This window comes from Lygodium microphyllum, chromosome 26 (genome assembly GCF_053477565.2).
Source record: "Lygodium microphyllum isolate KBCC chromosome 26, Lygodium_microphyllum_v1.1.10, whole genome shotgun sequence".
In the NCBI taxonomy this organism is placed as follows: Eukaryota; Viridiplantae; Streptophyta; class Polypodiopsida; order Schizaeales; family Lygodiaceae; genus Lygodium; species Lygodium microphyllum.
Window position 1 is genome coordinate 63,540,311 of NC_141160.1, and position 72,089 is coordinate 63,612,399.

General features: G+C 40.3%; 1 protein-coding gene across 1 annotated transcript; it reads left to right on the forward strand.

Moving 5' to 3' along the window:
• The first annotated feature begins 17,304 nt into the window (after nt 1–17,304).
• LOC148013339 (uncharacterized) lies at nt 17,305–42,384 on the forward strand. Its single transcript, XM_087667830.1, has 2 exons — nt 17,305–18,049; nt 41,989–42,384. Exons 1-2 carry the CDS (start codon nt 17,492–17,494, stop codon nt 42,124–42,126), a joined length of 696 nt encoding a protein of 231 aa, XP_087523956.1. The 5' UTR covers nt 17,305–17,491; the 3' UTR covers nt 42,127–42,384.
• The last annotated feature ends 29,705 nt before the right edge of the window (nt 42,385–72,089 follow it).

A 72,089-nucleotide genomic window follows, 5' to 3' on the forward strand; every position in this document is an offset into this window, starting at 1 on the left:
AACAAGAGCTCCCTTCTTCTTCTCTTCTCTTCTCCTTGCTTGTGTGTGCTCTTGAGAGAGGGAGTGTGAAAGTGTGAGAGAGTGAGTGTGTGGGAGTAAGGGATCAAGAGGGTGAAGCTCTTCACCATCTCCTCTTCTCTTCTTCTCTTCTCTTTTCTCGTGCGCGCGACTATGGTGGATGGAGCTTGGAGATGGAGGAGGCTTGAGGATGCTTGAGCTAGCATCTAGGATCGTGGAGCTACCAGTGTGTGCGAGAGAGAAGGCAACTCATATCGGCATCAAGGTAAGCTCACTATACTCGTAGGATCAACAGCACGTCGGCTAGGTGAGAGATAGCCATTAGAGCTCGACTTGGAACGCTTGAAACAATAAGCGATCCGTGGGTCTTGGCAGTTGAGCGAAAGCTCCCACACCGCTAGCTAGGAAATCAGTGTTCCATGCTAGGACAAAACACATTGAGATGCACTACCACTTTTTGAGAGAGAAGGTACTTGCAGGAGAGATTGACTTGGTATATGTCAACACACAAGATCAGATAGCTGGCATTTTCACAAAGGCATTAGAGAAGCTTCGAAAGTTTCGAAGCTTACTTGGAGTTGTAGAGATAGAGTTGAGATTGAGGGTGAGTGTTGAGATGGCAAGCTCAACACCTGAGGACATCGATGATGGACCACCTGGCTAGATGGGACCGCACGTCTACACTTGGCACATTGGTAGTCATTATGATACTCACATAGCCACCGACTTATCACTTATTATATTTATTTTGTTACACCTACCTACAGCTAGCAAAGATATAGCACCAGCCGATCAGTGTAGTCTATTATGCACTATTTGACTTAGTAGGCCACTTTCCTTTATGTTGTATCTTATCTATACTTCATGTACATTGTATAGTGTGTTGAAGAAGAAGAAGAAATTAGCAAGAAAACATTTTGGCCTCCATCTCTCTTCTTGTGTTCTTGAGTGAGCTTCCTGTACAGTGTGTGTTTGGCACAGTAGCTCAAGTAACCCCCCACCACGTGATTCTTGACAAGAAACAAGTACTTCAAAACTTGATACTTAAAAACCAAGTACTCTTATAAAACCAAGTACTTTGATACTTGGTAGAATAGATCATCGTACTTGGGAACAAGTTGATGCATAGTGTTGAATTTGGTACCTCTGTGAAAAACATGGAAATCACAAACTTGTTGATGTTAGAGCCTAACATGGAAAACCAGAAAGTTATTAATGTTAGAGTATAACATGGAAATAAGACGAGTAGAAACTTCAACGCATGAGAGGGATTTTGCAAGGTCTTGATCCCAGAGGTACTTCAAAACTTGTTACTATAAAACCAGGTACTCTTATGGAACCACGTACTGTGATATTCGGTACAATAGATCTTGGTACTTGGGGGCGAGTTGACATATAGTGTTGAATTTGGTACCTTGGTGAAAACATGAAAACCACGAACTTGTTCACGTCAGAGCTTAACATGGAAAACCAAAAAGTTGTTAACATTAGAGCACAACATGGAAATAAGACAAGTAGAAACTTCAACCCAAGAGAGGGATTTTGTGAGGTCTCGACCCAAATGTCTAACTTCACTAGCTTGGTACCAGCGAAATAGGTACTTCGAAATCGGTACCATAAAACTAGGTACTCTTATGGAACCACGTACTTTGATACTCGGTACAATAGATCTTGGTACTTGAGGACAAGTTGACGCATAGCGTTGAATTTGGTATCTCAGCCAAAAACATAGAAACCACGAACTTGTTACCAGAAAGTTGTTAACATTAGAGCATAACGTGAAAACAAGACAAGTAGAAACTTCAACGCAAGAGAGAGATTTTGCAATGTCTCAACCCAAGTATCTAACATCATTATCTTGCTGCCAACAAAAGAGGTGCTTTGAAACTTGATACTTTGAAACTAGGTACTCTTATGGAATCACATACTTTGGAACTGATACAATAGAAAAACATGGAAACCACAAACTTGTTGATGTTAGAGCCTAACATGGAAACCCACAAACTTATCAACATGTCTAACTCTATAAGCTTGTCACTTGGGGATAACATACTTCGAAACTCGATACTTCCAGACCAAATACTCTTAGGGAACCACGTTCTTTGAAACTTTATTAGCTAAATGTCTGACTTTATTAGCTTGGTACTTTGGAACAAAATTTGATACTTTTGAATATATGCTACTCAACATTAAACAAATTCAAATATATACTTGTTAACTTGCCAACAAGCAATTAACTACTCAACAATAAACAAATCCAAATATGAAACCAACAAAGGTCAATGTATATCATCAATAAACAAGTACAAGTGTGTGCATACAAAAAATTATAGGTCATGTCAACCCTCCCATCTACAAAATGTATGAATAAATCTATGGAAAAATGACTAATATCGCTAACCAAAAAAACCCTAACTGGAGCCGCTATGCTTGGTAGACCCAAACGAGCCCTCTGTCTCACTGTTGTTGCCACCATCGCCAGCACCACCATCACCACCGCCATCATTGCCACCATTAGTACCTTCGCCCCTCTCAATCTCTCAACGTTGCTCCTCTGCCTCATGTGTCGCCACCTCTGCCATATCAGTCTCTCCATGCTACTTCTGTATTAGTTAGCGAAATCAAATACGAATATATAGTTAGTGAAATGTGTTAAGAACATATTACATCTAGCTTGAAAAAAAGTAAAAAAATATAATAGCGATACTCACAAGCGGGTCCGCTCTGTCCTGAAGAGTCGCGCACAAGGCTCGATATCCGTGGTATGTCCCGTACTCCGTCTCCTGCTCTATAGGTGGATGACCATAGTCTTTGGTTTGCATTGAACAAAACCAAAGACTTGTTGATTTCTTAACTTGTTAATATTATCTATAAAAGTCTAAATTTAACTAGCCTTGACTTACAAATGTCGCCACAAATCCAACCGCCATCCCATCCGGACATGTGACCTGCTGCTACTCCTCTCCATGTAGCCTCCTACATAAATTTTATAAATTAAAATTGCATAGTTTAGAGAGTATTTATAATACATCTAACAAAGATCACAATAATTTAAATGTAAGTTATTTATTGCGCATACCCTCTACTGAGGAAATCTAGGCATATGCCTTGAAACTAGCCTCCCTTCTTCGAAAGGTGGTGAAAAACCTATTTTACACTTAATTATAGCAAACACCAAACTCGCATAAATTGAAATGCTAGTAAAGGGTGCTTGACATCTCTATATACTAGAGATGTCAAGTACTAGTTTATATACTAGTCAAGCTTTCATCATGACATCTCGGATGATGAAAACTTGACATTTGCTTACCATTTGGTTACCCTCCACAGATGCCCCTTCAATTGATTATAGTATATATATTGCTAAGAGCCATAGAGTCCAAACGAGTGTGTGCCCTTAAAGCAACAAACAAATTTGTGATTATCCTTTCATTCAACATAAACTCAAGTACCGAAATCTCAATATCCGCTTATAAGTTTAGACCAACTATTGCTACTATAATCAAGTCTGCACATGTTTCTTGTGACAAATCCAAAATAAGGCATGTATCATTTAAAAACTTATTTACATATGCCTTTTAACATGAAGGTACAACCAAACTTCATCTATACATCCTATCAAGAACTTCTTCACACTTGTAATGCACTTTAAAGACTACATTATTGACAAGGAAGTACAGGCTACAACATTCATTCAAAACCCCTTTTTTGAAAACACCAATTTAGCCTCAAAAAGGACCATGATGGTATAAGTTAAGCACCTTTGACTTCAAATGTGAACAGCGCCTACAACCATGAACATTCAACAAAAAGTCCTAACTTGTATATTTCATGTAAACTCTGAAATAAGGTGGCTACGTGTCATACCATGCAATCTGTGAAGATGTAGATGGTAGACAGTGTTAGTAGATTAGTCAGTTCATGGCTGAGTCTGTGCATGTGTACAGTAGGCTGGGCACCATAGGTATTTTAGGCATTTTATTTTCCATCATTTATTGCAATTTAGCATTTTATGCAGGCAGGCATGCAGCATTTAATGCTGGCCAACTAACCATATTTTATGGCATTTATTTGGCTAATATATATCTCATGCTCCCTCCTCACCATCATTCATTCATCACCTGACAGTTATTGGAGAGAGGGAGCAGGTGCCATTGCCTCCACAGCCAATGATTCACCTTGCTTCTGTACTGTCTCATGTCTTGGTATATGGATTCCATTTCCCAAGCATCTCATTTATTCTGAGTTCTTTGTGCAATGTTCTTCTTTCTCTTGCAGCGTTTCTCTTTTCTCTCTTCCTTGTGTTCAATAGTCTATTACCGTAGTTTCCCATGCTTCCATTGCTGCATCCACTTCTGACATAATATTAGAATTCAAGTTTTGATATTGTTTCAGATTTCTGGATCAGATTTTCTGTTGTTGTTTTCTCCTGTTTCAAATCAGTTTTTCAATCTTCTACTATTGATCTGACTTGATTATGACTGTTGTGACTGATCTATAGCCTAGGCAACAATCTTTTGATTTTGATTGTTTCCTACATCTTTCATCGGTATTTTGCAGTCTGCCATTTTCGTTTTTTAGTTTTTATGGGCCTATTTCAGGGCAGGGGACCTATTTTTGACCCTTACTGATTTGCATTTTGGCTATAGCAATCTGTGTTTATTATTTGCAGGCTGAATTTAGTGTTTTTGGGCCATTCGATTGTGGTTGCGGTTGATTCTTTCTCTATGTGCTTTATTTACTACATTTGAACTCAGTGAATCCTTGTGAGTGTATTTATATAACATATTTCTCTTGAAGACCCCTTATCTTATTCTCCATTTAATAATGCAAAAATTCAGCCTATGGCTGTTTAACAAGTTTTGCAGGGCCACATGCTGGTCAAATTTTAGCATTCAAGAAAAAATTGCAGCTAACTTTTGATATGCCAGATTTGGGGCCTTTGCATTACTATTTGGGCATTTAGTTTATTCATGACACTAGAGGCATTGGATTGTCACAATCAAGATATATTTATAAACTTCTTGAAAGACTTGGATTCTAGGATTGCAAGCCAGTAAGTACACCAATGGAGACTGGACTTAAGCTATCTTTGCATGATGACAATGATTTGTTTGGCATTCATACATATGCTCCACTAGTTGTTGGATGCCTTATTTATCTATGCAACACGAGGCTAGATATTCAGTTTGCAGTTTCAGCCTTGAGTAGATATATGCATAGCCCACACATGTCACATTGGCAAGCTATGAAGCGTCTTTTCCGTTACTTGCAGGGAACTTGGACTCTTGGATTGCTTTATGCCAAGGGGGGCTGTTGCAATTACATACTTATAGTGATTCTAATTGGGTTGGGGATTTTGATTCTCATCACTCTGCAAGTGAAAATTGTTTCTTTCTTGGCTCTTCTTGCATTTCTTGGCTTAGCAAGAAACAATCCACTGTTGCCACAACATCTTGTGAAGATGAATACAAGGCAGCTTTCACTACTATAGTTGAATGTGTATGGCTAAGACATTTGTTGGCTAATCTTGATGTATCTGTCATGGAGCCTACTCCTTTGTTTACTGACAGTCAAAGTGCCATTGCAGTGGCACGAAATCCACTATTTCATTAACACATGAAACATATTGAGATACATTATCACTTTGTCAGAGAGAGGCTACATGCGGGGGTATCAACCTTGTCTACTATCCTACAAACAACAATGTGGCTGGAACGAATTCCAAGGTGGCTGGTGAAGCCTAATTTTTGCTGTAAATTAGGGTTACTGTAGAAATTGCAAGTCAGCCCACCAAAAATGGCTGAGATCTTCTTCCAATGGCTGAGAATAGTGGAGCAATGTCTGAAGGAGGTGAGAGAAAGCTATGAGAGAGAAATTTCAGAGTTTCATCGCGGGAAACTATAGAAAATTTCATGCTGTCCCAGGATGCGAGGGGACGGGGCAGGATGGGGCCTGGGGATGATGCCAGGAGGCATATTCCACGGTGGATTCCGTGAGGTTTTACGATGGATTCCGTAAACTTTGATGACCGGGGCTCATACACAAAGTGGATTCTTTGTGCGAGAAGTTGATGGGGACGCCTGTCCTTTTCGGGCGTTTCATTAATTTAGTGTGTACATGGGTGATTCCATAGCGGGTGATTCTGCAAAATGCATATTAAATTAATAAACGTTTATGAGTTTAGAGTGCGCACTCGTAATAAATTAAGGTTAGGATTTATTTCTAACCAGTTCATTTATTTATGTAGCTAAAGACTGCTAGGTATTCACTTTTGTTGGTTTAATTGTATTATTTTACTAACGATTGTGAATGCTTCAGTTGATGTGTAGAGATAGCAGCAGTGGCGGAGGAAAGCATTGGTGGATAGCGAGTATTCGATCTATGGATTATATTCTAATAGGCGCCACGCCTATATTTTGTCATGTCTATTGAGGCATCGATTATTTATTATTATTTTGTATGTGCCCATGCGCACGGTTATGTTATTTCTATTTGGACATTATATTGGGCGTGCCAGACTCTTTGGGCACCGTCCATTAGCTTTATTCCTATTTTTGTAAAAGCAAACTCAAAAGCTAAAAGCTTGATATATTTTTGTAAATTGGGCTATTATTGAGCATGAAGAAGAAATATACATAAAATACATGCTTTGTGAAGCGCTCACACAAAGCATGGGGGGAGATTGCACCCAATTGGTCTCTTGCTCTTGTCGTTCATGCTTTTTACCTTGTAACTTGTGCAAAAAGTAGAGTTCATTGTTCTTGGGGACCTTCCGGCATTCACTACGCGAGCATACAACGACCGATCTACGCACCAGTGGTATCAGAGCGGAGCTGAGATCAAGAGCTTCCAATCGCTATCCATGTCGTGCGAAGGCGGAGCTCCTGGAACGATCAGGCTCTACGGTCAATCTCGTCGTGAACCGTCGATACAGGCAGACTTCTAGCGATCAAGAACCCCTGTTTCTGTCATTAGATCGCGAAGGACCGGGCTATACAGGCGGAGGACCACTTCTACATCTCCTTCATCAAGTCGTCAAACAGAGAGAGATAAGTCATCAAATCTATATCTTTCAAGCTTTAAGCTTTAAAGCTTAGAGACTTAGAAGAAGCTTTAAGCTTCAATTTTTCATCGTGAGGTCTCAGAGGACCTCCGTTTTTTTTCGCGGCGGCGAAAAAAACGCCCCCCCCCCCCCCCACGAATCTGCGCCGTTTTCATACTATTAAGCCTAAGCTTAATCAATTAAGCTTAGTCTACTCAAGCCAAGCAAGTCATAAACTCCAGGACACACCACAGAAGTCAAGTTCAGCAAGTAATTTCTGATCAAGTTCTGCAAGTTCCTTAAGTCGAATAAGTTCTGCAAGTCTGCAACTCTGCAAGTCACATAAGTCTGCAACTCTGCAAGTTAGACTAGTCAACTGGAATCAGAACTGACTTGTGTTCAAAACTCCTAGAAGGAGTGTTCCTGCGCAAAAACTCCGAACTGCAAAGTTGTTCGTTGGAAGGTACTCTACCCATACGTAGGTTTGCTGAAGTATTTTCAGCATATGAAGAAGGATAAATCGCAGAATTTCTGAAGATTGAGAAAGATATACCCCAAAACACATAAGCCTTGTAATCCCGCAATTGAGCTACGCTCATCCCGCTAACCTGATTTTGAGTGAGAAAGGTCTTTTGAGTTTTACAGGATGACGGAACCACATATGGATGATCTTATGGCTGAAGACGACCTACCTGAGCCTACGATGGAGCAAAAGCTGGACTTAATCATGATGCAATTGGAAGAAGAACGAAGGGCTAGGCAAGCATTGCAAGCTCAACTGGCAAATTTACAAAGAGCGTCTACCGACAAAGAAGAACCTCAAGCTGAAGATCTGATTCGACGTACCATCGATGCAACTCTTGAAGCTCAAACCATTCGCAAGGAATCCAAGATAAGTAAAAGAAGTTTCAAATTCCGTACTTTCAATGGTATACGAGAAGGAAAAACTGTTCTAGCATTCATTAGTCAGTTTGATGACTATTTCCATGAGGAAACCTATGCAAAAAAAGATAAAATCAAGTGTGTTACTAATCATTTAGTAGACAGAGCATCTCTTTGGTGGACTGTAGTACGCAAGAGCATAGAATGTCCTGCTACTTGGGAAGGTTTCAAGAAGAAGTTCATGCAAAATTTCCTTCCACCGCAATTCCATGAGAAAGCTATCAAGCAATGGGATCTTCTCCAGCAACGGGATCGTGAGCCTATACCTCAGTATACAGAGCGTTTTTGGAATGCATTCCTCCAGCTACGCATGCTTGAAGACGTACCAGAGGTGACACACAAGCGCAAGTATATGTCTGGACTCCTTGGGCATTACTACGCTGAAGTTAACATGTTCAAGCCTGCTACTCTTGAAGACGCTATTTCACTAGCTCACGACACTCAAGATAAGCTACGAGGTAGAGACAGACGACCACAGCAATTCCAAGCCAATGGTAACTATGGATCTAAGCAATTCAATTCCAATTTTAGAAGATTTAATCCAGGTCGTTTCTCTTCATCATCTTTCCGCAAAAATTGGGCAAAACCACTTGCATTACCATCCAATGTCAATCAAAACCCTAAGCCTATTCCACAGCCAAATCCAAATGTACCTAGACTTCCCGCCATTGCAAACAATGTAACCAAAGCCAAGCCAATAGTATGCTATAAATGCCACCAGCCTGGACATCTAGCAGCAAATTGTCATTCAAAGAAGCCACCAGCTCATATCAACTACCTTGGAGCCATGGACGAAGACGAACATGAAGATATGCCTGATTTCACTGAAGATGAGGACGACACTACTACTACTTCCGATACTTTATCAGGTATGCCTACTCCACATTCATTATTGACTATGAAATGTTTGGTGCATGGAAAGGAAAAGACTATTTTGCATGATGACGGTAATACTCATGATTTTATTTCAGCAAAATTAGTAAAAGAATTGAATTTACAGACTGTACCTACGCATTATCGCATCAAAGCTACATTCTTAGGCATTAGGTATAATGGTACACAGGAAGTGCAAGACTTAGAGATTCAAATTGGTCAATACACTGAAAGAAGAAATTTCTTAGTTGTTCCATTACAGTCGAGTGACATTATTTTAGGTATGCCTTGGCGTCACCAGCATAACCCAGATATAGATTATTCTACACACACAATGAATATTAATTTTCAAGGAAAATCTATTACATTATATGGTATGCATGCATCTAATGTTTTTCCACTACTTTCGCATACTCAAGCTAAACGTGCATTATGCAAGAGTAGTAAATCTTATCTCATTTGGGTGAATGAACTACAAGTAAAAGATAATCATATGCACCCTAGGCATAAAGAATTTCTTGCATATTTTAAGGACTGTTTTGCAGAAGACCTACCACCTGGTTTACCTCCTTCACAACCAGAAGACCATAAGATAGATTTGATCCCTGGCACACAACTACCTTGCAAAGCACCATATAGGCATAACCAGATAGAGCAAAAAGAAATCCATAGTCAAGTTGAGGAATTACTAAATAGAGGATTGATTAGACCTAGCAGTTCTCCATTCGGTGCACCTGTTCTGTTAGTCAAGAAAAAGAATAATACCTATCGTATGTGCATTGACTATCGAGCTTTAAATAAGATCACTGTAAAGAATAGGTATCCTATTCCTAGAGTTGATGACCTTATGGACAAACTGCAAGGATCTACTATATTTAGTAAGATAGACCTTAAGTCTGGTTATCATCAGGCGAGACTAGATAAGTCTGACATATTCAAGACTGCATTTAGAACACAGTTTGGTCATTACGAATTTTTAGTCATGCCATTTGGATTGACTAATGCACCTGCTACCTTTAGTAGAATGATGAACCGTATATTTCTGAAATATCAGTATTGTGTAATTGTCTTCTTTGATGATATTTTGGTGTTTAGTCAAAATGAGAAAGAACATTATGAGCATTTGTCATTGGTTTTTCAGTTATTGAAAGAAAATCAACTATATGCAAATCCTGAAAAGAGTGAATTTTTTAAAACAGAAATTGAGTATTTAGGTCATATTGTATCATCTGATGGAATTAAAGTTGATCCTAAGAAAATTGATGCAATATTGAATTGGCCTGTACCTAAAAACGTGCATGAGTTACGCTCATTCCTTGGTCTTGCTAGTTTCTATAGGAAGTTTGTACGTAATTTTTCATTACTTGCTTTACCATTATCCAAACTTCTGAAGAAAGGAATTGTTTATCATTGGACCGAAAATCAACAGAAATCCTTCGACTTATTGAAACATGCATTAACCCATGCCCCTGTTCTACAGTTGCCTGACTTTAATAGACCATTCTTTCCAGTAGTGACCGATGCTAATGGATCAGGAATAGGAGCTGTACTTATGCAAGACAATCATCCTATAGCCTATTCTAGTTGTAAGCTGAAACCCTCTGAGCTGAAATATTCCACATATGACAAAGAACTATTAGCAGTTGTACAAGCATTAAGACAGTGGAAACACTACTTAATGGGTTCAGAATTTATGATAAAGACCGATCAGCAAAGTATTAGACATTTACTTAGCCAACCCCAAATCTCTGACCGACATATCAAATGGGCTTCCTTTATTCAAAGTTTTCATCCTATCATTCAATACCAACCTGGAAAAGAAAATGTAGTGGCTGATGCATTGAGTAGAAGACCTGCCATTCATAATATTTCTGTTATATATTTTGATTCTTTGATTGCTATGAAAGATACATATCATCAGGATATTACTTTTCATGCTGATTGGAATAAATTAGTTCAAAATAATTTGATTTCTATTGATTCATTGTCATATAATGATGGATTTATGTTTTATGAAAAGAGATTGTGTGTTACAATTCCATTCCGATCTTTTGTTTTGAATGAAATTCATTGTCCCCCATACCAAGGTCATAGAGGTATCATATCTACCTTACGTACATTAACTGAAGATTTTTATTGGCCGCATATGGATGCTGATGTATCTAACTTTGTTTCTGAATGTTTGATTTGTCAAAGAGTTAAGAGACATCATGGTAAACAGTATGGATTACTTATGCCTTTGTCTATTCCATCTAAACCTTGGGAAAAAATTTCTATGGATTTCATTACTGGTTTACCTAATATTAAATCTAACCATGATATGATTTGGACAGTTGTAGATAGATTTAGTAAACAAGCATATTTCATTCCATGTAAGAAAACTTTAACAGCATCACAGGCAGCACAATTGTTTTTGAAAACTGTTTTTACTAACCATGGATTGCCAAAAGTTATTATTTCAGATTGTGATTCTAGATTTTGTAACAACTATTGGATTACTCTATTTGCTAACCTAGGCACAAAGATTGATTTCTCATCTGCATTTAATCCAGAAACTAATGGACAAACAGAAGCCACTAATAACAGAATTCTAGATCTTTTACGTGCATATACTATCTCTAAACCTCAGACATGGGACACACATTTGCATTTATTACAGTTTGCATATAACAATACACCACACACATCTACAAAGAAAGCACCGTTTGAAGTCATTTATGGATATAGATTATCTACACCTGTTGCATCTTTGTCTAATAGAATTCAAAGTGCTGATGATATTGCTAGTATGCATAACAGTATTTTTGATGAGGTTAAAGATATGATTGCTAAAGCCCAGCAATCATATACCAAACAAGCCAATAAGAAAAGACAAGCAATGAATTTCAAAGTTGATAATTATGTTTGGCTGAGAATAGAAAAACGTAGACTGCAAAGTGTAGATAGACATCCAGTTGTCAAATTAGCCCCTAGATTCTATGGACCATTTAGGATCATTCATAAAATTAATGATAATGCATTCAAGTTAGAATTACCCCTTCATTGGAAAATTCACAACACATTTCACATTAGTTTATTGAGACCATTTAGAGGCCAATTACCTTTACACCCTGTTTATGAAAACCCACCTTTAGGGGTATGATGCCAGGAGGCATATTCCACGGTGGATTCCGTGAGGTTTACGGTGGATTCCGTAAACTTTGATGACCGGGGCTCATACACAAAGTGGATTCTTTGTGCGAGAAGTTGATAGGGACGCCTGTCCTTTTCGGGCGTTTCATTAATTTAGTGTGTACATGGGTGATTCCATAGTGGGTGATTCCGCAAAATGCATATTAAATTAATAAACGTTTATGAGTTTAGAGTGCGCACTCGTAATAAATTAAGGTTAGGATTTATTTCTAACCAATTCATTTATTTATGTAGCTGAAGACTGCTAGGTATTCACTTTTGTTGGTTTAATTGTATTATTTTACTAACGATTGTGAATGCTTCAGTTGATGTGTAGAGATAGCAGCAGTGGCGGAGGAAAGCATTGGTGGATAGCGAGTATTCGATCTGTGGATTATATTCTGATAGGCGCCACGCCTATATTTTGTCATGTCTATTGAGGCATCGATTATTTATTATTATTTTGTATGCGCCCATGCGCACGGTTATGTTATTTCTATTTGGACATTATATTGGGCGTGCCAGACTCTTTGGGCACCGTCCATTAGCTTTATTCCTATTTTTGTAAAAGCAAACTCAAAAGCTAAAAGCTTGATATATTTTTGTAAATTGGGCTATTATTGAGCATGAAAAAGAAATATACATAAAATACATGCTTTGTGAAGCGCTCACACAAGGCATGGGGGGAGATTGCACCCAATTGGTCTCTTGCTCTTGTCGTTCATGCTTTTTACCTTGTAACTTGTGCAAAAAGTAGAGTTCATTGTTCTTGGGAACCTTCCGGCATTCACTACGCGAGCATACAGCGACCAATCTGCGCACCAGGGGACGACACATGGTAAGGTTGCTTACCGGTCATGAACTTTGAAGGCTATGCCACGTGACATTGTGCCCTATGTGCACTATGCAGTGTATTCAGTATTGTGCAGACTACAGAGACTAGCTTACTCAAGGCTCAACCTCGATGTAGTGAACTTTCAACTGTTACACTGTAGTCTATTGTCTGTGACCAATCTAAGACTGACTGCAATCTGAGCAATCACCAGTGAGCAGTTGCCAATGAGGTCTCAGCATATGCCATAAAGTTTCAAACTTGAGTATAAAGTTTTAAATTTCAAACTGCAGCATAAAGTTTCACCGCTTCAGACTTCAGTGTGACCTGTCACCAATGTAATAGAGAGTTTCGGGTTTTCAGACTTCAGACTTTAGTGCAATACACTTCTACTCTTCAATTTGAGTATTCATTGTTCAGTGAACCATTTAAGTTTCAGCTTTGAAGTTTCATGATTGATGAATTGCTTTGAAAGTTAAAATTTACTCGCTCATGAGACATTTTAAGAAGAATTTTAGTTAAAGTATCATGTTTGTTTAGTTTCATTATAGATGTCTTAATTATAACTAGAAAATATATAATTTTTAGAACCCTATCCCGGTTCCCCGTCCCCATCCCCCATCCCTGGTGGCTATAGTTGTAGGTGCTATGGGAACCATTTTCTAACTTGTATGAATTATCTAAACCTGTCTAGCATACATTTAGCCTAGAATTAAAGGAAATGAACATAAAATCAAGGGAAGGAACAAGAAACCATTGCTAACTATCATTACACACACACATTCATATCAAAGCTTCTTATCGTGCACGGTCGCGTCAATGGCTCATAAGCCCGCACATCACCCCAGTGAGCCACTTATGACTCCATCCTGTCCCATACTCCATTTCTAGCACCCTGATGACGTATTTCTTGTCATCCTCGTGTTGATCTCTGCATTGAAAACTAAGGCCCGTTAGAAGTTGAAAACAAACACAATTCGTTATTTTTATATTAATTAATACTCACCCCCATAGAATGTGAACGCGTGGCATATAGGAGAAGCATAGCTCTCCTATCCGACGTTGAAAGGCGATACCTGCTCCTGAGTAGTCAATGGCACTATCGAGTGTAATATAATAGGTAACACTTAGACTGCTGATACAAGGCCAATGGATGGCGGTAGTTGAGATTGCTAAGCTCTATCATCGCCTGTCAAGCGATTAGGTGTTGTGTGCAATAGAAAAATGAAGACATGGTGAATTCTTAATTATTGAAAAACACACTTCACTTGATGCATTATCGTCGTAAAGGATATACCTCTGGGTCAAAGGACCACTACCCTATGGTACGAGCTAGCTCAACGATCTCGGTAAAGGTATAAGAGTCCTAATGTATACAAAGACATCAAAGAGACGTTATGATTTTTAGATTACTATTTTATTATTTGAGATACTTTCTATTTTATCATTTGAGATGCTTATCGATGCGCTCTGGAGGTATCTCCGATTGAAGAAGTGCCTGCTCCTAGAGGTGGCTGAGTCGACGTACCCTCTCCAAGCCACATAGGCTACAATGACTTGCCCAATATCTCGCTAGTAGTGTCCAGTGCTCCATTCTACAACTCCTCATACTCTGCCATGGTCTACCGCAAGTCATCATGTGACAGTCCAGTAGCTTGCAACATAGCCTTTATGGTGACCAGCCTTGATGCTCTACGGCCACGGTCACTCATCGTGCCTGCATATTAAAACAACCATTAATCAAATATAAAATACATTGCTTTCTTTTGCTAAAATTAACAACCAAGTAGAAAGGAGGTCTTTGGTTGCTCAAAAAGCTCTACATGAAGCCTCATTACAAAAAAAGCTTATGAACTAATAAACAAAAAAACAAAGAATCCTAATGGGCCAACAATCATTCACCAAACATTGCCCAAACATCACATGAGTTTGACAAATCATAGGCGAATATCCCTCTTCCCATATTTAAAGAAATTCATATGAAACCTATGAAACCTGTTTGAGCTCTCATTGATCAAGGGGTGGTGAGCTACATGCCCCACCATGACCAAGGGGTGGATACCTTGCCATCCTTAACATGAGGATGTTTTGATGCTATAGCCCCTCATTAACTAATTCTCAAGCTTTGGCTATGGTTTCTTGTCTTGTATTTATGGTGCCTTTTACTTAGCAATATTAAACAAGTTAAGGCTATGGCTTTATCAATGATTTCTTATATTTCTTGGCATGAGATATTTCTTTATTTCAATGTGCTATCAAAGGTTTCTTCTTCCTTGAAGGGCTTATGAGCTTTCAAAACCCTAGGCCCATTATCACAATCATGGACAATAGTGAGTATTTACAAATTTCTTGAAGAATTTCATGGGGCTTTTACTCCACTAAGCTCTAGGAATCTTCCTCAAAGCTCAAGTATTTTCATTTACACAGCCATTCTTTAGATATGGAGTATATAGGGCTGCAAGGTATGTTCTTAAAGATTTGGCCAAATCTTGATATAATCAAGGGGGCTTTTGGTTAATCTTACCTCAAGGATTTTATATGAAGCCTCATCAACAAATATTGGTTGAAGATTGAAGCTTCTTGCCAAGATTCATGGCATTCTTTTTTTCTTGAACTCTTGGATAGAAGGGTACTATCAAATTTTCTTGAAATTTTGGTCAATGTTGCCTCTATTCAAGGGTTTTTTTGGCATTCTTGGGAACTTGACAGTGAGAATTAACCTCAACATCAACCTATTTACCAACATTGAATCACTTCTTCAGCATTCCAAGCATCCTTTTGTGAATGTATGGAGAGTAGTATAGCTTAAAGCCTATCAAGGTTTTGGATTTTTCATCATCATTGTAGCTTTCGTAAATCTTGGGATAATTTCTTGGACTAGCATCAATAAGTATTCAACAAGAATAAAGACTCCTATTGCATTCAAAGGCAATGTTGGTCTCCTATTGCTTCAAAGGCAATCTTGGGATAACTTCTTGGACTAGCATCAATAAGTATTCAACAAGAATAAAGACTCCTATTGCATTTAAAGCCTTACATAGACACTATTGTCATGATGAGCACCGTAAAAAAGGAAGTGGCACCAGAAGCAAGCTTTGATGGACAATGAGAGAGAGACAGAGAGAGAGAGAGAGAGAGAGAGAGAGAGAGAGAGAGAGAGAGAGAGAGAGAGAGAGAGAGAACTTACACTTTTATGCAGGCAGTGGTTCGAATTTTGTTGATTGCCTTGCTCTCGCTCTTCTCACTTCGATCGTCAAAAATGAGAGAAACATTCATCTTTTTGTTTTACTATGGGGAGTCACTTAAGCGAGGGAGAACAATCCTTGCTTAAGCGACAAAATCCAGTGTGCACACGTCGCAAAAGTCGTCGCTTCTCGTAGTCGCTTAAGTGACATCTATAGCGGCGGTTTCTAAGTGACGGATGTCGTCGCTTAAACGATGCGCGAATTTAAAAATTTTCCATGTGTTGCTTAAAAGACGGTTATGTCGCTTAAGCGACGAAAGCCGTCATCGCTTAAGTGACACACATTTATTTTACTCCCTCGCTTAGCGCCCTCGTGGCTACCCATGGCTAGTAGTGCATTAGCCATGTGGCATGTGCAAGAGTTTGTGCTTGATGAGATCTATAATGAGAGAGTGAGAGTTCAAGAAGAGAAATAAGAATGTGTTTCTGCAAGAAGGAATAGTGCTTTAACTATTGGTTAATGTCATTGTTGCAACATGAGAACGTTTTAATATATTTCAAGAGATGTGAAGCCTAGGGTTTGAACTCACGCACCCAATAAACTTAACCCGTACTCAAATCATTGAGCTATGACCCCATTGGAAGGCCCTCTTTAGATATTAATCCATTTGCCCAACAATGTGAAGCATGCAAGTAGAAGTCACCACACACATAGAAGTTAAAATCAAAGGGTAAAAAAAAAACCAATAAAATAAATCAAACCTCAAAATAAGAACTTATATTTGAGTTTTAAATATTTGTGTGAGAAAAAAATTATTACCCAAACTTTTCACTTAGGTAAGTTAAAAATAGCAAGGTTTTGACATCACATCTCGGTGAACATGTTCTTTTGAACTAAAGTAATAATTAGTAGGGACAATTGGGGGCATTTCTATTTCAGAGTTAAGGTGAAATTTTAGGTTCCCTAGTTGGTATTTAATGCTCGAAAACACCTAGGTTTAGTTTAATCCCACCTTCAAAATCAAAATTAAAAGGTGTGGAAACTTTCGAAAAGGATTTTAACATTTAAACATAAAAACCTTCTAAATGTTAAAATCCTTCTAATATAGGCATTTTGCCTCAATATATAGACATTTCACCTAAGATTTTTCACCTTTTGGGAAAAGGTTTTTTAAAAGGAGTGATAGGCTAGATACTCCTGTTTCTTTTTAATTCATGTGCGGGACGAAGGAAGAAACCGTGACAGAGCGTCGGGTTGACAAATCGGCGACTAGGTATATAAACTGGCTTATTACCGACTCATCATCATTTGAGATCAGTGTACAGAGAGAGAGAGAGAGAGAGAGCATTTCAAAACAGCAGAGAAGAAGAAAGGAATAAACGGGGAGGAATACGATCATTGTTCCGAACTCAGCCTTCAGCCAAGATGCCGAAGAAATTGGGCATCAACAGCAAAGCCGAGGAGGCCCGCTCTCGCAAATCGGCCGCTGTCTCTGAGAAGAAGGAGAAAGAAGCCAGGGAGAAGGAAGATGCCTTCTGGCGTGAGGCAGAGGGAGCCAAGTCCAAAGCAGCCAAGAAGAAGGAGGAGGACGCCGAGCGGCGAGCCGAGGCTCTTGCCAAGAAGGCCGAAGCCAAACGCTTGGCTGAACAGGAAGAGAGAGAATTGGACAAGTATGGGAAGAAAGTGGACAAGAAATTGGGCAGGGTTGCCGTGCCTGTACCCAAGGTCACTGCCGCAGAGCTCGCCCGCCAGAAGGAGCAGGAGCAGCAGCAGCTCCAGGCTGAAGCTGAGGCTGCAAAGAAGCGGGAGCGCCGCATGGCTGATACAGAAGAGTATGAGCGCATGATTGTTGTGGAAAACACCAACAGAGATGATAATATTGTGGATGCTCGGACACTTGATACAGCTTTAGCGCAGATGGCCTTGGCAAGTGAGCTCCCGCCTGATCGACACCCAGAAAGAAGACTGAAGGCCTCCTTAAAGGTCCGTATATTGTGTGGTCATATCTATGAGTATCAGACCAGTTTTGATACAGGTTAACTTGTAGGCCTCTTTTAAGATGCATAGCGAATCCTTGTATTGGGTGGTCATTTCTTGTAAGATCATGAATGTCAGACCGGTTTTTGATACAGGCCGACTTGTGGCTTAGAAATAGGAACACGGGAACAGTGGATTTGTTAGTCATTTCATGTGTTTTGATGGTGGAGGCAGCTCTTTCTAGAGCATGCATTCCAATACGTCTTTTCTAGTGGTTGGAGGCTTTGTTCACATCTATAGGGGGATGACCAGCATTTTCCCTGGCAAATTATTGACTGTAGCAGGTAGATCAACATTTTTAGCCTCCAATTTGGTGCCCTAGTCCATTGTAGCACACATTGTTTTGTAGATTTCGGAATGTGATTTTAGCACATACTGACTTTTAGTGGCATTCCTCAATCATCTAGTGTTTCCTTTTGTCATTAGCTTGATTTGGTGCCCTCATTGATGTTTTGGGCTGTGTGTAGGGACTGATCAGTCCACACTGTATTGAACATTCTCTTGGACTTTAGTGCAAACTTTCTTCATCCATTCTCTTCTTTCATTGTGGTCATTTGCTTCCCTTTTCTCTCTGTGTTTGTGTTCTTCTTACATTGCACACTCTCACAGAACCTCCTTTCCACCTCAGCCATTGCCTCTTTGGACTTTGAGCCATTTTTGATAAAATGGTCGGTTACCTTTTTCCATTGTATTAATTGGCACATACATTAGGACTTTATTGTCTTGGTTCTTATGATCAACAGCATGCCAAAATCTCTACTGATCATGCTCTTTCAATGAACAATTTTTTTTGACACATGTTCCTTTGAAGCCACATTTTTCAGATTTGCTGATTTTAATTTCAAATGTTGGTGATTTGTTTATTGTTTACATCATTGGAACATTATTTACAGCAGCCATATACTGACATTGCTTTTGGTGTATTTCGTCGTCCTTTGGCTCTCAAATTTGTCACCATTAAGGGGGGCATCCATACATCATTATCCAATATTCAGCTTCTCATTCAACAAGAACATTTACAACCCTTTTGTGAATCATTGGCAAGCAATGAAGTGTGTCTTGACACATTTCAAAGACACTAAGGATTTAAGCTGTAACCAGCCTTCCTTCCGTGGATGGGTGGTAAATCCCTGATTACAACTTAATTATAGCAGCAAACAATAAATGCAAATCTGAAAATACAAATTGACCTACTGATCTTGGACAATGCACATCCGATTGGCTCCTAAATTGGCGCCCCTTTCGGTATTTCTTTAGCTTTATTGAAAAAAAAGTTGATTTACAATGGGATTATCTTGATCCCCTTTGCAATCCAAACTCCCCTTCCTGTCTAAAGTGACCAGTAAGTCTTCAATTTGATTTGCCCCTTGATTCGGGCACTTAATTGGCCTTCACCCACTTCATAGATGATGGAAATGCCCCAAATTCAATGATTGGCTAGTTCTCCACCTGAATTTAGTTGAAATTCACATTCAGCCTTGAAAAATCCAAGTCTTGGAGCTTTCAATTTTTGGCATGCTTCTTGAGGCTGCTGCTAAATCCTAATTTTTGTTGTAAATTAGGGTTTACAGTAGAGAAATTTGCAATTTCTCAACCTCTAAGGGTTCAAATGCTGAGATCTTCGGAGCAAGGTTGTGAATTGGCTGGGAGATGAGAGAGAAAGCTGTAGAGAGAGAGAATTTAGAGTTTTGTTACGAAGAATGAGTGAAAATCAATCAAATGCAGCTGCTGCCCTACTACAACAGCTTGTAGATGCAAATAACTAAAGAAAATTAGTCATTTACTGCTGTTGCCTTGTCTCAACAGCTTGTAGATGCTGTCACTTGTTGTTGATTGGTCTTCTCCTGTCCCTGGCTGCCTCAAAAGGTCCTCCAATGGTTGCAAATCATATCACCAGTATCTCCTCCCTCTCTCTTGCAGGCTGAAATACACTAAAAATGTCTCTCTTCAGTCTAAAGATGTTTTTCAGTCTTGTATGGGCATTTTTGATAAGTGACAGCCTTCCCAAATGGTTTTTTCAGCATTAGTTAGAATTAAATATTAATTTTCAGTCTTTAAATATTGAAAATTAATCTAACAATTATTTCGGTGGCCTAAAAAATAATTTGACTGGCCAATAATTAAATTGGTTAGGCAACTTCCATTTTCGAGTGTCTCTGTGCCATCTTTGACCATTAGATTGGCGTTAGGTACCATTAAATGCCACTTCTTTAGTGTCACCAACTGACACTTATTGTCAAATGAATGACCTAGGTCAACAATTGGCATCGGATATTACCAAGTACCTGTGCGGCATAACTTATAGCAACTTTTGCCTTCAACATCCGGTGATTTTCTCGGGTCTTAGACTCATAAATTTATTTTAACCCCAGTTGCACCTCATATGTGCAACATTTACTTAGTCATGTGATCAAAGATTAATCCACATGTTAAGTGAGGTTTCAAAAATACATGTTCTCATGATATAAGTATTTTCTATAAGGTTGATTCTTCACTTTCTTTGTATGGATATTTAGATAGTGATTGGGTTGGACGTTAGATACTTGTGTTTGTTGAAAATATTGGGAGAGCGTGCAGTGGAAAGAAAAGTGAACACGGAGAAGAGGAGACCGAATGAAATGTAGAAGAGAGAAGGAACAAACCATTTGATGGCTGAAACATACAAGGCTGCAATGGCTAGTCCCAATACACAATGTTGAGCGTCAGTGTGGATGCCAGCTGGTAGCAAGGAGATGAGAGAGAATGAGGCTAGCTGAATGATGATCATAATGGATGAATGAATGACGGGGACAGGTTGCCTATAAATAGGTGAATTGGGGCTTTTGAGCTAAAACACGCTTTACAACCGATTAGCATTTTTTAATAGCCTCAAAACACACTTAATTAATGAAAACCGCAAATATGGTGCGCAACTGTGAGAGTTTTAGTAGTCCCCCAAAACCCTAATTTTTTGGGGCACCCTCCAACATCTATAAATAGACAAGCTGCCCACTATTCACCCTCATCCTTTTGTGCAGGTTTTTCACTCTAGCGTGTAGATTTCAGCCATCAGCCACCTACCATCTGTTGTCCAACCATCAATCCTCTGACACTCATAAATTCCCCACACGACCTTTTAGACACAGGGATATCTATCCTTTGCTTATGGATTGTTGTCACATATCCCTCGGGTCACTTCTACACAGGGATGTCCATTCTCAACTCCTCGTGTTTCTCTCTCCACCTTGGGCTCCATAGGCGGTTACCATGCCCATACCTAGTCTGCCCTTACCCACATTTGGATCTTGCTATGTACACTTTTTTTATGCATGGTGGGCACCGAATATCGGTGGTTACTTGTTGAGTTTGCTACTATTGGCTCCCGAAGCTAGACAATGATCAGGTCACGTTCTTCTTGAACAAGATGCCCGACAAATACTTCCATTTTATCCAACACATTATCTCACTACTTAGATTGCCAACCTTCTACGAGTTTGAGTGCCAATTCTTGTGTTATGTGAGGCTACACGATTAAGTCCACAGGAAGTCCTCCACACACATCCATTTAGAGGGGTAAGGCTAATTAACTGCCCACCATTTGTTCTCATCCTTTTGTGCATGTTTCTCACTCTATTGTACAGATTTCAGCCATCAGCCATCTACCATTTGCTTTCTACCCATTACTAATGGCAGCCCATCACTATCCAACCCTAGGCGGCCTATTTTCAGCCATCACCTTGCTGTTAGGAGGTCTCCATTTGCTGTGTCATTGTAGCACCTGATCAGTGTGCATTTCAGCATTTGGTGCCAAGCGATAGGTTGCTGCCATCTCTTCCACCAGGCGTCTACTGTAGTACTTGTGTTTTTGCTGTCTAGTAGGCTGTCTACATCAGCAAATACCTCTCTTGTTGTCACCTTGGTTCCTTGATACTTTGGTGATTAGCGTTTGGTATTTCCCACACTTCGACACTTTGATGGGCGGTCACTGCACTTGGGATCCGCCGTCTTCGGTGGATGTTACTCTCGAGTCTCCAACATTGCATTGCTTTGCCCTCGGGCATTTTGTACACTCTTACATTCATTTACTTCCACGAGGTGTCTACTGTAGTACTTGTGTTTTTGCTGTCTAGTAGGCTGTCTACATCAGCAAATACCTCTCTTGTTGTCACCTTGGTTCCTTGATACTTTGGTGATTAGCGTTTGGTATTTCCCACACTTCGACACTTTGATGGGCGGTCACTGCACTTGGGATCCGTCTTCGGTGGATGTTACTCTCGAGTCTCCAACATTGCATTGCTTTGCCCTTGGGCATTTTGTACACTCTTACATTCATTTACATCATTTATTTACTTCAAAGTTTCTTCTCTTTGTGTTTATTCTTATGCTTGAGTTTTGAGTTTTTTTGTTTTGCATTTTGAGTTTAGGATTTGAGTTTTGCTTGTCTTTGACTAAGTCTTTGTGTTTTAGTCTTGGTCATACATGTTGTGTTTCCTCAATGCAAACCCTAGCATATCTTCATAGGGGCCACAAGTGGTATACAAGTGGCTAGGCCCAAAATGTGAGTGCCCAAGACAGCCTATAGTGTCCAAAACGAAATGCATTGACTTATGATAATGTTATAGCTCATAATGTTCTCCTCTTGAGGCTACTAGGCAAGAGACGATTGTATATAACATATATAGAATTCATCACCTAAAAGATGATACTTCCATATCTTCAAAGTATGGACCATAACTAAGAGCTCCTTTCTATAAATGTCCTATCTTTTCTTCACATCATTTAGATGACAATATTCAAAGGCTATGACATGGCTGTTTGATTAAACACTGCTTTGATATAATCACTGCAAGTATTTGCTTCTGTCATAAATGGTTTTATCAAATTTAGAATGATAAGAATGGGTTTGGAAATGAGGGTTGTTTTTAGTTTTTTGAAGATCACATTCTCTCTCTCTCTGCATTGGAATGAGCTTTTTTTCTTTATAAAGTCATGAAGAGGAGAAGCCATATGTGCAAAATGCTTGATGAAGCAGCGGTAATACGAGCATAAGTTAAGAAAGACCACACCTCATGTTCATCATGTAGATCAAACCATTCTTGAATTATCTTGATCTATTCATGATTCATTTGAATCCCTTCAAAAGAGATGACATCCCAACATAATTTATTTTATGCATGGAAAATTCACTCTTTTCACTATTTATTAAGAGTTCATTTTGTTGAAGTACTTGCAAGACAATCTTTGGGTATTGATGATACTCCTATTCATTCTGGCTAACACAAGAATATGATCAAAGAAAATATTGATATATTATTGATGATCTTTAAAAATGTGCTCCATCATCCGATTAAAAGTGGTTGGTGCATTGGTTAATCCAAAAAGAACCATGCAACCAGCCCTTCCTCTTGGATGGGTGGTGATTTTTTGATAAAGCACTTAATTACAACAATCAACAAATAAACATAATTGAAATGCACACTTTATCTTCAAAATTGTTGGACAATGGACACCCTTTTGACCCCAAAACTGGTGCCCCTTTGGATATTTCTTTACCTTTAATTGCCAATGAATGTATCGGAAGTCGAGATTCCACAATCTCCTTGGCTGATCCCAAGGTAATCGTGAAACGTTTCACCCTCCAAATGTCACCCTGAAATGTTTTATCTTTGGGCAAGTCCCAGTGAAACGGTTGATTAATACATATGAAATGGTTTTCTATAGTTACAACTTACACATATATATGATGTGAATCCTTTCATATCAACAAATGATGTGTATCCTATATATAGAGTGTCAAAAACCCTTAAAAAATCAAGAAAAAATACATTTTTCCATCTAAAAATCATGTTTTAGTCAGCCATTTCATGAAGGCATTTCGCATTTTAGTGAAATGTTTCAGCCGTTTCGCTTTTCAATGTCGGTGAAACACGTTTTGCAATTACCATGGCTAATTGAAAAGCCCCTTGCTGGTCCAACAATTAGCAAACAAACTAGGCCAAATGCCCCTTGAATTTCACCTAGGACTTGGTCTAAATTGGACCCCAACTAGCCAAATGCTATCTCAAATTTACAATGGATGGCTAGGCATTTGAAATCCTTGACAAGTTACAAATTTAAGGTGCTGATTTTAGTGTATGATACCTTCTCTTGTTGGCATGGGTCCCAAGGTGGCTTCTAAACCCTAATATTTGCAAAAATTTAGGGTTTATAACGGAAATCTGCTCCAAATGGCTGAGAAATGTTGAGATCTCTTGAGAATGGGCTGCAGTAGATGAGAGAATGCCAGAGAGAAAATTCAGAATTTCATGCTGAAAAACCTCATATTCAGCCTGCAGCCTGCAGCAATCAGCATTTAATGCCGTCCTTGTTGCTGGAGCCTCCAGAATGGTGTTGCTATTACTAAATGCTATCGCCTACTGCTGATAATGGTCTTCTTGCTGTTGCTAGCTCCAAAATGGCTCCTGTCTATACTGTCCTAGTCTCCAAGGGGTCACCCATTGCAGGAAGATCAGACCAGCAGTCCTCTCTCTCTCTCTCTCTCTCTGTGAAAACTCCTGAATGGCTGAGACCCAGCCCCAAAAAAAGTTTCTTTAGTTTTCATGGGCATTTTGCCAAATGAAAGTCTTCTAATCCCAATTTTCAGTATTATCCAGCCATAAAATTAATTCTGAAAATTAGTTTCAGCCCGTTTGACCTTGTCCAAAATTAACCATGCTAATCCATAATCAAATTGCCTAGGTCTTAAATCTCTTTGGACCCTTAGACTAGCATTAAAATTAATTAATGTTAGTCCCGAGTGTCACTATTGACACTTATTGGCATTGGGTAAACAATTGTCCTAGGGTCAAAATTGACACCGCATCAAAACCCAATTGGCATCATTAGGAGTCATGATTGTCATGCCTTGTCATGAGCCTTAGTTTGAGTTAGACAAGGACCTTAGGAGATTTGACTTGTCTATTACTTGTTTTGACAGGGTAGGTAGCTCATTCTAGAGCACTCAGTTTATTGCCTTTTAGTCTATTTTCTCCCCTAGTTGAGATTTTGTGTGCATTTCTCAAGCAGTTTTTGTATTCATCAATTTGCCTCACTTGCCAGACATTGTCCATCTTTTCTAGGATTTTTTGGAGATTTTCTAGCATTTTACTAGCATTAAATGCTGGTCAGCCATATTTTGGCTCTAGATTTCAAGTCATCCAGATTTGGGGATATTTGACTATTTATAGCCTCCCCCACTCAATTGGCAGACCATTCATTCATTCATCTTCTTTCTTCCTTGGCAGGTGGGCGTGCAGGGACTGATTAGTCCTCCTGTATTGAGCATTTTTTCCTTGTTCAATGCAGATTTCTTTTTTCTTTTCTTGCAATCTCTCTTTGTTTCTTTGTCTTTGTGTTCATGCTACTTTTTCCGTTGCGTACTCACATGGTATCATCGCCTGAGAGAGAGAGAGAGAGAGAGAGAGAGAGAGAGAGAGAGAGCAGGTTTTTCGTAGAGGAGACCACCCCAAACTACCAAGTGGCCTTGCCACATCAGCATTTTGTTGAAAACACAGCTTCTGCTTGGAGGTGTTAGTCTTCCTTGTGCCAAGTAGCCATTTTGCTGCCCACTCCCTCTCCTACTAGAGGCAACAGGCTTCCCTAGTTAGACAAGTCTTCTGTTGCAAATGTAGTGTTGCTTGGTCAGGCGAGGACTCTCCTCTGCAAACGCAAATAGTCTTTGTGTAGGCGACAATATTTTTCTGCCAGGTAGACCCTCTACATCGGCTTCCTTGTGACCCTGTAGTTGTTTCCTCTTGTTTCGGGGCTATCTACTATCAAAACATAGATTTCTTATGGGTGTCTTGCAAGATTTTGAAGATGTCTTACAATGAATTTTGTGGCTTTGATGATATAGATGAGGAATCTTCTATGCAATTCTTTGAATGGTGGCGAGATTATCGCGCGGATTGTGAAGTACGGAGGTTACTTAGCCCGTTTGCTCGTGAACCCTCTCCTCCTTGTTTTCTCTATGTCTTATAGAAGGCCCGTGCTGTTGGCCTCCATATGTCATCAATGACACCCTCTATATAGATGCCCATACTTGCGAGGACCGGCTTGATGGTTCAAACTACTCGCTTTGGTCATGTAAGGTTGAATGTATCCTTGATATCTTCAATCTTTGGGATTTTGTTACCCATCCTATTCCGTGTCCAGTGGAGGATTCCACTGTTGGAGCATTGATGGATTGTTCGGCGTTATGGGATCGGTTCAACTCTGATATTTTCTCTTTATGAGCTTATAGGATTTTATCCCAATGCATGTACACAGGTTGTGGAAAGCAGTAGAAGTGTAGACAAAGCTTACTTCTTTGTACCATCAGAAGACATTTGCCCACCTTATTACTCTTGCGAAGAAGTTACGGATGCTCGCTGTTGATGATTCTCCTTCCATGAAGGATCATATCAACAAGTTGGAGGATATGAGGGATGAGCTTGCATCCCTTGGTCAAATGATCTCTTCAGAGAATATGGCTATATTTTTTCTGACTCAATTGCCATCTCCCCATTTTGATGTCTTCTACACTAGCCTTCTTACATTGAGGACCCGTGAGAAGCTTCTATGGGAGAAGCTTGCCCTGCTTGTTTTGGAGCATGATGAGTGTGCCAAAGAGGTTGCTAGTGGATCCACCTCCACTAAAGCTTTTGTTGCAGGTTTAGGAGGGGGGAAGAAGAAGAAAGGGAAGTCAAAGGCTAAAAGACAGGAGAGTTCTTCAGGCTTTGACTCTGATTTGGAGAAGCCTAAATGCCCATATTGTGGGAACGAGACACATCTAGAGAAGAAATGGTGAAAGAAGTACCCTCACTTTCGTCCGGGAGCGAAGGATGGATCTAAATCATTTGAGCCTTCTATCTCTACCCTAGTGGTTACCCATAAGTTAGTGTTGCTTCATATTGTTGATTTGGAGGAGCCTTCTTCAGTAGTTGCCTTGTCTTTTGAGTGGCCTTGGCTAGTTGATAGTGGAGCTTCTAGTCATATGATTCCACAATGTGATTTGCTACAGGATCTATGCCCTTTTGAGGATTTAGTCACTATTGGTGACATTGTATTGGTACCCATTTGTGGTGTTGGCACTTTGTCGCCTATTCTAGGCTTGTTTTACTTAAAACCCTAAAATGGGGCAAAGTTCGAGAGAGTTAAGTGAGGGCTCTCAAACTTTCTATTAATAGGTAGTGTGCCCTCCACGCTTTCCAATCTCGTTTTTGTAGATTTCAGGTCTTTTAACTTGCTACCCATACCTCTGATGTGGAGGACATCATAGTCCAAGTTAGCCATTGCTGTCTACAATAGTTTGGTGCTTGTTTCTAGTCTTCCACCCACTGTTTAGAGCTGATCTCAGCCAGGGGACTGTTGTTACTGGTTTTTCCTGTTGTCGCCAGCTTGCCACGTCATCAATCTGCCTATGGTTATCTGTTGGAGTTGTTGCCTGATTAGTTTTCTCTCTCTTTAGCTATCGCCACACTGTGCAGGTTGTCGGCCAGCCTTTGTTGGCTGCGTTTGGTAGTTTTCTCTCCTGCAATAGTTGCCTAGCCCTAATAGGGTGCATTTTGTTTTCTCTCTCCTCACTCTGCGTTTACTGCATATTCTCTCTCCTCTTTGCAGTCTATATCGGATCTAGCACTCACACTATTGCGTTTGTTGGCGTTTGACACTCGGAGGCTACCTTGCTGCATTTCCAGATCCATTCGGAGTATGACACACTCTTGAGATCATTACCCTTGCCCTAATCCTCAAGATATAGGAGTTTGTGGTACATCATTCACTCTTTGTATAGTGTGTTTGCTACATGAGCATTGTATATTCAGCAGTGATCCACTTCATTATTTTCTGTGTTCATTGTCTTGGAGTTATCCTAACCCTAATTGTGTTGTGTGTTATTAGTTTGTGCCTTGTCGTATGATTGGTATTGTGTTTTTATGTTTAGAGCATCTTATCACACATTCTTCATCATGAAGGACCATAGAGAATAGTTGTTGCCATCCAATCTATCCTCTTTTGATACATAAGTGAAGACATCACTTTGTCCTTGATTTGCCATGATAAATGCCACTCTTCCAAATGCATAAGAGCAATGACAAAAGCTGGCTTGACTTGGAAATATGCAAAATTCTAGAAATTACAGCAGATGCCACATTGTAGTCAACTAAGCTATGTCACACTTGACCATTACTCTCTCAATGTGCTGAAATTTTTCCAGACTTCAGCAAGCAACATGCTGCCCAATGCAAGAACAATGCTTAGGAGCTAAAAACACAAATGCCCCAAAATTTGACTGTCCAAATTCAATGTGTAAGATTACAGTTAATTTCAAACTGAAACTTCAATACATATGTCAATGTGTGCCAAACATACAAAAGCCCCAAATTTGCTGACCCAAATTCTAACAAATTTATGCAATTTGTGCACTGAAGCACACGCTAAATCAAAAATCGACCTTTCCTTGGAAAAGCCCTTTGCTTTGGCTCTAATGTTTTGAATACAATGATAAAATATACTTGTGGCAGCTGAGGACGAGGCAGCTGAATGTTGACATGCAATCAAAGTTGTCGAGCTTCTCATAGGCAAGTGGAACTATTGACGGGGCTGGTGGCACAGCTTGGCGGCTGCTGGCGGTGATAGGGCAATGGGGCAGAGACTGTAGATGGCGCAATTTGCTGGGCTGGTGTGCAGTGTGAGCTGTAGGGTGATTGCTGGCTCGGCGCCGCTGGCTGTTGATTAGGTGGCTGGCCGTTGGAGGAGACGGATTGGCTGGGTGTGGGAGTTGTAGGGCGGCCTGTAGAGAGGCAACTGCTGGCTGGATAGGTAGTGGCTGCTTCAATAGCTGGCGGACAGGATGGAGCTTCGGTAGTTGCCAGATTAACCTTGTGCTCTGATACCACTTTTTTTTTTGATCGAATTGTGTAACATAAATACACAAATAAAGAATAATGTGACTAGGGGAAAAAACCTCTCTTATGGAGAGTAAAAAATGCCCCAAGTGTCCTACATGTGGATCACCGACACTCTCCTGTGAGCATAGGTGAGTAAAACCCAACAAGATGATTTTTCATTACTTTAGAAATAGTAGCTGCAGATACAACAAAAACATATTCCCCTTTTAACAGGATATCAAAAGTGTGTGTTTTTCGCTTATGGTGAATAGTGATCTCTTTTGCACGAGAGTTAATCACTGCATTCATACAATGACACCATGGCATACCAAGCAACACATGACAACCCTCAAGTGGAGCAATGAAGAACACTTTGCTGTCCACATATCTTTGTATATGCAACTTGTTAGAATTTGCCAATTCTATGGGCAGTGCCAATGTTTTAGTCTTTAGTCGTAGAGTCTCCAGCATTCATAACGCTGACATCGCACAATTTCATCGACGTTTGTGCAATAAATTTGGGCCTTATTGTCTTAGAGTCTTCAGCACATATCAAGAGATAGATTTCAGTTGCTGTTCACTGTTGGCACACAACCCGAGGTGACATTACTGCAGAAATTCAAGTAAGGTACAAGTTTCTTCAATTTCTTTGAAGTTTTATAAAGAAATTTGGGACTTTTGCTCGACATGCATTTCAAAGCAGCAAATAAGAGGTACAACAACATTTAATTATTGCTACAGTCAAATTGAGCAGAAAATGTTGGGAAAATTCTGTAAATTTTTTAAAGAATCGGCATTAAGTTGTTGTAATTTGTACTTTTGAGGGCATGCATTAGGAGGCAGGTGTGGTACAACAGTACATTGCTGTTATTTCTTGGCTGAGTGCTGATTTGGGTTAAATTGGGCACACTTTGGTATTTGTTTGACAGTTTGGTACTTGTTGCATAATCTCGAGGGGATTTTTCATTGTACAATCTATACTTCAGTAGTAGACAAGTATTTGGTTGCAGATTTTTGCCCATTATTGACAGCATGGTACGTCAAGGGACTAATGATCAGAGCAACATCCTTGGTGTCCTCACTCAAGAAGACAAACTTGATGAATCAAATTACCCGTTGTGGAGTTTTATGGTTTGCAACCATCTTGTAGCGGACTTGTGGGACTATGTTACAGGTGATTTGCAAGGGTCCAGGATGTCTTGCACTTCAAACACCTGAGCGTAACACTAGAGGACAAGCTGCTGGTGCTGCTATCCCTCCTCCCCCTACTACCAAGGATCAGAGAAGATGGGACTCAAAAGATGTACATACACTTTCTTTGATTGCCTTGTCAGTGAAAAGATCGATCATTCCACATATCCGGTCTTGTAAGACCTCAAAATCAGTATTGGATGTACTTGAGCGTATGTTTGCAACACATAACGAGGCCAGAATATCTTATCTTCGTAGAGAGTTGTTGTTACATTAATAAATGTAACTTATGGGGAGACAAGTGCGAGGGATGACCGTCCAGGGGCTGAATCGAACAATCTCTCTCGTGCTGTTGGGACTCTCGAGCAGAGGGGGCACTTAACTGAATCTTTGACATTAACATAGGCGTTATCTAACACTGGTATTAGAGCTGTTAGGTGACATTACCTGGAAAGAGTCGAAAGGGCTTTACGTCCTTGTCGCAGCGGAAGCGTGGCAGGCTTTTTCGGAAAAGAACTGTCGGGTTCGTTCCTATTTGGAGCCCTCGGGTCCCATTCCTATCTGGCGCGCCAATCTAGAGCTAACGTGTTACTAGTTGGTAGCGATGCTCGTCAATCCTGCAGGTGTCCACGTCAACACGAAGTAGTCGCACCAGGCTAACGCGGGCGTCGCCAGTAGGAAAGAGGGACAGTGGACGACAGGATTCGAACCTGCGTAGGCGTCACCAGCAGGGAAGGGGGATGGTGTAAGACGTCTCGGGCGAAATCCCGCCTAAGTGACAATAGTGGTCACAGCTAGTTCATACGTGACCTGGCAGGGGGAGTGTTTAATCCCATCTTCATCCTGTGTTTCTACTTGACAAGTCTTACTCTCAGGCGACCGGCACCGACAGCTGCCCTATCACTATAATCAGGGAAGTACCTCATCTTGTATGCAAATTTCTTATATTTGCTTTCTAATTCCAGTGTATTAATGGAGGGCAAAGAGAAAAAGGGGGTAATCGAAGATTTTAGTTCCGGGGACCATTCTATGGTGGATCCCCATGAAATGGAAATTCAAGAAGAACAATGGGAAGAATTTTTTGCTACACGAGAACAATTTGGTGATTTAACTGCTTGTGTGCAAGCACAGGGGGTTCAAATGGAGTTGCTAACTCAAGCACTCATAGAAATAAAATCTCAATTAGCCTTATTATTAGAAAGGGATAAAAATAAGGTAGAAACCTTAGACATTCCATCTTCATCAAAAGATCGAGATGTGAATATGTGAGATCCTAGGGAACCCCATCAAAAGCTAAGGGATAACCCAGTGTTAAAAGATATGAAACCCCCTCAGTTTCACGGGGAGGAAAAAGACAGAAATAAAGACACTATCTTTAATTTTCTTCAAAAATGGGGGGGATTTGCACAAACTTAATAATACTCTACTACATTTCCAAGCGCTGGAGGCCAATTTAACCTTGGGGCCAAAGGCATATAAATGGTGGAGAACTTTAAAGGAGGCAAATAAAACACCTGAAACTTGGGCTCAATTTGAATCGGTCTTTTTAAAAGAATTCCTTTCTGAAAATGAAATGGAAAGAAATTGGGAAGATTGAGATTATGTCAGACAAAAGGAAAGACCTTTGCTGACATATCTCGAGGAATATCGTGAGATAATCCTTAAATTGGAAGGAATAGATGAATTTCAAAAGACAAGAGGATTCATAAGGGACTGGATAAGGCCTGTAAAAAGGAAGTGAAAAGGAGCGCTTGAAGAGGCAATTAAATTTGCATTAATCAATAAAGATAATACGCGTCCAGGTGCATTTACTAGTCTCACTGATACAGAGCCCAAGACTAAGGAATTTGAAGCCTCAATATTTGTAGGCAAATTTAAAAGGAAAATGCCAGTTCTTAAGGGCAAGAAACAACCCTTTGAAAAGAAACAATATGAAAGACCAAAGTTAAGCCAAGATGACTTTGATAAAGCTAAAAAAGAAAGGTTGTGTTTCAATTGCCTATCTCCTAATCATGCTGCCTGGAATTGCCCTTAAAGGAAAAAGGGGGAAGATAAAGGAAAGGATAAGGACAAGGGCAAGGAAAAAGAGAAACAAATCCATGTAGTGCAGACCCTGGAATTAAAGGGGCATGAAAGGTATAAATCTTTAGAGGTCTTGCACAAGGATGTACAACACAGGTGTTGTATATCAACTTCTATGTGGCAGCCTACTTTTGGGCCACATAATTTAGTTAGAGTGTATGGATTGCTGGAAAGAGGGTTAGAGTCATGATTGATGACTCTGCCACCCACAATTTCATAAATTATGCACTTGTCAAAAAATTGAAACTTCCCCAACAAAAGAGTGGGCATCAATATGTTGTTCTTATGATGCAAGGTCAGGATAATAAAATATGGGATACAATGGTATCCAATTTGGAAATTGAGATCCAAGGATATAAAGATAAACTTGATTTCCAAATTATGAATATGGAAATAGCCAATATTGCTTTAGGGAGGGAGTGGCTAAGGGGATTGGAACCATCCTTAAAACGTAGTTATCATCATAATACACTGGAATTTGAAAGGGATGGTAAGACTTTTGTGATTAAAGGTGAACATGAAGTATCTGATAACCCTTTGTTGTGTTCCATTGAAGTTCAAAAGCTGATAAAAAACGAAGCTTGTGAGGTATATATGCTATGGTCCCTTCCTGTACAGAACACTTTTACTTTTTGTAATATAAAGCAACAATTTTCTTATGTTTGTGAGTTGAATGTAAGTAATGAATTAAGTGGTTTGTTACATGAATTTAAAGATGTGTTTTCTTCTGATTTACCAAATGGCCTTCCACCAGATAGGGGTGATGTAAATCACCCAATTGACATAGATTATTAACATAGATAAGGATTTACACCCTATTTCTACACCACCTTATAAACTAAGTGAAACACAGCACCAAGAAGTCGAAAGACAAATTAAGGATTACCTTGATAAAGGGTTTATACAACCCAGCAATTTGTTGAGCTAAAATATGCATTACTTACTGATTAGTCTCTTAAACAGCCCCAAAACACACTAAAAATGCTCTTTTAGAGTAAAACCCTAAAACAGGGAGCGGTTCGAGAGAGTTCAGTGGAAAACCTAAAACAGGGAGCGGTTCGAGAAAGTTTAGTGGAAATTCTAATTTTTGGGGCGCCCTTCCACATCTATAAATAGACAGGCTGCCCCCATTCAGTCATCATCCTTGTTTTGCAGGTTACACCAGCCCACACACCCTCTGCTGCTGTTGGCGCCCAGTTTCCAGCCTGCACCTCACCTCCATCTGCTGTCCAGCCATCATCGACTGCAGCCACAACATCTTCAGCCTGTCCATTGCTGTAGGCGACAGCTCTCAGCTGCTGGCGACTGCACCAAACTGTCCCAGATTGTTGTTCAGCCTGCTGTCCATCATCTCCAGGGTCAGCCAGCCTGCGTTTTCAGCATTGCAGGCCCTGACACTCTCAGACACTGTTTCAGCTTGCTGTTTACAGCAGACTGTGTACAGTTTCCAGTCCCCAACCGGTGGTACACTGCTGTGTTTACCAGTTTCCAGCCTCCAGACTGCTGCATTTTGGTGACCAGCCTGCTGCCATTCACTATTCAGCATTCTTACACTTCTACTGGTGGTCACAGACTTGGGATCCGTCTTCGGTGGACGTCACACTCCGACATTGCTCTGCCCTTGAGCACATTGTATACTCTTACATTCATTTACAGCATTTATTCACTTCAGAGTTGTGTTCTCTCTCTCCCTTCTTCTGTTTGTGTTTGAGTTTTGAGTTTTGCGTTTAGGGTTTGAGTTTTGAGTTTTGCATTTAGGGTTTGAGTTTTGCCCTCTGTGTCTGTGTCTGTGTATTTGTGTTTCTATCGTGGTCGTACACTCTATGTGTCCTCAGTGCAAACCCTAGCACTCTTCTTAACATGATATCAGAGCCGGTGCTCTTGTAAAGAGTATCCTGCGGATATTGTTGAGAGCTAGTCTTTGTGCAAGGCACACAATATGACTTGTAACCGAATCACAATGTCCCAAACATCTTCTTCTCTAGTTCTTATGATGTCTTATCAGGCTTCTCCATCATTGGAGGCCCTGAGACGGCATTATGGACTCGGTGAGGACGACACTCCACCTTCACCAGATTTCACTAACATGATAGAGGAGGACTTTGAGGAGTACTATCGCAACAAGTATGGTGATGTTTACACCCCTCCTACCAGTTTTGCTACCACATCCAGACTAGTTGGTGAGGCTGGCCACCTCTCCGATCATGGAGGACATACGGCATTTGGAACGTGTGGCGATTCATCTTCATCATCTCTGCCAGGTCCTATGTCAGGTTTGTACAATTCTTTTGTTTTGCATGAATCAAAACCCTCGCCTGTTTCTTCTTTTGAGGTACAGGATTCGGATGGCTTTGCGTATGTGAACTTCAATAGAGGGGGCTCACGAAGCAGACAAAATTTAGGTACATCTACAACTTCTGTTTCATTTGAGCATATCACACACACTTCTCACTTTCCTGTCATCCCACCCTCTTCTATATCACACCTCTCATCATCTTTCCAAAACCTTGGATTACACTCCACATCTGCTTCACACACCCTAGGGGTTGGATCTTCCATCTCCACTCCTAGCCCTTTTTCCTTTTCCACCCCATTCTCTACCTCTTTACACCATGGTACTTCGTTAGGGGGAATGCCACCCTTTAACATAGTGCCTCTCATCTCTCAGCACATGAGCACACCTATAACTCTTGGGACGACTGTGATGGGCATCCCCCTCACTATCCCTAGCTTCACATCTCCCATGACCACTCATATGCAGGGGTTTTCATCCTCAGCTTATGGTGCGTCTTCACACTCTCCTTGGGTTACACTTACGCAGGGATTCCCATCTTTTGCTCCCCGTGTTTCCATCCCATCTCCTTGGGTTCCTCATGTGGTTACTATGCCCATGCCTAGTCAGCCCATCCCTACCTATGGATCCACCTTGCACACTACCCGCATGCTTGGTAGGCACTCTGGGGCCCATTCTCAAGTGTACTCCACTCTCCCATTCTACCCCCACTACACTTTTTCACACTATCCATCTCCGAGCACTACCACTCTTGTTGCAATGGCCAAGAATGCCTTCACGGATAAGACACGTTTTAACATGTCAAATTTCACTACTTGGTCGAATTTCATGCAACAAGTGCTTGAGTCTTAGGGTCTTTGGGACCTCATCATTGGTCTAGAGCCTATGTTGGACCCTCGACTAGCTCACCCTGACTACATCCGTCATGCAACAAGTGCTTGAGTCTTAGGGTCTTTGGGACCTCATCATTGGTCTAGAGCCTATGCTGGATCCTCGACTAGCTCACCCTGACTACATCCGTCAATGGAGAGTTCGCAATGCTACAACCAATGTTGAGCTGATGCAGGGATTGCTTCCTGAGTTTCACTCTCAGTTGCAGCACTTCCTGCTCGCATTAGAGCGTTGGAGTCACCTTCTCGAGCGCTATGCGGCTCATGATCGTACTCGGCGCATCAATCTCGACTTTGAGCTTCAAGAGTTCTCTCTTAAGGAAGGGGATGATCTGAAGTCAAGCTAGTTGACTATAGGGGGTTACTTGCCGAGTTCGCCACTACTGGCTCTCCAAAGTCAGATGACGATCAAGTTACATTCTTCTTGAATAAGTTGCCCACAAAATACTTTAATTTCATTCAATACATCATCTCCCAACCTCGATTGCCTATCTTCTACGAGTTTAAGTGCCAGTTCTTGTGTTACGCAAGGCTGCATGATCAAGTCCACAAGAAATTCTCATCACAGCCTTATTCAGAGTAGAGGGGGTTAGTTGCTTCTTCTTGGGGAGGGAAAACCACCAGTGGCAAGAACTCGCTAGATGCAAAGGCAAGCCAATCAAATGGCGACTCCTCTTCCTCTGATGGAACCAAAGAATCAATACCTATCTGGCAGCAACTCCCTAAGAAAAACCGGTTTTGCACACACTGCTAGAGAGCCGGCCATGTGGACGAGGAGTGTTGCTCCAAGGCCCAAGGTTTACCACCTAAAAAGCCTTAGCAGGCCGCTGCGACTTCACAGTCCAGTGGGGCTATGTCTTCCGCTGCTGCCCCATCTGCTTCTCCAGCCCCCACAACGACTGTTGGACATGCGGCACACGAACAGCCTCAGCGACCATCCTTCTCTACTCCTAAAGGATTGGCTGATTGGTTTGCAGGTACTGATCTCGTTACACTTTATGCATCTATCTCACCTTTCTCCCCACCTCGTCAGGCATTCCCTTGGCAGAGCCTTGCTACTGGATGTACACGATGGTGGCCACCTTCTTAGACTAGCATGTCTCTAGGTTCTTTTGGATACCCTAGGTCAGTCTAGCATTCATTTTTAGCACTCTTAGAGTCGGACCCATAGGACTTTTGTCTCTACATTTTAAGTCTTCCGCTGCATTTACTCACACACACATACATATTTGCATCTTTGCACTTGTTCCTTCAGTTAGCTTTTCATTTTAGTTTAGTTTTGTTTTTGGAGCATCTCACTATTGACCTTTGTGATTGCAGACTTTGATCTCCTTTGCAGGTTTTGTTTTCAGTGTAGGGCTAACATGCAGGTTTGCCCAGTCCTACCTGGGCTGGAGACTTGGAATGTGCGCCGTTCCTTCATGGTTTCATCATCCTTGGAGTTTTGCTCTTCTACCAGCATGGAGGCTTCTTCTCCTGAGGCTGATCGTGCAGCATCTCTCTTGATGCTATCATGGCGGTGACTTCTACCTAGCTCTTCCAGCTGGGATGCTTCCTTCTCCTCTTCATTCCTTATGGTTCTCGGCACCACACGAAGACCGACATCAAGCTCCTCTTCCTTCTTCGCCATCTTCATCCAGGTTGAGAGAGGGTTCCTACCCTTCTTGGTATTCTACAGGCTTCAGCACTTTGTTTTTGATATCGGCTTCTCCCCCCTGTTGTACCTTACCCTTTGCATTGCATGATTTCATCATCTTTGTACTAGGACGCTTGGGTAAGTGAACAATTTTCCCATGAGGGACACTGTCCAAGTGGCACCTGCTGCATGAGCATTCTTCAGCATGTAGCATGCTTTGCATCTCATTGTGCAGAGCACCACTTGAGCGGATCCTAAGCTATTTCCATGGATACCTCATCAACTACTTTTCCTCGTCATCGACACTCTGAGTGGATGGGTTAGCTTGTACTGTTTTGTGATGTGTTGGGTGTACCCTCTCTACTTTCGTCTTTTGGGTCACTATTCCTCAATCGGGCGCATCTCATAAAATTTATCACACTTATTCAAAAAAACACACACACACACACACACACACACAAAAGTTTCATGTAGTTCCATCCGCCTTTGTAGGGCTTGGTAGGCCACTGGGTAGCCGACGTGCACCCTTTGTCCGATGCCCTGTTCTCTTTGGGGTGACTACTTGGATTCCCTTGGTAAGATAACCATTGTCTCTGCAGTCTTAGTAGGCCACTAGGCAGTCGATGTGCACCCTTTGTCCGATGCCTTGGCTGCTTTGGGGTGGGGGGTGGGACGCCTTGGGGTATATCAACATCACAATGGTGGGCCTAACCTTTCGGCTCAGTTTTGGGCCTGAGAGGGGATGTTGAGCTAAAATATGCATTACTTGTTGATTAGCCTCTTAAACAATCCCAAAACACACAAAAAATGCTCTTTTAGAGTAAAACCCTAAAACGGGGAGCGGTTCGAGAGAGTTTAGTGGAAACCCTAAAACGGGGAGCGGTTCAAGAAAGTTTAGTGGAAACCCTAATTTTTGGGGTGCCCTTCCACATATATAAATAGGCAGGCTGTCCCCATTCAACCATCATCCTTGTTTTGCAGGTTACACCAGCCCATACACCCTCTGTTGCTGTTGGCGCCCAGTTTCCAGCCTGCAGCCCGTCTCCATCTGCTGTCCAGCCATCATCGACTGCAGCCACATCATCTTCAGCCTGTCCATTGCTGTAGGCGACAGCTCTCAGCTGTGGTGACTACTCCAAACTGTCCCAGACTGCTGTTCAGCCTGCTGTCCATCATCTGCAGGGCCAGCCAGCCAGCGTTTTCAGCATTGCAGGTCTTGACACTCTCAGACACTGTTTCAGCCTGCTGTTTACAGCAGACTGTGCACAGTTTCCAGCCCCCGATCGGTGGTACACTGTTGCGTTTACCAGTTTCCAGCCTCCAGACTGCTGTGTTTTGGTGACCAGCCTGCTGCCATTCACTATTCAGCACTCCTACACTCCGACTGGTGGTCACAGACTTGGGATCCGTCTTCGGTGGACGTCACACTCCGACATTGCTCTGCCCTTGAGCACACTGTATACTCTTACATTCATTTACAACATTCATTCACTTCAGAGTTGTGTTCTCTCTCTCCCTTCTTCTATTTGTGTTTGAGTTTTTGTGTTTGAGTTTTGAGTTTTGCGTTTAGGGTTTGAGTTTTAAGTTTTGCATTTAGGGTTTGGGTACAATGACGAGTGCACCTCTTAAGGTTTTTAGATAGATATATATATGAATGTACAAGTTTGCTAAGGGTGTGTTCACACCCGAGCACATATAAAAGGCACGAGGGCCCTTTATTCCCAACACCCTCTAGGATCACTAGACATCAAAAGTTATGTCCACATAGCATATTTACACCAAACAACATGTATCTATATGTCCCCTGCTCCAAGAAATCCAAAGAACCACCATGATCAAATGGTATAGTTAACCCATAATACCTTTGAAGCATCCCATGGCTTGCAACTCTCCTTGGATCATAGGGTTGCATCAAGTATTTCCATATCCCTTTTTTCAATCTGCTCAAATGGTTTTTGCCCATAAAACATACTCACATTTGCTCCATCTTTGTGCATACTATCCCTCTATCTAACATCCATGTTTGGTTGCCGTGCAACATAAGTAGAAACAAAGGTGAAATAGCTTTGCCCACTCTAGCTTTGCAACCCTCATTGCACATCCTTAGATAAGCCAACTCCATGGCATATAGCTCTCCATTTGGTATGGGGAAAAGATCTTGAAAAGCACCTTTATGATGCACAAAATCTACATCCAATAGCTCTTCAGCACAACCTTGCAAACAACCTATTTCATTTGGCAAACACGCCTCATCAGATATACCATGCATATTTGCCATATGTCCTGCAAACGTTTCATCAACCTTCTCACCTTGTTTCAAGCATTTTGGCACCTTTGCAACTAAGTGGAACAGTCATAAATGGTGACTCTCTCAATTTCTTCTATGTATTCCTCCCATACATTAGGTTGAATAACATCTTTAACCAACACATCTACTTTGTCAGTCAAAGCATTTGTACCATCAACAACCTTAGTCAATGCATCATCATCACCTCAGTCAATACATCCGTATCATCAAACACCACATCCACATCATTAGCACTCTGAATCCATGTATTATCAGCAACCTCAGTCAAAACATTTGTAGATAGCACATTTGCAGCATTAGACAACACATCAGACAAGTCATTAGTATCTTCAGCATCCGGAACATCATCCAGAAAAGCAACAAACAAATCCCCAAGTTAATCTTTCACAATTATTATTGTATCTATATGTAAAGCATCTTCTTCAACTCGTATAATTTGCAATTGCAACTCATGCATTTCTTATAATAGTTCTATTGACACAACCTTGATACCTTGTAGTGACTTGCTCTAGATCATTGTCTTGTTCTAGAATCTTCATAAAATATTATTCTTTAAGAACTTGCTTGAAGTTCTCCAAGCTTGATCTATGTTTCAATCGTATGTCTCAAACTTGTGTCTTGATGTCACTCACCACTATCCATTCTAAATACACCATCATCCATATCTTTTGGAACACCACATAGTTGCATCTCCTCGTTATAGATTCTAAGATATTTAGATACATCCACCCATCAGATTGATTGAGTTTACTTAGGATCAACTTAAGCATCTCTATCTTTAGTCTTCTTCATGGCTTCTTGTTGTTGCATATAGGTTACAAATGTTTGAAATAGATGCATCTTGTTCCCTCTGCAAAACCTGTTTCCATCTAGTTTAATCCCCATGTCCTTGCAAGACACATCTACATCTAGTTGGAATTCCACGATTGGATCCTCACCCTAGCTGATTGCACGTCGGACTCACCAAAAAGATGTTGGGAGAAATTTCGTGAGAGTGTGGCCGGGACGAGTCTCTAGTTGTGAGAGTTCACAAAGAGGAGAAAGAGAAGATGAACATACTTATATATAGAACACATAGTGGCAGCAACCTGACTCTCTGCACTGCACTGACCTGATGAGTGGAGCTGTGTTTCCTGCTTGAGTCCCAGTAATGGCTGTGACCCCTCCAAACGAGCAGCCTGGCTACCAAAATAACCAACCCACACTTTCTGAGCAATGAGAGGATACAAAGTCTATAAATAGACAAAATATGGGATGCCATACGAGACAAACGGGAACATTCCAGAAGACTAACCAGTTGACCAGGATGGGTGGCTGGAAAAAATAGCCAAAATTCCCCAAAAGAAACCCTAGACCAAGGCATTCTGGTATCCCCCAAGCTCTGGTGGGCTCATAGGTACAGATGCCCAGGATGCTCTCAGAATTCCCAACAAGTGGATGTTCATGGTTCTTCACAGTTTAGATGCCACAGTCAGATTGGTTGTAGCTCATGCATCCCATTCTTGGAGAATACTGCTTCACCCTCAGGTTAGGACTGATCTTCTGGTCTAGCTGGAAGCAGCCCACACCTGTTGAATCTGCAGCAAAGGCAGAGTATTGGGATTGTATGCTGCGATCCTGGAGCTTTTGTGTCTAAGCCAACTTTATCAGGAGTTAGGGCTCGGAGGAGGGGTTTTGTACCTGGGGATCTTTCTGCCTTCATTGTTATGTTCACTGTTCTTGCTATCCACAGTGTGACTCTGGTCCATTAGGATGTGGGGAACATGGAATGGTCAGTTTTGGGTTCCCTGTCCCATCCCGTCCCCATTCCCCATCCCTATTCCCCGTTCCATGCCTATTCCATGTGACTAAATAGCTACATGGAATGGCAAATCATGGTGTTCCCCATTCCCATTCCTCATTCCCGTTTCCCATTCCATGTTGCTATGTTTTATCCTCCTCTCTAAGAGTTTCAGTTTGGGTGAATCATTGGATACATGTATTCATACATGCATGCACAACAGTATGACATTGGAGGGAATTCTTATGTGTTAGCTCTGCTTTACTATTTGAATTTGACTAAATAATTCAAATTATATCCTCTGGTGATACCGAATTCTTCCTCTCAGTTTTTGTGGTATTCCTTTACCGGTTTTGCTTGAATATGTGGACTTCATGCCTATGAACCTAGAAGTCTTCTGTTTTTCCATGGAATCAAGACCTTCACATGTAAATGGTGTGACCCAGATACTCATAGGTGCCATTTTTGTTCTATGACCTTCCAATGCCCTGTCTTTTTAGAGCTAAGCCTTTAGTCTACTGTGTATGGGTAGAACTCTTTGCAGCTGTTTACTTTTGATGTCTGCTTTACCTTCCAACAGAACTAAAGTTTGAACTTGTCCTCAAAATGGTCTGGTTGTGTAGAAGGCATGGCCGGGGTGTGTGTGTGTTTTGAGTTGGGGGTGGCGGGGGCGGGGGCGGGGTTTGGATGGGGTTGTATTTTTTAGGTAGGGCTTAGCTCACAAAGGCTTTACTTATGTTAATGTTTTCAGAAGTTTACGACTTTCTTTTTGTATACTGCTCAGGGAGATGTGACTTAAATTGCCTTGTTTTTGAGCAGGCTTTTGAAGAAGCTGAACTTCCTAGGCTGAAGGAAGAGAAACCAGGGTTGACTCACACACAGTACAGGGACATGATCTGGAAACTTTGGAAAAAATCACCAGACAACCCACTTAATCAGGCTGCTAAGGCTCAGTGAACTTGTTGATGTACCTCATGTTGGTTATCTTGTCAAAAGATGCAGCAAAGAAAACGGCTTCAAGCTTCAAGAAGTTATGTTCTGGAATCCGTATAAGTTGTGAAGGCTCCTAACTTGCTTTGTAAGACAGATACATCACAAGAAAAGATTTGTCAGCATTAGGTTGATTATGACAAGTGTTGTTGGAAACTTCAACTATTTATTGAGGCTTTCCTATTCATTGTGTGAAATAAAAGCCTGTTGGCAAGTCTTCCCATTTATGGAAAGGATGTTGGTCTTCTAAGCATATTATTTACAACATGGCAATGTTATAAATTAGTGTGCTAAAAATCACTGTATAACCACCAACATTCTTTTTCTTCATTTTGTTAACTTAAGAAGAATAAGAATTGTGCACTTCGCCAAAACCGATGCTGCATCGAGCACTACACTAAGTGGTCAACAGGACTGCAGTAGGGTCATACTATGAAGATTTCAGCAAAAGTGGTTTTGTGATATCTTTACTGTGAGTCTTAAAGAACTTGACATTATGGGGCCAGCCATGGATAACGGACTCCAAAAGACTTGAAGGATCTACGAGACTACATGTTGCAATGTAACGGGATTTTTGGTTGCGAGAAGTACATCTACTGAAAGCCACAGCTTACAAAATAATTTTGGGAGTAGGCTTGTGAAGTCCACAATCAGGTGGAAGGTGGAGTGAGGAGGGTTGATAGATTTTAGACCTGAAAACTAGCACTGCAATTTTACTGGCTGAAGATTGCCATTAGCATTGAGATAAAAGTAGTGTGCACGTTAGTTCCATTGGTTGAGTTTTCTAGCTTTTGAGTGGTAGGGTGGAGAATGGTTGCAATTGCTTACATATGATTAAGAACCCCAAACTCCCTGCATGATCCCCCCAGTTGGGGAGTGGACGGGGGCAGTGGCTGACCACACACACACACACACACACACACACACACACACACAGACGGGACTTCATAAAAGAGTACTTCATGGATTTACTGGAGTCCTAGTTGCATGTCTCTGAGAGGGTTGGGGTTGTGGCCTATGTTCTGTGATTTGGCCAAGAATCAAGTACTTAACATCCTTGGAAGCATGTGTTAGTAAAGATGAGGTGGATGCAGTTGTGGTGCATATATGCAAGGATAAAAGCTGATTGATTAGGATATACGCACCACAAAGGCTGATTGGGTTTACTTGACTGAATTTTTTTTCTTAGTGTGTAAATGTGCTTGTGCTACCTTTTACCTTTCTTTGATAAGACGTTCAGAAGTGGGGACTATGCTTGGTTCTTGGAAATTAGGCGTTGCTAAATTTACCCAAGGTGTCCTTGCCTGCCTGAGTCAAACATTGGTGGCCTATTTCCTTGATGGGTTGTATGCATAAGACTTCTGCTAAAGGTGTTTGTTAATAGGTTGCATAAACATCTCTCAAAGATAGTGCACCCTACCTAGTATGGGTTCATTAAAGGACGGTGCCCTACCCAATATGGCTCATTAAAGGATTCAATATTTTGCATAATATTTTGTTTGTATAGATGGGAGTCGATTATGTGTAGTATACAAATCACAAGAGTGGGATGGTTTGGGTGGAATTACAAAAAGCTTTTGATTGTTTGGATTGGTCTTTTGTGGCCTAGCTCACATAGAAGATGGGTTTTGGACTTCAAATCTCAAATATGCTTTACAATATTAGCAAGGGGTTGGTTTGTATGAGTGATGCTTAATGGAGGGGTTATGGAGCAGATCTTACTTTCCATGTCTATTAGACAAGGGTTTCCTTAGTCCTTTGTTCTTTGCCCTTGTAACCCATTCTATTTTGAGGATCCCATTTGGCAAAAAATAGCAAGGTGGTTTGCTTGTCTCTACCTTTTGCAATAATAATTAGTGGACCTAGCCTTGGTAGACGACACCTTTCTTTTCTTGAAGATATTCAAGGGAAATACTTTGTGGAGCCATAGATGTGGAAATCTTTTAACTTCAGGGCCGCACATTAATATGCACAAATAAATTCTCATAAGTTGCATTGAATGAGACTGATTGACATAAGGTTGGTAGGGAGGTGGTAATGCAAGGCACCATTGCGAGGCACTTGGAATACCCTATGGGTGCATTTGTCATACCCAAGAAATTGCTTGATTGGAATGTAGCTTGTATTGTAGACAAATATGTTTACTAGAAACCATAGGTAAGGCATTTTCATGTGCATAAGTTGTCCGGATGATTATGTTGCCCATGATATCATATCACTTGCTTCCATGGTCAAATACTATGTGGAAAATAATGTGGTCCATTTGCTTCATGATATGGAGAAAAAAGCCCACACATTTTGGCCGGATCATATATGTACACTTAAATGAATGGGGGATAGTGTAATTTTAGATGTGGAGACACATGCGATGTCAAGATTGTGGGAGAGAAGGAAGGAGTCTCACTTGTAGCTTTCTTGCTTGCACAATGGGGGAATACACACAGAGGTGGAGGCTGAAAACAGTTTTCCTCTTCTTAGTTGTGTAAGCCAAAAAGAACTCTCATACAAAGAAATAGAAGAACCCTATATATGGGTCTCAAACCAAAGAAAACTAACTAAGGTGGCATACTAACTGAGCCACGAACTAGAGTAGATAATGATAGCTGTCATCTAGCTATTATTCATGGGCGGTGTACAACCGCATCTACAACTGACAAGTCGGTGACATAAATGCACAACGGTCACCCTAGCATATCACGAGTGGAGCTTGATATCTCAACACTCCCCCTCGAGCTCAATCCCAATTCCTGCATACCAAGCAGGTCTCTGAACTTGCGCAGCTTCTCTGCGCCCAATGCCTTCGTGAATATGTCAGCTACCTGATCCTCTGTGCTGACATAAACTAGATCAATAAGACCTAGTAAAACCCTCTCCCGCACATAGTGATAATGCACCTCAATGTGCTTTGTTCTAGCATGATAGACTGGGTTATTTGCCAAGTGTATACTACTCATGTTGTCACAATAAATGACAACTGGCCCATCTGTAGACTGATGCATATCATAAAGTAGCTTATGCAACCAAGCTACCTCACATGCAGCCATTGTTGCACCCCTGTACTCAGCCTCTGTGCTCGACAAGGCAACTGTAGGCTGTTTCTTGCTGCTCCAAGTGACTGCAGCACTCCCAAAAGAGAACACATACCCACTGGTAGATCGTCTATCAGAAATACTACCAGCCCAATCAGCATCAGTGTATCCATGCAACTGTATCTGAACCCCAGTCTCATAAAATAGTCCATACTGCAATGTGGACTTCACATACCTGAGTATGCGTCTAGCCGCATCCAAATGCGATTTCCTTGGAGCCTGCATAAACTGACTTACTAATCCAACAGCATAGCTCAAATCTGGCCTGGTAATAGTCATATAAATCAAACTTCCTACTATGCGTCTGTACATAGTAGGGTCTTCCAGAAGCTCACCTGCATCTGCGCTCAGCTTCACATTCTGCTCCAAAGGAACTGAAATAGGCTTACAGCCTGTCATCCCATATTTGGACAGCATGTCCAATCCATACTGCCTCTGCAAGAGCTGTATCCCACTTGGTGATCTAATCACCTCAATGCCCAAGAAATAACGCAGCTCTCCCAAATCCTTCATCTCAAACTTTTGCTTCAATAGCGTTTTCACATGAAGGATATCTTCATCACTGTCACCTGTCATAATCAAATCATCAACATAAATGACAAGCAACATAATACCTTTCTCTGTTTTTCTCACATAAAGTGAGAAATCTGCCTTGGAAATCTAAAAGCCAATAGTGACAAGATACTGCCCTATCTTGTGAGACCATGCTCTAGGTGCTTGCTTCAAGCCATACAAAGCTTTCTTCAACCTGCAAACAAACTCAGGATGAACATCATGCACATAACCTGGTGGCTGCTCCATATAGACCTCTTCTTGCAAATCACCATGCAAGAAGGCATTCTTTACATTCATCTGATGTAAAGACCATCCCTTTGATGCAGCCATAGCAATGACTGCTCTTACGGTTGCCATCCTTGCAACCGGACTGAATGTTTCTTCATAATCAATGCCATATGTTTGTGCATACCCCTTGACTACTAATCTTGCCTTGTATCTGTTCACAGAACCATCTGCATTGTGCTTCACCTTATAAACCCACTTACAGCCAATTGCATTCTTACCTTTAGGCAAAGGTACCAACTCCCATGTAGCATTTGCTTCTAAGGCATCCATTTCTTCATCCATGGCTTTCTCCCATTTTTCTTTTCCCATGGCTTGCTCAAAAGAAGTGGGTTCTGGTTCCTGTATCACTTTGACCATATATGCATAGTGGATGGCTGTAAATCCATCATATTTCAGCCTATCCACAGGATACCTAGCTCTGGTAGACCTACGCAAAGTAGGCTCACTTCCAGGTGCTCTCAAAACATCCCTGGTCTTCCTTACTCCAGGTGTAACAATAGAGGGGATACCCAACTCATCATCAATGCTCTATTCTGAGCCACTGGATTCACCATCCACATAAGAGTGACCTGCATTCACATCAAACATGGGCTGATCAACCTTCTCTTTTCCTTTTCGTGATACCTGCATACCACTATCTGCATTGCTTTGAGAAGATTCTCCTGATCTCAATCTGCCTGTCCATGGCGAAGAATGTGAACCACTGCTAGAGGACGCTCCAGGGTCCACTAATATTTTGTGACTGCTGCTGTGAATTCTGTGCAGCATTACCATTTTGTACATCTACATCATCAATCACATTTACTGGTTTATACCAGCTACTCATCTCATCAAAAACAACATCTCTGCTCACTGTAAACTTACGAGTAGAAGGGTTATAGCATCTATATCATTTTTGCTGCAGAGAGTAACCAATAAAGATGCACTTCTCAGCTTTTGGATCCAACTTGGATCTCAACTCATCTAGTACATGTACATAGGCAATGCAATAAAAAATTTTCAAATGAGAAATATCTGGTTTCCTACCAGTATACCTCTCCTCTGGAGTCATCCCATGTATTGCTGCAGTGGAAGTCCTGTTCATTATGTAGACTGCCGTAGCAACTGCCTCAGCCCAATAAAAATCCGGCAGGTCTTTTTCATTGAGCATGGCACGAGATACCTCAATATGCCTGTTTTTCCTTTCTGCAATTCCATTTTGTTGTGGGGTATGACTGCATGAATATTGCTGCTTTATGCCATGCTCCTGCAGGAACCTTGCAAACTCATTTGAGAGGTACTCTCCCCCTCCATCTGACCTTAGGCATTTTATTTGCAGGCCTGTTTCTTTTTCAACCATAGCTTTAAGAGTTTTGAAATACCCAAAAACTTCACTTTTCTTTTTCATAAAATACACCCAAACTTTTCTGCTATAGTCATCAATAAAACTGACAAAATAATGACAGCCTCCAAGAGATGCAGCTTTAGTAGTCCACACATCAGAGTGGATTAATTCCAATGGCTTCTTACTCTCTTGAACATGTCTAGGAAATGGTTTCCTTGCCTGTTTTCCAAACTGACAGGCTTCACATACCTTATGCATTTCTGCAACCTTGAATTTTGGCAATCCTGCAACAATATTTTGGGCCTGCATTGATTTAAGTCGCTGTACATTAACATGACCAATGCGTTTATGCCAGATATCAATATCTGCAACTACACCGGTCCCATGTGCAAACATTGCTGCACTCAATTCAGACATGTCTGCATCCAACGTAAACATTCTGCCCTTCTTCTTTCCTTTTGCTATCAAGCGACCTTTATTTTTCATATCCTCAACAAATCATCGATGAGGATTAAATCTGACCTGCAAGCCCTGCTCAACCATTTGACCAACAGAAACCAGATTCTTGGTGATATTCGGGACATCAAATACATCGGACAGGTATTTCTTTTTCCCATCCTGCATAGATAAGGGAATTTTTCCAATCTGCACAATAGGATGTGCAGTATCATCACCAGTCTCCACAAATCCTGGTTTTTCCATTTTCCTTGCATCCTCCATCCATTCTGCATGACCTGTCATGTGGTTTAATGCACCTGAGTCAACATACCATACATCGTTGTTTTCTTCTGCACTTGTCACAGAATTGTTCATGTGCTGCACCATAAACAAATGCTCATTTCTGTCATCACCCTGTCTACTAGAAGATGCATAATTTCCTTGTTGCAGTTTTCCATTCATGATGTCATTCTGCTTTTTATAGCAGTCTTTAGCCATATGACCCATTTTACCACAGTAGTAGCATTCAACATTGCTGTTTGCATTTTGGCCTCTTTGCCATCCACCACGACCTCTTTGGCTCCCCCTGCCTCTAGAGTTACCACGTCCTCCTCCATAGGACTGGTTTTCTTGAGTTTGCTGCATATTCTGATTTCTACCACGGCCTCCAAATCGGCCTCCTCTACCTCTGCCTCTACCTCTTCCAGCATTTTGAGTAGAAGACAGCTTCTTTTGAAGTTCCTCCTGAAGAAGATGCACCACCATTTCTCTGCTCCTAAGAAATTAGAAGAGCAATAAACTCCTCAAAATCAGGAAATCTTTCACGGACGGAAATGGATGTTCGGAACTGTGCATAATCCTTTCCTAAACCATTCAAGGTCACAGAAACTAAATCATCATCTTCCACTGGCGACCCAATGGAAGCAAGTGCATCTGCAATCTTCTTCACCTTCATGTGGTAGTCGTTGATGCTCATATTTTCTCTTTGCACATTGTGCAACTCTTGCTTGAGCTGCATTTTCCTGGCTTGCGTATTTGTGCTATACATTTTTGACAAAGTATCCCATGCCTCCTTTGGCGTACTTGCATCTTGAATATGCACAATCATAGAGTCTGAAATGCTGATAGACAGCCAGTACATAACTTTCCTGGCTCTCTCATGCCATGCTTTAAATGCCTGCATTTGCTGTTGATTGGGAACATCAGGAAGAACTGGTTCTTCTTCATTTCCTGCAACAAATTCCCAATATCCTTTTCCCATAAGGAAATTCGTCATTCTAAACTTCCATGCTTGGAAGTTGTTCTTGTCAAGCTTTTCAGTGACAATCTGTGAAAGAGAATCAGACGCCATTACAGAACACTGCAAAAAATTCTGTCACTGCAAAGAACACGGCAAATCTGCAAAACTGGCGAAAGTGGTATTTGACCACACAGTCACTTTCTAGTGACGATTTTGCATAAACAGGAACCAAGGATGATTCTGTAACTCCCAATGTCTCTGCACATAAGCATACGATGCAATTTCTATGGTAACTTTTCACCGACCTGTAGAACAGTGGTCGCACAGCATAAAACAGGGCTTTTTCTTGAGTGCGTGCAGAAAACTTCCGCCTCCAAAACAGGCCCCGAAATGGCCTCAAATAAAAAAAACAAGGTCACTGAGGGCTAAAGCCTTCTCCCGCAGTATATACTGCCCTCTTGCTTCACCGCGAAAGGCGTCTCAACCTGAGACAATGCACTCCTGCAATTTTCGGCTGTGCTGCCTGCAGAGATCTGCTCCCAAAACAGAAAATGAAAGCAACACTGCTCCTCTTACCAGAATACCGCGAGCTTGGCTTGCTTTCTTGAGCTCCTTACCACGAACAAGGCTCTGATACCATGTCAAGATTGTGGGAGAGAAGGAAGGAGTCTCACTTGTAGCTTTCTTGCTTGCACAATGGGGGAATACACACAGAGGTGGAGGCTGAAAACAGTTTTCCTCTTCTTAGTTGTGTAAGCCAAAAAGAACTCTCATACAAAGAAATAGAAGAACCCTATATATGGGTCTCAAACCAAAGACAACTAACTAAGGTGGCATACTAACTGAGCCACGAACTAGAGTAGATAAGGATAGCTGTCATCTAGCTATTATTCACGGGCGGTGTACCAACCGCATCTACAACTGACAAGTCGGTGACATAAATGCACAATGGTCACCCTGGCATATCATGAGTGGAGCTCGATATCTCAACATGCGACAACCATCTATTAGACTTTGTTTAGTGCCATGTGCATTGGGCAGTAGCCCTAGGTTGCCTTTACTAGATCTCTTTTCGAAGACATGGGTATTTTGCATGAGAATACTCGAATTTAGACCTCATGGTTGCATGTGCTTAATGTTGATCAACCCATGTTATTGAAATCCTCCCCATAACTGATTCATCTTGTCTACTCTTGGCAATTGGTCCTTAAGTAGTCCTCTTAGCATCCCCTAGAAAATTGATCTTTAGCCAATTCCTTGCTAGTTGAAATTTTGGCTACTTCTAGAATCATCCCTTGGGGATGCAAAACAAGAAGGTTGCCCCTAGTTGAATAGGATGATGGGATTTAGTCTAGTTTCTATTGGCAATGTGTTGAAGCCCTCAAGTGCTATTCAATGCGGAGGCACTTTCATGTGACTGGATCAGTTCTATGATCTATGGGTTGATATCAATTTTGGATTCTTTGCTTTTTTTGGCAACACTTTCCTTCCCTAGACTTATAATACGCTAGTAGGTTTGGCAATCAATAATCAACTAATCTTAGAGGGAGCATAAATAAATCAATTATATCATTTGCTTAAGGCTCAAGTATTTTAACCAATATCATTGGAATTCGAGAGATTAGTGCCAAATCATCACGACAGGTCTTTCATGACTCACTTTGGAGGATATTGATAACATGTTGGAGAGACCTATTAGGGAGTTCATCACCACTTGAAGGTAGACCTATTAGGGATTTCATCACCACTTGAAAGGAATTTAGTACATACCCTTTTGTCCCACCTCTTATTTGTATATTTTTTTGTCAGACTTTGTTGTTATCTTTTATTTTCTTAGCACTCTATGGATAGTTGTATTTCATTAAGTTTTTTTATGTATGTATATTTTTACCCCAGGTCATTGTGGATTTTCTTGATGTTAACATGATTTTCCAACAACAAACACCCCCCCCCCCCCCCCCCCCCCCCCCGCGCCAAAACACACACACACACACATGCACGTGTGCGTGGACGTGCACGCGCATGTGCACACGAAAGTCCAAGTTGAAGACCATGGAATTAAAGATGTTTTAAATTTGTTATCTCATACAAACATTGGACTTAGCTTCCCATGTTCAACTTGTTGAAAGAGAGGGAGAGAAAATGACACAGTGAAAAACCATCGACACAGAGAGTACAGAACCCTCATTGTCTCCCATATTCCATATCACCCAGTTGTAGCATACACTAACCTAGTCAAATACTACAAATAGAAGAGATAGGTCACTAACTGACCATACTAACTATGGTTGAGTCACTAACTCACTTATTGTGTCACACATGATGGTAATGATGATTGATGTACAACTAAGCTATAACTGTACTAAAGAGTTGGCAGAGCTTGATTCTCAACTCCCCCTCAAGCTCAAGAAGGACACTATAATCCAAGGAGCTCTTTAAAACGACTCTTATCTAATGACTTGGTAAAGATATCAATTACTTGGTCTTCAGTTTTGACGTGTAGGAGATCTATCTTCCTTGTAAGTACTGTCTCTTGTATAAAATGATAGTATACCTCAATGTGTTTTGTTCTAGCATGAGACACATGATTCATAGCTAGAAGTGCAGTGCTCATATTGTCACAATGCAATGTGATTGGAGCATCTATTTGCATACCCAAATCCTTTGATAACTTCAACAAAAACAAGCAATCTCACAAGTTGCTAATGCAGCACCTCTATACTTTGCATGAGTACTAAAGAGAGTACAAATGTTGGTTGCTTCTTGTTGCTCTAGCTGACCATACCATTGCCAAGGCTAAAAGCGTATCCACTTGTAGACCTTCTATCATATAGACAACCTGCCCAATCTGCATCAGTATACCCCATGAGCTTTAAGTACTTTTCACTCTCATAGAAGAGTCTATAGTCTATTGTAGCCTTGACATAGCACATAATTCTTCTCACTATATCCAAGTGGGGTTTTCTAGGCTTATGCATGAAATGACTAATAAGTCCAACTGAGTAGTCGAGATTAGGCCAAGTAATGGTAAGGTGGATGAGACTTCCTACCATTTACATGTACATAGTAATATCTAAAATCTTAGCTCCATTTTTAACATCGAGCTTAGTATTCTCATCCAGTGGAGTATCCAAAGGTTTGTAATTTGTCATACCATGTTTCTTCAATATCTCAAGTACATATTGTCTTTTCATCAGCCAAAATCCATGAGTTAAATTCACAATCTCAATGCCTAGAAAGAACTTTAGCTCTCCCAAATCCTTCATATCAAATTTAGTTTTCAGCATGGCCATAACATTCTATACCTCACTATTATCATCCCCTGTAATGATTAGAGCATCTACATAGGTGACTAGTACCACAACACTTGCATCTATTTTCTTAGTGAATAGATTATGATCAACATTTTCAATTGTAAATCCAAGGTTCTGCAAGTAAGTACTAATTTGTGCATGCTAGGCTCTTGGAGCCAATTTCGGCCCATAAAGTGCATTTTTCAGTTTGCATATATAGTGTGAATATTGAGGGTGCGCATACCCTTTTGACTGATCCATAAACATTGCTTTTGCCAAGTCTCCATTCCAAAATGTATTCTTAACATCCATTTGCTATAATTTCTAGCCCTTTGCTATAGAGAATGCAATAACTGTCATGATGGTTGCCATTTTGGCAATGAGGCTGAATGTCTCTTCATAATCTAGGCCATACTGTTGTGCATATCCTTTTGCCACTAACTTAGCTTTATACCTTTCAATGTTGCCATACCTAACTTACACTTAACCATATAGATCCATTTTATAGCCTATTGATTTCTTAACATTAGGCAGTGGTAGTGATTCCCAAGTCTAATTTTTAGCTAGTGTATTCATCTCCTCATCCATTGTCTTATACCAATTTTTGTCCATGACAGCTTTACTGAATGTAGCAACCTCTTTGTGTTCCATGACTATTGTCATATATGCATCATGCTGCTGAAAATCCACTATATGTAAGCTTATCAATAGGGTATCTCACACTTTGTGATTTTTTGAAGTGACTTGGATTGCTTGACTCCCCTCTCATGAGGCGATACATATCTATTCTACTTAACTTCATGAGTATAAATGAATGAAATCCCAAATTCACTATCCAAGCTGTTAGTTGAGTCATATCTTGAAGTTAACATCCCTGGAGCATTATCAAGAACTTTCTCTTTGCCTTTGGCTTTTGATTTATTTCTCCTCCCTCATTGACATAGCATTGTCTGATGGTGATGCATGACTATGTAACCTACTAGTCCAAGGAGAAACATTTGGAGATACATCACCTATAGGTCCAAACATAGTAGTACTATGCTACAGAATAGCAGTAGATACGTGATCTGAAGACTAATCATTGGAAACAATAGAGGAACTATGCCATGAAGCCAAGTCATCAAAGATGACATCTTTGCTAATCACAGTTTCTCAAATGATTTCCGCTCCTAAGCATAGCCTTTATGTGTACATATACATTGGAAACAATATATGAGCTATGCCATGAAGCCAAGTCATCAAAGACGACATCTTTACTAATCACAGTTTCTCATGTAGATGGATCAAAGCATTTGTAAGCTTTCCGCTCCTAAGCATTTGTAAGCTTTCTCATGTACATTGGAAACAATAGATGAGCTATGCCATGAAGCCAAGTCATCAAAGACGACATCTTTACTAATCATAGTTTCTCATGTAGATGGATCAAAGCATTTGTAAGATTTCTGCTCCTAAGCATAGCCTTTATGTGTACATATACAATGTAGCCAAAGACTTTAAGATGGCTGACATTCGGCTTATGTCCATACAATTTTTGATAAGGTACCATGCCATGAATCCTTGCTGTAGGAGTATGGCAGCACATACATAGTTGTCATTATAGCTTCAACCCAATAATAAAGTGGCATGTACTTCTCATTTAGCATTGCTCTAGCAGTCACCATAAGAACTCGATTTTTCCTTTTTTCCACTCCATTCTGTCGTGGAGTGTAAATGCAAGCAAATTGTCTATGAATACCATTCTTTTCCAAGAATTCTCGTTGGAGACATACTCATCTCCATTATCAGATCTCAAACAAGAGATAGAATGGTCAAATTCCTTCTCAACATGCTGCTTAAAATATTTAAAATAGCAAGTATTTCATCCTTCTGCTTCAAGATATACACCCATATATATATGTTGAAATCATCAACGAATGTGACATAATATCGGGATCCACCAAGAGAGATATTATGGGTTGGTCCCGAAACATTTGAATGAACCAATTGCGATGGTCTAGAGTTGTTCTGAACATGCTTCATGAATGGAAATCAAGACTGCTTGCCAAACTGACATGCATCACAAAAATGACCTAAATTTGAGTAGGTAAACTAACCAATTGCTTCTTTTGCATAGTATGCAACATTTGGACACAACACAATCAGAAAGGCCTTAGAATAACTTTTCTTGAACTTTGAACATTAACATAGAAATTAAAAATTAGCATAGATATTAAGTAATCAAACTCATCATTAGGTATTGTTTATAACTTTGCCCGATCTATTTAGTTGTTTTTAATCTCACTCAATTTCTATGCTTGGTAGTGTTGCAAGAACATAATGAGAATTAGGTGCTTTCTTATAAGTTTCTTATGACTCAATGATCAAGGGTATGGGTAGATAAGAAAATGTTAGCTTGCTATAAGGGCCATGGATTTATTGTTGAGTGGCTTCCACTATGTGATCTCTTGGCCCTCTTCTTGTCATGTGAATGGGCACTTCAATTCCTCAAGTTTCTCAATAGTCATCAAATGGCTTAATTTCACTTTAACAAGGTTAATTGATAGTAGTTGATATTTTATAATGTAGACCTAAGAGTATCAAGCGCTTTACATTTGGATCTCTATAATCCATATCCACAATTTCCTAGATTAAAAAATTCAAGTCTAAGCTTAAGAGATATTTTAGATGAACCATCTTAACATAGGACAAGAGATTAGGGGGAAAAAATACTTACACATTATGCCAAGTCATTTGACAAGTTTTTTTTTTCTCTCTCTCTCTCTCCCTTACGCGCCACATACATTGGAATTATCATTATGTGATCAAAAGATATTTGAGTATCATGGTCTACACGTAGTAGTTGTGTTGCGAATCAAGCTTTACCAACTCTTTAGTACAATTGTAGCTTAGCTGTATAGTTGTAATCATTACCATCATGTGTGGCACAATAAGTGAGTTAGTGACTCAACCATAGTTAGTTAGTAGGATCAATAGTGACCTATGTCTCCTATGTGTGGTGTGTGGAGGGTTAGTGTATAGTACACTCAGTGATATAGAATATGGGAGACAATGAGGGTTCCGTACTCTCTTTGTTGATGGTTGTTCACTATGTCATTTTCTCCCCCTCTCTTTCAACATGGTATCAAAGCCTTCTTCCATAACCAACCTAGACAAAAAATCAGAAGGGGAGCTATTGTGTCGAATCAAATTGGTATACTCAAGCTCGCCTAGCATCTTGTAGTCCACAAAGAATGCGTTAAGCCATAGCTATACTCTAGCTCACATGGCAACTTGCACCAAACAAAGTAAAGGGTAGCACATTGGAGCTAAGATGTGGTAGCTCAACATTCCATTAAGTCATCCACCTACATGTCTAGCAAGAGTAGTAGCATTTGCCATGCTTTCAACATGCTAGTTGAGCTTGGAGAATATAGATTAGGGAGAAGGTTTCTTTCTCTCCATGTTTTGAGAAGTTGTTGAGATGAAATACCTCGGATATTGCAGATATACGAATTTTGTTCACTATAGGACTAAAATTGTCCTATCTGGCACGGTGCACGACTATGCTACTTAACATAAATTTTTGGGACTCTAACTAAGTATTGATGTATGATATTTGACTGAATTGAGGTGAACTGAGCTGGATGTAGAGTAGTTGGTTAATGTACATGTGTTATTTGAATGCTATGCAATCATTTTGTTAGTGAAGAGATGGTGTGCAACAGGGAGTCAAGCATTGATAGCTCAAACAACTTGGATACTGCAACAAATACTTGTAGTTGCAAACATGGCAAATGTAGGAGGGTCAAACATCACTCAGATTGGCTAGACAACAACTATATGCAATATGGAAATTTTGCATGGAGAACTTCTCAATTGGGAAAGGATACTAGGATCTTATTACAGGTGATGAGGCTGAACCAAAGCTTCCAAAAAGAAATCCCAATGCTAAGCAACAAAGAGCACATTATGCTTGGCTTGAACAAGTTTGCTGAGTCTTGCATTGGCTCTCATGTGTATTTTAGATGCAATGGTCATGCAAATCATAAATTGCAAGTTACCGAAATATGTACAGGACATCTTGATGTGTTACTATGGCACCACTACTAGTGCATGAAAATTTCAGATGAAACAAAAGTTTAATACAATGGATAGAAAAGGACGGTCAATACATGACTATTGCACGGAGATCAAGACCATTGCTGATTAGTTAGCTTCTATTGGAGCTGAAGTAGAGAATGAAGACTTGGTTGCAGTTACTCTAAATGGACTTGGACTTGAGTATAAGTCATTTGATACATCTATATTAGTGTAGCAAGAGATGCCTAATTTCTATGAGTTGGTGCCATTGCTTGTTCATGAAGAGGTCAAAGCTTGAATTAGCTACTAGCTCGAGTAGCTCAAAGGGTAGAGATGTAGTCTTCTATTCAAATCAAAGAAGCTGTGGTACATGTAGTAGAGGATCAGTAGAGGGCCCTCTTATGGTTTGGGGACTAATCAAAATGCATATCAGAATGTGAATAATCAACATGTGTAGAAAACTAGAGGTGGTGGATACTTTTGAGCAAGGGGGAGATGCAACTGTAGAGGTAGGCGTTCATGGCAATCTCAGAATACAAATGAGCAGTCCAATAAGGATAAGAATGATCACTTTTCAGTAAACATGGGCATATTGCTAAGGATTTATGGAAGAAACAAGAGAATTAAAAAACTAGAGGCAAGCAACAGGGTCATAATGCTTCATCTAGCCATGTTGACGATGATAGTGCTATGATAGATTGTTTGCTATGACCTTTGTTTAGAACAATGCCATTAAGGACCATAAGTTAGATTATGTATGGTACATTGACCCATTGGCCTCTAATCACACGACTCTGCATGGAGAATCTATTACAAGCATGGTTATGTCTATATAGGTGATGATACACATCATAACATTGAGCATAAGGGTGTAATTCCTTTGGTTATACATGATGGTCAGGGAGGGTTGCATGATTGTGCTAACTGTAAATGCTGGTCTTGGGGCTGCAAAAAATGGTGGCCAAGCTTTGGAGGGGTAAGGCCTCAACAAGCTCCAGCAAGGGGAGAGCAGCCCACATATGAAATGAGAGCTGGGAGTGTAATGGATGCCCTATTTCAAGAGGGCTGAAAATTGAGGTAAAACCTGTAAAGAGTGAAGCAATACCTTTGTGTGAATGCCTTGAGGGCGCCCAAAGGGGCCGGAAAGGTGCTCGGGAAGCCGGGGAGTGACGGGAGCTCGAAGGAGTCGGATATGGCTGCCGGGAAGGAGACCCAATGCGAGTGGGGAGTTGATGGGAAGCTGAGAATGCCATGAACCAAGCTCAAGAGTCGGGAAGCCGAGCTCTGATACCAGTTGAAAGGTGAGAAGGATCAAAGCTTGCACTTGAGAGCTATGGCGAGAGAGCAAGAGCAAGAAAGAGAGAGACAAGAAATGGGAACTCTAGCAGTCACAATGTGTGAGCGGGCCTTCCTTTATTCAAACTATCACCAAAAGAATAAAGAATAAAGTGACGGTGATGGGCGTCCGCCACCTGCAGTGTGCAGTGGCGGTGACTGTCAGTGTAGTAATACACGGGCGGCTAGGCGGAGGCACGTTTACCCCCAACATTGGGTTCCTAGCCAATTGAATGCTACTAATGTTATCATAGTAGATGATAACCTTCTTGTCCACCTACATCTCCAAATCACCAAGTAGCTTGTGTAACCAAGCTACCTCATATGCTGCAATTATAGCACCTATATACTCTACCTCCATAGTACTAGGCAAGGCAATTGTTGGCCATTTCTTGCTACTCCAAGTAATAGTACCACTGCCAAAGGAAAATATAAAACTGTTGGTAGATCTCATTTCTAAAATACTACTAGCCCATTAGGTAACCATGCAAGTTGAATGGTACATCTATACCATAGAATAAGGCATAGTCCAATGTGGATGTGACATAGTACAATGTGCATCACACTACATCCAAATGTGGCTTCCTTGGAGGCTATATAAACTGACTCTCCAAACCAACTATGTAGTTTAGGTCTGGTATAGTGATCATCAAATAGATAAGGCTGCCCACAATCTTTCGATATATAGTGACATCCTCAATCAAGTCACCCTCATGTGTAGTAAGCTTAGCATTAACATCCAAAGGTGTAGAAATAGGCTTGCATTCAGCCATGCCATACTTCTTCAACATATCCAATCCATACTATCTCTTTGATGACCATATACCCTCTAAAGTCTTGATTATCTCAATGCCAAGAAAACAGTGTAGCTCTCTCAAATCCTTCATCTCAAATTCAATCGTAAGAAGACCCTTCACATTGTCAATATTTGTCTCACTATCACCCACAATGATCAAATCATCTACATATATAGTAATGACCACAATACTTGCATCACATACATAAAGTGAGTGATCAACCTATGCTCTATGAAATCCAATGATGACAAGGTATTCTACAATCTTTTCATGCCATGCCCTAGGTGCTTGCTTCAACCCATACAAGCGATTACAAAGCTTGCATACATAAATTGGATGACTTGTATCTATATAACCAGGTGGCTTCTCCACATAAACTCCCTCTTGTAACTCCTTATGCAAGAACACATTTTTTACATCTATTTGATGCATGATCTAACCCTTTGATGTAGCCACTGCTGCTATGATAGCCCTTATAATGGCCATTTTAGCCACTTGAGCAAAAGTTTCCTCATAATTAATACCATGAGTCTATGGATATCCTGCAACTAGTCGTGCCTCATAGTGCTCAATAGATCCATTTGACTTATGCTTTAACCTTTTAAATCCATTTTTAGCCAATAGATTTATTGCCTTCAAGTAAGGGTACCAACTCCCATGTATCATTATCCATAAGTGCAACCATTTCTTCATCCACAATACGATCCAAAAACTCATTTACCAATGCATCCTCAAGACAAGTGGGTTCCACATCATGCATAACCTTAGCCATGTATGCATAGCGATGAGCTACATAGCTATCATATATCAACTATCGCGTTGGCTTTCTCACTCTACTTGACTTGCGTAGACCTGGATCGCTACCAAGTGATTTAGCATCCTCTTGTGCCTTTCACACTCTAGGTGTTTTAATAGGTGAAATCCTGAACTCCTTATCCAAGCTCTGCTTAGAGCCATTTGAATCAACATCAATATGAGAGAAACCTGATGATATATCTGTCATAATAGGTAAGTCCCCAACTTTCTCTTTATCTTTTCTTGACATTTGTGATGTACTTGGTGGAGTAACCTCTGATCTCAATTTTCCATTCCAAGCTCTATCGATAGAACCATGACTAGGAGACTCTTGTGGTCTAGTCAATGTTTGTGACTACTAACTTGTTTTTTGCATAGCTATACTCTCATGCTCATCAATCCCAACCATATTCTACACATTACTATACTAGCTACTCATTTCATAAAAAACATCCTTGCTAAATCTCAGTTCATGTGCAACAGGGTTATAACATCTATATCCCTTTTGCTCAAGAGAATATCCAACAAATACATATTTTTCTGCTTTGGGATCCAATTTACTCTACAATTCATCCGGAATATGCACATAAGTAATACATCCAAATGCTTTCAAATGGGACAGACTTGGTTTTCTACCTGTAAACTTCTCTTGGGGTGCCATACCATGTACAATAGCAATGGGTGTCCTATTCATAATGTATATAATAGTAGCAACTATTTCAACTCAATAATAATGAGGAAAGTTTCTTTCTGATATCAGTACATGAGCCACCTCTATAATATGCCTATTTTTCTGCTCAATAGCTCCATTTTGATGTGGAGTATATTTACATGTATATTACCTATGTATACCATTTTTCTACAAAAAATAAAATAACTCATTTGAGAGATATTCTCCCCCTCCATTCAACCTTAGGTATTTAATATGCAACTCTATCTCCTTCTTAACCAAAGCCTTAGAGATTTTAAGTGAGCGAACACCTCACTTTTCTCATGCATAAAGTAAATCTATACTTTGCAAGCATGATCAATGGAGGAAACATAATACTTGCAACCACTCAAAGTTGTAGTCTTTATAGGACCCCACACATTAGAATGTATCAATTCAAGTGGCTTCTTGCATACTTGCTTTTCATGTGAAAATGGATGCATTGCTTGCTTTTCAAATTGACATGATTCACATACTTTATGCATCCCATCAACCCTAAACTTGGGTAAGCCATCCACAATCTATTGTGACTACATGTCTTTTAGCCACTACACATTCACATGACCAATTCTCTTATGCCAAATTTCAATATCAACCACAATACTTGAACCTTGTGCAAACATGGCATCATCCATTTCAGACATACTTATATCAAGAGTAAACAATATGCTAGCACATTTCCCTTTTGTAATCAACTTGCAAACATTCTTGAGACCTTCTAGATAACAACCATAAGATGGAATTGAACATGCAATCCCTCTTCTACCATCTGACTAACAGAAACCCAGTTTTTTTGTAATATTTGGTATATGTAGCACATTAGCCAAGCACTTAGTTTTGTCATCCTACATACTCAAAGGAACATTTCCAACATTAGTAATGGGGTGAGCTATACCATCCCTTGTCTCCACATAGACCATTATTGTCGGAGCGTTTGGGGTCGAAAGTCTACCATGGGAGTAAGAGACAGTAGGGTGAAGGGAGATTCAAGGAGAGTAATTGATGAATAAGAAGGGGTTCAAAGAAATAGAAGATGTAGAAGAATACTCATAGAGGCAAAGCTTGCCAATTTATTTCTACATCTTGAGAAGATAAATCCCTTGTAGACCAAAAACTACATCAAATAGTAGGTTCTTCTTTGCTTCCCAGAGACTGCAAATATGATGATTTTGTTGGCTCCGAAAGGGGGGGGGTAAAATAAAAGGACACCTGGTCAGAATTCTCCCATATCAGTCCTTCTTCTCCCAATTCGGAGTGCTATTTGCTGCCTGTAAACTGCGATCGCGCATGCACAATTTTGCTAATCCTTCTTTTGGCATAAAATCCCCCAAAAATGACTGAAAGCCACTTGCTTTTTTAAAACATATCATCCTATTCTAGAAGTTATCTACATCTTTTGGATATTTACAAGAAATAATATCCAAAATATAAAAAATAGGCTAAACTTGTCCAAAAATCTAGTATTTTTGAACCATCTTATACACTACGGACACCGACACTAATGATTAATATGACATTGACTCTCTAGATCAATAAGAAAGTTGAATGCTAATGCACTCTAGAGTTTTTCACACTGTGTTTGCATAGCGGAACGACATCTAGCCCCTCTTAACCTGCACATCCTTTGGTATGTGCCGAAGTCTTATGGATCTACAGTGTCAGAAGAAGTATCCTCTGCCATGTCAATGTCTTCATCTTCTACCTCTTCTTCTTCCATATTCTCATATTCATGCTTATTATCCAACTCCTTTAACTCATATGATGAAGACTCCCTACGTTTAAAGAGCTTGATACATTTTCCAGTTGGAATCCTTAGAGTTGTCTCATCCATCACATTTAATGCATAGGTAGCATTGTCAAAAACAAACCTTACCACATGTGAACTAAACCACTGCTTTGTCATCTTCTGATTGGCACTATGCTAATTTTCCAAGATGCTAACATAAACTAGCACCCATTCTCCTTCTTGTATAGCTCATGGTCTCAAAGTCCGTGTCGCTTTTCAAACCTCTTCTTGTTCTTGATCCTTATAGTCTTCGACTTTTTCATGGCTGTCTCAATGTCTTCAGGCCTTCTTTCTAACTGTCTAATGCATAGGACAAGCAACTCTTGTCTATTCAAACCCTCTTCCCATGGTATAACATTCCAAGTAGCAATAGTCTCCTCAATAGGCATGATTGGCTATTGTCCATACATTAATTCAATAGGTATATACACTATAATTGCACTATAAGTGGTCCTATCAGCCCATAAAGCAAAGGGTGACATTCTTGGCCACTCTTTCATCCTTTCCTTGCATGACTTTGCTAATGCCTTAATGAAAGGCTGATGACCTCTTTCACTTTTGCCATTTGCTCCAAAATTGTAGGTTGAAGTTAAAGCCATCTTGATACCCAATCGTGAAAAGAAGTCATGTGCCTCACCTGCATCCAGTTCTCCTCTATCTGCAACAGTTTACCAACACAACCATTCTTGCAAAATACTTCTTCCAATAAGAACCATACCTGCAAAAGTCTTCATGGTAGTGATATCCTGACTTTCCAATGCAAGCTCGAACTGATCATATCTAGAATATAAATCACCCATAAAGTAAATTGCCTTACCTGCAAATGCTTCAACAAATTCATTCGCTATTGGGCATGACCCAATATTCCTTATGGTGACTTTATTCACTAGTTGTAAATCTTGTATAGACCTCAAAGCACCATTCTTCTTTGGAATAGTAAACCATCGATTCGAATATGGGGCTAAAGGAGGCTCCAAAATCCACATTCTAATATTCTCTTTCAAAAGCTCTAGCAAGTTAGGCAAATATGCCTGAGGCATTGGAATAGGCTTTAAATTCCATGGCATATGAGGTACTATAAAGATCACCATAGGTGCACAACCATAGTTGGATCAACACATCCAATTTCATTTTGCTGAAACGCAAAGGCTTTTCTATGCCTTGCCAACATCTGCAAGAAAGACTCTCTTTCTGCAGGCAAAAGGAAGCTTGTATCACCAATTTTCAGCTCTTGTAAAGTTTCAACTGTAAATTTGTGTCCTACTCCATGTGGATCCTGTAAACTAGGCTATTGAGTCACTTTTTCAGCCAACCCATCACTTTCAAGCGGTAAAGGCAAAGCCACAAGCTTAACCTTCTTTGCAACTGTTTTGTACTTTGTATCCACCCTTGCTTCAACCTTGTTTTGCAGTCCATAACATTCATGCTCAGCAAACTCTTGAACGACTTCATACATCTCTAAAGTGTCAACATAAATAACCTCTTTTTTTGCCTTGTTTTCAACATTAATTATTGCAAAACTTTCAGCCATTGTATCAACATCAACTAGCCCTGAAAATAGCCTTGAAATACCTTCATTTGTAGCCATCAAACCATATGTCTTCATCTCTTTTTCAACCCATCCTACATATTTCTTTTCAGCCCTGCACATGGCTAAAATATTCTTAAAAGTGCCAAGACTACATGCTATCCATTCCTACAATCCAGACACAAACAAATTTTCCCCCTTTCTTGGAGGCATAATTATCTTCCTAGAGGCACTGCCATAGCCTCCACTTACAACAGTGCTGTCTAAAAACCCTTAAATTCTCGTGCATTAAGTGGCATGGGATTATCTTGTAGATCCCTATTGTGGGGATGATACACAAACAGTGAGAAATTATACCACATTTGTATTTTCTTTACTCCGAATTCGAGCATATGAAAAACCATCATCCAAGGCTTTTGTTTCTAGCCTTGATTCCAAAATATAGGGCTACCCCAAAATCACCGGATAACTACACGAATCCTACAAAAAAAAAAGATATTCATCCCTAACATCTCCAATAGTCGCGTGTACATTTAGACAAGTTGTATAAAGATCCCCTGATGAATTGTTTGCTGCCTGCATGCGCCATCCCCCAAATCTACATTAGTCGGCCAACCTCCATTCTCATGCAACGTGCATGCCATAACATTGATTTCAGATCCATGATCCAAGAGAGCTATGCAAGGTGTCTCTCTTTCTCCCACTTTAACAATTGTCTCTATTGTAGCATGAGCCCAATGCATTCGTGAATAATGAAGACTTCTTGGAATAAAATGAGCATCTTCTTCTTCATGTACTTGTTGATGGATTACCCCTTTATACATAGCCTTCTCTCTATGCTTACTGTTGCCCATAAGACCAATTTCAGCCACAAGCTTGCTGTCTATACTCCCATTTAACCCATTTTCAACATCATCATGCTCCAAATCAACATTACATGCATCATCATATTCCCTTTGAAGTTGTTTCTCCATGTCTTTGTCAACCTGCATCAATGCTTGCAAAACTTCACCTTCAAACTATCTTTTTTATTTCAACATATTAATGATTGCATCATGAAATTCACGCTTTGAGATTCCAAGAACTTCACCAAGTGTGAATTCCACTCTACTACCAAGTATGCGATCTTCCAAGACCTTTTTAAGATTTGTGGTGATCTTAAGTATGCTTGTCCTTTTCTTCCCTTCTTGTTTCTTCTCTTGAGATGCATCCTCCATAACATGCTCAGGTATGGCTTTTTCAACCTCTTTCTACTGCTCCATTACTTTGTGTTATTCATTTAGATGGGCCTGAAGAGGAAGGACCAGTAGTGTCCTCATCTCATCTTCTCTTTTCTTCCACAAGAGCTTCTTGATTATGAACCTCAACCAAATAAGCATAGATTGAAAATGAATCCACTGGTGCACTCCATCATGTTCTCCCTCATATACTTTAACTTGCATCATCCAATTTAGACTTTGCTATTTTGTCTTTTTCCATGCAATCTAATGCCTACATCCAAACACAAGATTTTGCTTTAGCCATGTCTCCTTTTTGAGCTTCTTCGATCCTTTCAATTCTCAACCTATGTGGCTGCATCTATGGCAACAAATGCTATCCTTGCTACCATCTCTTCCAACCTCTTCTACATGCCACCATTTCCAAAATTTGGCTGTACTGGAAGACCAGTTTCTGTTGCATGTATTTTGCCATCTTTCTAAAAGACTAACCTTCTTGTATTCTTCTTTGTAGGGTCTTTGGGCTATTGCTGCCCAACCCTTCTCTTCTACCTTAACATCCAACTTTTCGACCTTTGCATAGATTTCTGTCAAATTCAGCCTCAAATCACGCATGCCTTTGATTAATTCATCCATAGCATCACCTTTAAGAGTTGGAACAATAGGTATAGCCAGTTGTTCTGCCATAGCCACATGCGCCTTGGCTGTAATTTCAGCCCCCTTCTGAGCACTGGCATGTGTGGTATCTATACCCCATCTTAATTTCATCCACTCTCTCTTTACCAACATATGCACTACCTCAGTTACATTAGCCCAATCTGATTTCAGCCCTGTTTCAGAAGAGGCATCTTCTAAATGATCAGTTAGCTTCGCTTGCAAGATAGGATTTGCATCCTTTAAAAACAAATCAAAATTTTGACTCTGCAATGATTGCTACTCATTGGCATCCAACTGTAGATATCGACTTTCAAATTCAGAAGCAAAGCTATAGTAGCCAACCCTTTATTGGGATTTTAAATCCAATCTGTAAATGTCTTTTTAGTTACCAATCTTGCATCTTCCAAGAAAAACTCTTCTCTCAAAGCTTTCTTAAAAGCTACCCAATCATCATCTCTTCTATGTAACTCATCAATCCGATCACGCAATGCATGCATGGCCAAATGGGAGAAATAACGACTCCATGCATACTACAGTACCCCATGAAACAACATCTTTTCTTCATACAACTAGATGAAGGCCGAAACATTTTGACCCTTAAATTGCTTCAATTCCTATCCCACTGCCTGCAATGCATTCATAGCTAAGGAATCAGTTCTTTCTACATCCTGCCGAGTTTGGATCTACTATTGTAACAACAACTACTGCTATTGTTGTTGCTGCAACAAAGCAATCATCTTTGGTAAAGCATCACCACTACTTGAACCTGCAGAATCCTCCTTTCATGTCGGGTTCATCACTCGGAGTGTTTGGGGTCGAAAGTCTACAATGAGGGTAAGAGAAAGTAGGGTGAAGGGAGATTCAGGGAGAGCAATTGATGAAAGAGAAGGGGTTTGAAGAAATAGAAGATGTAGAAGAATACTCATAGAGGTGAAGCTTGTCAATTTATTTCTGCATCTTGAGAAGATAAATCCCTTGTAGACCAAAAACTGCATCAAATAGTAGCTTCTTCTCTACTACCCAGAGACTGCCAATCTAATGATTCTGTTGACTCTGAAAGGGGGGTAAAATACCAGGACACCTGGTCAGAATTCTCCCAGATCACTCCTTCTTCTCCTAGTTTTGAGTGCTGTTTGTTGCTTGTAAATTGCGATCGCGTGTCGTGCAAATTTGCCAATCCTTATTTTTTTATAGAATCCCCCAAAAATGGTTGAAAGCCACTTGCTTTTTTTAAAAACATGTCATCCTATTCTAGAAGTTGTCTACAGCTTTTGGATATTTACAAGAAATAATATCAAGTAGTAGCTCAAATCAAGCATCTTGTGTACTCTCACTCTGAAGCCTTATTGAAACTTCATTCCAAGCTTCTTTGAACAGGTTGAGAACACTTTGAAATGCATATTTTTTGTGTCTTTGTTTCCTATGGATTGGAGTTGTCTACTCTTCAAAGGAGGTCAAATTCCTTCACTCTCCCTACTTGCAATTTGATAAATTGTTTGTCATCATAAGCCCTCTTGAGCATGCAGTAGGCCATCCATGTGACTAGAATTGTCTTCCCTACTGCTTCTTAAAGCACGATTGTCCCTCTTTGATACTATAGTCGTAGTTCTATCTTTATCCTCCAATGACTCCTACATTTGTAGCAATTGTCGAGATGGCCTCCCCTTCAACCATCCATCCCGATCAAGCTCTTCTTATTGTGGCCATTATCAATGGTACAGTTCCCCCCAAAGCTCTGCGTCGAGTGCCCCTCAAAAGCCACAATTTTCATTTTGTTTCATGGCCTCACATATGATCTATCGACTTCATTCTCCTTGTTTTCATTTTTCTACTCTATGTAACTATTACACTACCAAGGAAAAATATGAATCTGGTGGTAGATCTTCTGTTAGACATGCTACTAGCCCAATCTGCATCCATGTATCTAAATACCTATACATCCTTACCTACCTCATAAAAGATTTCATAATGCAAAGTGGACTTCACATATCTCGATATGCATTTAATAGCATCCAAATGACACTTTCTAGGCATGTATAAGCTGGTTGATAAGGGCAACAACATAACTCTAACCTTGTGATAGTCATGTAAATCAAAACTCCCTACTATCCTCTTGAACATAGTAGGGTTTTCTATCTTATCCCCAACATCAACATTCAACCATACATTTTGCTTTGATGGCATTGAAAGAGGCTTAATGCTATCATATCATACTTGGATAACATATCCAAGCCATACTGCCTTTAGGATAGCCATATACCATCATCCCAAATTCTTCATCTTAAACTTCTTCTTCAAAACGTCTTGAGCTTCAGCAATCCCACTATCACTGTTACCTCTATTAATTAGGTCATCCACATAGATCATTATAATGACCAAGCCTCCATCTCCCTTTCTCACATAAAGTGAGAGATCAGCATCAGAAACATAAAAGCCAATGTTGACAAGATACTCTCTGATCTTGTCAAACTACTAGGTGCTTACTTCAGTCCATAGAGCACATTTTTTAATCTGCACATATACATGGGATGCTCCAAATCCTCATAGTGTAATGGCTACTCCATATATACATTTTCTTGTAATTCACCATGCAAGAAGGAATTCTTGACATCCATTTGCTGCAAACTCCAACCTTTACCTATTGCCAAAGCAATCACAAATCTAATAGTTGCCATTCTAGCAATTGGATTGAAACGTCTCTTTAAAATCTATGCCATATATTTGAGCATAGCCATTTACCTAGCCTTATGTTTGCTAATAGTACTATCTGCATTATGCTTACTTTTGTAAATCCACTTATTACAACCAATAGATTTCTTACCCTTATGCAATGGTACTAGATTTCAAGTCTTATTGGCTTCTAATGTAGCCATCTCCTCATCCATTGTTGCATCCCAATGAGCATGACCAACAACATCCTCAAAGCAAGTGGGCTCAACATCCTCAACCACGTTTACCATATAAGCATAATGGTGAGCTGAATAACCTTCAAAATAAAATCTTTTAATAGGGTATTTGACCTTGCTAGACTTGCATTTCATTGGATCACTTAGTGGAGCCTTTATATTACCATATGCTCTTTGTACACCTGGTGTCCTAATTGAAGAAATACCAAGCTCATCATCCAAACTCTTTAAACCATTGGAATCTCCATCAAAACCCAAATGGCTATAGATGAATCATGAATATTTGACACTTTCTTCTTTCCATTGTCTTTACTTGCAACACTAGTAGATGTTATAAAAATGATACCCTTTTTTTCTCTAAAGAATATCCAATTAAAAAAATATATTTTAGCCTTTGGATCAAGTGTTTTTTATAGCTCATCTAGCACATGAACATATGCAATATAACCAAACACTTTCAAGTGTGACACATCAAACTTTTTGCTTGTAAAGCATTCTTTGGGGGTCATTGTATGAACTATAGCTATGGGAGTCCTATTTATAATATAGATAGCAATATGAAAAAATTTAGAACAAAGTTATTTTGGCATATTATTTACAACCATCAATGCTCATGTGACTTTTGCAATATGTTTATTTTTCCTTTCTACAATCCCATTTTGCTATGGGATATGCCTATAAGTAAACTATCTCTTTATTGTCCTTGCTCACTTTGAACTCACATGTGAGAGGGTTATGGCAATAATACCCTTTTTGCTCTGTAGAATATCGAATAAAAATACATTTTCTAGTATTTGGATCAAACTTCTTTTGTAACTCATTTGGCATATGAACATATGCAATAAAATTAAACACTTTTAAGTGTGACACATCAGGCTAATCTCCCTGTCCATGGGGATACTGTCTGACTAGTAGGTCCTATCATAGAAGTGCTCTACTGCATATCAACTGTAGATACATGAGTAGAAGGCATATTTGATGGCACTGTAGCCAATGATACATACCAAGAACCCATCTCATGAAAAATAACATCCCTGCTCACCAAGGTCTCCCTGGTAGAGGGATCATAGCATTTGTATGCCTTCTTCTCCTGTGAATATCCAATGAAAACACACTTATGCGCTTTTGGATCTACTCCAAGTAGAGCTCAACGGAGAGACCTCACGCGGCGGGTTCGGTCCACGTTCCCGGTGTCATACTGCTGCGCATCCGAGGTGTGGAATCCACCAAAATGTTGTGTGTGTGACATTTGTTACTTTGTACATACTTAGTCGTTGTGTTTACATTTATTTTCTGTGTGCGAGTATAGTGGAGAGAAGTTTGGAGGCATAGTGATGGGCATGTATGGGAAGTTTGGAAATATTTATGGATGCGGAGATCGTGTTTTGTGAACATGCTGACCACAATGTTGTATTACGGACTTTATAAAAAGTCTAACTCTTTATGGCGAGAATGCTACAGTTGAGCAAGTTCAGGAACTTTTGGGGATTGTAGAAGGTCAGGTTGGTTTAGATCTTCAGCTTACCGCATCTAATTCAGATCATATTGATAGGATCTTATTATGCTTTGATATTAGAAAGCATTGGCATGTGGGAATGCCTAGATTTTACCCTATCCCAGTTTTGGGTGATACTGCAGGTGTTGATACCTCCATTTATGGGGACACTGTGAAATATGTCCTTAAGGCCAGCATGGATAATATTAAGTTGGATTACTATGTGATTGGGACTTATAATCATGACAATCACACGTTTACTTTGGATGATTCAATTCAAGACCTTGGACTGCGCTATGACTATGGCAAATTTAGCCTGGGGAAAGGAAAAGCCAGGGATGGTTATTTTGACACGGATGCTATTTTTGAAAGGAGGCTTTTTGGAGGGAAGACGTATGATTGTCACGGAAAATTTGGGCTGTTATGATGTATGGATGTGACACAAGATGCGCGGTGAGTAGAGGGGGGTGAATATACGACTGAAAATTCTGTCCACGGATGTGATACAGAGTGGCGTTCTGTATGAATCATAAGACTGAACCTCTTGACTCAGAAAGGCCACGTTATAATTCTGTAATGATCTTCTGCTTCATCCTGTCGAATGCACGAACCATGTGATGACATAGATTTTTTCGAGTCAGGAATCATATCTTTGCCACCAGAATAACGATGATGACCTTTCCCATGTAGCTTGGAATGTGGTTTAATCAGAAAACAGGGGAATGGAAAACAGGGAGGATCTCTGCAATTTGAAAAAGGGGAATCACAAACAGGGCGGATCTCTGTAACTGAGAAGACGGAACTACGGAGGCAAAAAGAGGGGAAATTGAAGACGATTGATGGGAGGGAAATCTCTGCAACTTTAAAAAGGGAAATTCAGGACAAGAAGAACAGGGGAAAGGCAATCTTGATCGAGGGAAAAACTACCGCTGTGATAAAGGAGGAGAAGAGGGCCGTCAACAGTGTTGGGGTCATCGCTTGTACCATATGTTAACACAAAAACTAAGTAACCCAAAATAACGAGTTACATTTTGTGGCTCATCATTGAGGAATCAGGGTGCGCAGAGGCGAGGGCTATTGGAGGAAGGCAAGAAGAAGTTCCTCCTCTTCATCATTAGCATCATCATCAGCGTGCTCTATCAAAGCAAACTCAGAACCTCTGGACCTCACAGAGGATAATGTTCGGCAAGTTCTGCTAGACGAGAGAAGCAATCTTCTGCAGATCTTTGATACTTTCATGGAAATCACAGGTGTGGCAGAATTGGCTGACCTGAATGGGCCTTTCCTGAAGCTTTGATTGAAAGGCCGATTCTGGCATGAGAAGTCCATTGTTCTAGCAAAACTAAGCAACTACCTACAGAAGTGTATCCCAGACATTGTTGAAGTTGGAATTGAAGACGAAGCGCAGCTTGACGATAGTCCTACCAATTTTGGTTTATGAAGGATAGATGCAGTTGTGGGTGACTTGTCAGTGCATGGTAGTGAGCCCTTATCATAGTAAATCACAGTAGGCTATTGCCATTCCTGAAAGCAGATAAAACTATGGACTTGCAAACAGACATTTATCACAAAAGTAAAAACAAAAATGCAAAATTACATGACGGGTTAGGTGGGAAAAGTTTAAACATATCAGACTGAAATTACGGTGTCTTGCAGAAAAGATGACATAACACATGCAGGAAATTCTGTTTAAGAAGAACAACTCTCTTATGCATTGCAATCTATGGACTGCATGGTCCAGCAAGGGCATATTGTCTCTTCTAGCATTGTATTTTGCCTTATACAGGGTTGTATAGGAAACAAAGACCTGCTTACAATTTGATGGATGAAGATGCTCTTGTTGATATGTATGCTAAATGTGGGAGCCTAGAGAATAGATAAGTTGTCCAGTATAACCTGATCTTGCTTGATTGAACTTCTATCCTGAAATTAGTCAAGGTCCTCTGTGGTCGCGACTTTGCTTTCAAAAACCCTTCGACATCTTTGGTGAACCCGACGTGAAAGCGTCGCATAAATTTCAGGATGGGAGATACTTCAGCATCCATTTCAGCCTCTTCTACAATTCCTGCTATGTCCTCTACTTCAGCTCCATCATTGACTGCTGCTTCAAGTACTTCAATGGATGATCTAAAGCAGATTTTGCAGAATATGTCTATGTATATGCAGCTTCAAAATCAGCAGACACAATTGTATATGCAGCAGCAGCATCAATTGCATCAACAACAGTTGTCTCAGCAAAGGCAACTATATTTGGAGCAAGAGAATACAATCAGCGCGACTAAGGCGATTGAAGCAGTTGAGAATGAGAAGAAGCTATTTGATGGCCGTAATGTTTCAGCTTACTTGAAGACATATGAGATCAAGATGGGATTTTTTGGAGTACCAACTGGACTTATGAGTAAGTATTTCCTTCATCTTG

Bases quoted from the DNA above. Each gene is read 5' to 3' on its own strand.
- LOC148013339 (XM_087667830.1), top strand. From the start codon at position 17,492: ATGCCGAAGAAATTGGGCATCAACAGCAAAGCCGAGGAGGCCCGCTCT. The intron at 18,050-41,988 runs GTCCGTATATTG...GTTTTTGAGCAG, and splicing joins GACTGAAGGCCTCCTTAAAG to GCTTTTGAAGAAGCTGAACT.